General features: G+C 47.1%; 1 protein-coding gene and 1 pseudogene across 1 annotated transcript; one reads left to right on the forward strand and one right to left on the reverse strand.

Annotated features, from left to right (window-relative positions):
• Positions 1-13,179: 13,179 nt before the first annotated feature.
• LOC147987245 (uncharacterized) lies at positions 13,180-34,152 on the reverse strand. Its single transcript, XM_087542324.1, has 4 exons — positions 33,992-34,152; positions 23,047-23,122; positions 13,764-13,978; positions 13,180-13,717 (listed from the first exon to the last, which is right to left on the reverse strand). The coding sequence occupies exons 1-4, from the start codon at positions 34,150-34,152 to the stop codon at positions 13,180-13,182; spliced, it is 990 nt and encodes a 329-aa protein (XP_087398450.1).
• Positions 34,153-38,854: 4,702 nt separating this feature from the next.
• On the forward strand, positions 38,855-42,218 carry LOC147987246 (protein FAR1-RELATED SEQUENCE 5-like; annotated as a pseudogene).
• The last annotated feature ends 29,871 nt before the right edge of the window (positions 42,219-72,089 follow it).

Here is a 72,089-nt window from a genome sequence, read left to right on the forward strand (position 1 = left end):
GCGCTCGAGCTCCTCTCTGTCCCGCGGGCGAGCGACAGGTGAAGGAGACAAACCTGCCAGGTGGGCCCGCCTCCTCTAGGCCCCACCCGTCAATCTCAGCCGCATCTGACAAGGGAGGCCCACCCGCAGGTCAAAACCACCGTTGACCAATGCCACATCAGCAGCAAGTGGTGATAAACCAGCCAGGGGGGTCTTTCATCCGGTATGGGTTTGTTTAGGGGGTGAAAGGAACAGAAAAATAGATGAGGGGGTAATGTGAACCACCAACTTTATTCAGGGTAGTAAAATGGACTTTTTTCTTTCTAGTAATGCCCTGTGAAGTGCTTGCAAGGAACCCATGGTAAAACCAAGCATGCTTTGTGATGATCGTATCCTTTGGTTCTTGGCTGGCATTGAATAAAGCTTGGCATCACCAAGAGTTCCCCCAGACACTTCAAAATGGCATTTGAAATAATGCCCGTGAAGTGCTTGCAAGGAACCCACAGTAAGACCAAACATGCTTTTGTGATGATCGTCTCCTTTGGTTTTGACTGGCATTGAATAAAGCTTGGCATTACCAAGAGTTCCCCCAAACACTTCACAATGGCATTTCAAAGAATGCTCGTGAAGTGCTTGCAAGGAACCCAGGGTAAGACCAAACATGGTTCACCATTAGCACAACTCTTGTGGTTCACGACCGGTATCTCGTACATGCTTGATTACAACGAGAGTTCCCCCAAACACTTCACATAAGCTCTCAAAAAGGTGCTTCGTAAAGTGTTTGAAGGGAACTCCTAGTAATACCAAATGTGATTTGTAGTACATATTGTGTAGTTATGACCTGCAATATCTGCGAAGTACTTGGTTGGACCAAGAGTTCCCCAAAACACTTCACAAAGATAATACCTAAAAAAGGAAAAGGTGCTTCATAAAGTGCTTGAAGGGAACACCCGGTAATACAAAACGTGATTCTCAGCCAACTAGTGAATCTCTCATGATATGTGGCCAATGTCTACTGAATGCTTGGTGACACCGAGAGTTCCCCAAACACTTCAGATATATTCTTGAAAAGACGTGTCCTGAAGTGCTTGAAGAGAACTCCCGACGAGGCCAAACTCGATTAATACCCATGCACCCATGCATCATAATGTATATGGATCCAACACTATAATTTCCAAAGCGCAAACACACTCAAATCCTATTGATACTGCTGGTCGCCACCCAGAGTTCCCCCAAACACTTCACTATGCAGAGCTCTATATCCCCGCAATGCACGCTTTTAAAACGTGGCAATGGAACAATGAGGTAGTATGAGCTAGCTACTGAAGTGATTTGAGAAGAACTCTAGGTGACACCCAACGAAACTAGGTAGCTAGAATTCTTGTTCATCTCCCATGGACCACACTTCACAGACTTGTTTAGTCTGCCCTGCTGCAGCGGCTATTTATAAGTCTAGACGAGAGACTAAAGACCTAGTAGCAAACTTGTTGCCTCCTGTGGACTGAGGCGCGCAATGCAGTACATGATTTTGGTGCTGGGTCGATGAAACCTGGCAGTGCACCTAGACGTGATGCAGCCTAGGTTAGAAGGAAGTAGCTGCAAGAACCAAGGGAATCTCGTGAGATGTGGCCTTTTCTCGCCAAGATTGGCAGCTCCGAATCGTGGAAAAGCTCATGGTGTAAAGGTGCGTGCTCAGCCTGCAAATTCCTTATCTCCTCAAGAGATCATTGTCGTCGCTCAGGTTGTGTCCACAAACATTTCTGTCAGCCCGTCCATGCAAAGGAGTCCAGGGATCACGCTATAATTATCATTATCATCCCACGCAACTGGTGCAAAGCTTGAGCCGGCCAGTTGCAAGAATGGGACCAGATATTTGAGCTAGGATCCCAGGCAATCTTTGCTAGTAGTAATAATTTTCTGCAGGAAAATGCTGAGTAGATCTCATGGGTGAATGTTTTCGTTGCAGTAGTGATGTGGTGCAGTATCTTGATAAAGTCAGTATATCTCATAAAGAACTTAGGTAGAAGAAGAAGAGAAAATGCACTTTCTTGTGTAAAATGTTGAGTATTTCGCACCGTTATCCAGCAGACGTCAAGGGTGCCACCTCTACTTAATTAGAAATCACAGTGGTTATGTACGATTTATTAAACAGTGGGTTCAGTAACTTGCTAACCTACAATTTCAGAAAGTGGCTTCTTTGAAATGTGCCGTCAGTCTTCAGGATAAAGTATTTTTACTTGTCGTTTGCGTACGTGTCTGCAGTCGGTGGGACTTCATGTTCATCACTGTTAATTAAAGGCCAGCTAGTATTTCTCTTTCAAAAAGATTAAAGGTCAGCTATTACATACACAAATAATGCTTAGAACTAGGACACATTTGGCAGCCGTGATGCCAGAGCACATGGACCTAATCTGGTATTTTCCATTAAGAAAACCTGTCTGCTCTGGTCCAAATGGGCTGGCTAGTTGTCTCATTGTGCGTGACTGTATAGTATGGGCAGGCGGCATAAAGAGAGGGGGGAAAGCTAGCTACAAGAAGGTGTCCAGGTTCAATGCACTCGATCCCTGTCGTCGTTCAAAGTTGAGAGACCCAGATGATGACTAGTTTCAAAGCAGATGAGATACTTGGAAAGGGCATGGAGATGCTTGGGGTATAAGTATGTTTGGAGAAGCATCACTTGCGGAGGCAAGATGATGGTGATGCGGCCGGAGCTTTTGTTGGAATAAGCTACGGCGTGTGTGGTCGGGTTTGTCAGGCGCGACGGATGCGCGTGGGACGGACGGGACGCACTAGTGCCGTCGGGCTCGTCGGTGACGGTGGGACAGGCAGGATGTGCGGGACGCAGCAACGTGGTATGTGCGTGCGTGTGTAGTGTGTCCACTTGTAGCAGTTTCATGTGTATGTGGCGTGGTGGTCAACCGCATGAGCTAGCCAGGTAGGTGGTTAGCGAGCTGTTGCAAGCAGCCGCGGGGAGCGCGTCGTGGGCTGCATGCGGAGTCCAGCCGCCCTAGTCGTGTAGGAGTGCGTTGTGGCGTTGCATGCAGATCGTGGACGCGGCTGCGTAGGAGGGTGGGCAAGGGCCCTGTGCATGAGTGCGTCTGGATTATATACTCTCTGTACTGCTGCTGGTTTTGGCTGTGGCGAGCCGGTGTTGTGAGAAGAAAAGAAAAGCGCCGGGGCGTTAGTCGCCACAAAAACTGCTTCTTCTTCTACCTTCATCCATTCGTGTGAGAGAGCGATTTCAACAATTGGTATCAGAGTTTCGGTTCGGGCGATCACCGGCGACCATGACGCACGTCCCACACGACGGCGGCGCGGGCGGATCGGCGACGACAGCGATGCCGATGCTGACCGCGGATAATTACACGGTCTGGGCCATCAAGGCGCAGGCGATCCTCGACGTCCACACCGTATGGGAGGCGGTGGCGCCGGGCGACGCGGCGGTGAACGCGCGGAAGGACAATATGGCGCGCGCGTTGCTTCTCGGGGCGTTGCCGGAGGATGTGCTGCTGCAGGTGTCGACGAAGCTCACCGCCAGGGAGGTATGGGACTCCCTGAAGGTGAGGTTCGTCGGCGCCGATCGGGTCCGCGCGGCGAGGCTGGGGACGCTGCGCGGCGAATTCGACCGGATGAAGATGGCAGACGGCGAGGAACTCGACGTGTATGGCGGGAGGCTCGCGGCGATGGCGGCGAGGTATGCCAACCTCGGGGAGACATTGGGCGACGTAGCACTTGTCAAGAAGTTACTGGATACAGTGCCGGATCGCCTCTTCCCCGTCGTCGCCGGCATCGAGCAGTTCCACAACGTGACGACGATGGCGTTCGACGAAGTGCTCGGGCGGCTGCATGCGTTCGACGAGCGGGTTCGGCGCCGTGGACTAGACGGCGGCGAGCGCGGGGGTGAGCAGCTGCTCATGACGGCGGCGCAGTGGGCAGAACTGGAGCGTCGACACGGCGGTGCTCGGGACGACGACGACGGGCGTAGCGTGGCGTCGGGGAGCGGCGGCAACAGGCACAGGCGCTGCTACAAGTGCGGGGAGCACGGGCACTTCCGGCGTGAGTGCCCGCAGCTGCGGAAAGGACCTGCGACGGAGCAGGCTTTCCTGGCTGGCGCCAACATCGACGACGACGGACTTCTCTAGGCCATGGCTTAGGGCGTGTGTGTTGTAATAAGCCACAGCGTGTGTGGTCGGCCTCGTCGGGCGCACGGATGCGCGCAAGACGAGCGAGACGCACTAGTGCCGTCGGACTCGTCGGACTCGTCAGGCGCGTCGGTGACGCGCGGGACAGGCGGGACGTGCGGGACACAGCAGCGTGGTGTGTGCATGCGTGTGTAGTGTGTCCACTTGTAGCAGTTTCATGTGTATGTGGCGTGGTGGTCAACCGCATGAGCTAGCCAGGTAGGTGGTTAGCGAGCTGTTGCAAGCGGCCGCGGTGAGCGCGTCGTGGGCTGCATGCGGAGTCCAGCCGCCCCGGTCACGTAGGAGTGCGTTGTGGCGTTGCATGCAGATCGTGGACGCGGCTGCGTAGGAGGGTGGGAAAGGGCCCTGTGCGTGAATGCGTCTGGGTTATATACTCTCTATACTGCTGCTGGTTTTGGCTGTGGCGAGCCGGTGTTGTGAGAAGAAAAGAAAAGCGCCGGGGCGTTGGTCGCCACAAAAGGTGCTCCTTCTTCTACCTTTATCCATCTGTTTGAAAGAGCGGTTCCAACAGCTTTTCCTCTTCTTTCTCACGCCGTAGGAGGAGGAGAGGCTGTCGTGGTCGTCCTCGCATGAAGTTCCCCTATTCACACTTCTTGCCTCTCTAGTTCGTTGTTGTTCATTCAGGTAGGGAGGAGGGTTTTGTCCCTGTGATCTCCCTTGTGATGTTTGTATCGTAGGCGGGATGGGGTTGTATCTTCTCCTTCTCCTCTTGCTGCGTGTTGTTGTTGCAGCTTGATTGTATGTTTGTTGTATCAGGGCATCTAGTCTGGCTACTTTCTGTGTTTCTTTCATCATGTGTTTTGTTCGGATGACCTCCGGAAATGCATGCGTCTATTTTTCTCGATGCGATGATGATTGTATGTAGTTGCGCTGTCTGAACTTCAGGGCGTCTCGATCCAAATGCACGATCACGCCACAGGAATGTACACTGATCCACAGCATTATCGTTGACACTCAGGTTGCAATGGCAAATGTTGTGATTCATATGACACGATTAGCTCAGCACGAACTCGGTCACCCATAATTCCACAGCAAACACGACCAGCTCAAACCAACAAGGGCATGGCATAATCTAACTCCGTTCATTCCACAGGAGGGGGGGGGGGGGGGTGAAATTTTTAGAGAAAAGGCAAGAGCCCGATTTTATAAATAAAGCCACCAGGCAGAGTTACACCAGCAGAACCAACACCCAGAACAAGTTTAACGGCCAGGGAACATAAGTAGCATTACAAGGCCTCCAGCCTAACATGGCACGCAGGCCAGCAAATCACCAAAAACACTAGAAGTGAAATTAGGAAGCCGCCCTCGAAGTATGCCGAAGAAGGGAAGACGCCGTAGATTTCATTTTGGATGACATGTCGTCGAAAGCCTGAAGGTCCCCTTCCTTAGTCAATAATCTCCACTGCTGCAAAAAGACATTGGCTTTAAATAAGCAGCTGACAGGGTTAACTGGAAAAATGCGTTCAATCGTGAACTTGTTCCTAATAGTCCACAGCGACCACCCAATCGCAGCCCAGCCCACTAAGAAGACCCTCTTGGACTGCCCTGATAAGGAGTTAGTATATTGCCTCAGGTCCTCAAAGGAGGAGGGAGTCCAGTTAACATGAAGGCAACGTCTGATGCAACACCACATGAATTTAGCTAAGGAGCAGTGGAAGAAAATATGATCAGTGTTCTTAAGTGCTCCACATAGCACACACCTATCAGTGCCCGGCCCGTTCCTCTTCTTAATTTGATCGGCCGCCGGCAGCTTACGGCGAACAGCTTGCCAGAGAAAGATTTTAATCTTAGGGGGTATTCGGGCAGACCAAATATCCTTAAACTTCAACGAGCGGCTACCAGAGATAAGCTTAGAATAAGCCGATTTAACAGAGAAGCGCCCCAAAGATGAGAGGGGCCAAACCACAGAATCCTCTTCCTCCGAGAGCAGGGGAAAGCAAGCAGTAAGGTGCTGCCAGTCTTCCAACTCTACAGGGGAAAGGGATCGCCGGAAATCTAAAACCCAACCCTGAACTGAGAGCTCAAAGATAGAGATCTCAGAATCTGCACAATAAGAAAACAAGGCCGGGAAGGCAGCCGCAAGCGTGGTGTCCCCGACCCACCAGTCTAACCAAAAACGAGTGGACTTACCATTCCTGACAACAAATTTGACAAGGGACTGAAAAATCGGCCGAACTTTAACCAGTTGACGCCAAAATTGAGACCCGCCAGAAGCAGAGGCGAACATAGGGCTCGAGTAAGGGAAATATTTAGCTTTAAGGATCGAGAGCCAGAATGGGCGCTCCTCAAGTGTCATTATCTTCCACCACCATTTAATCATAAGACAATTGTTCATGACTCTCGTATTAATAATGCCAAGACCCCCCTTGTCCTTAGGACGGCAAATGATGTTCCATCTGACCAATCTATATTTGCGTTTATTGTCCGCGGAGTTCCAGTAAAATGCACCCCTATGCTTGTCGAAACCAGAGTGAATCCCGTTGGACAGAAGGTAGAAACCCATCAGGTACATCGGGAGGGATGAGAGGCATGAGTTGGTAAGGGCAACCTTGCCCGCCTGCGTGTTATATCGTCCTCTCCAAGGGAGGACTCTATCGCCAACTTTAGCAACCACCGGGGCAAAATCTTTTGCCAAGAGCTTAAACGGGGAAATAGGAATTCCTAAATATTTGAGAGGATAAGACCCAAGGGAACAGTTCAGAAGATGAGCCACCCGTTGCGCTTCCAAATCCGAAACCCCAGTCACAATGACCTCGCTCTTGGAAAAGTTAATTTTAAGACCCAAAAGAGCTTCGAAGCAAAGCAGAAGGAATTTCAGATTGGTGAGACTGGTCTCATTGAGCTCTACCATAATGATGGTGTCATCCGCATACTGAAGATGAGTAATGCCATGAGGGATAAGGTGAGAGCTCACCGGGGAAATATGCCCAGCCAACGCGGCCCGAGAGAGGATACGAGATAAAGCATCGGCAACAAAATTGAAAAGCAGAGGGGACACCGGGTCCCCTTGTCTAAGGCCCCTACCATTAGCAAAAAAATCACTAGTTTGGCCATTCACAACCACCGCCGTGTGCCAACCAGAAACAAGTTGCATCAAACGGTGCATCACCGGACCCTCAAAGCCCTTAGCCAGTAGGACTTGCCGAAGAAAATTCCAACTCACCGACTCGTAAGCCTTCTCAAAATCAAGCTTAAGGACCACAGCCTTGGTCCCCTTAATCTGTAGATCATGGATTATCTCATGTAAGCACAGCACCCCATCCAAGATGAATCTCCCTTTAATGAAAGCAGATTGGAAAGGGCTAATGACCCGATGAGCTATCGGGGACACCCTAGTGGCCATGCCTTTAGCTGGCATCTTAGCAAAGTTGTTAATTAAAGCAATGGGCCGAAATTGCGAAATCAAATCAGCACCTTTGATTTTAGGGATAAGGGTGAGAACCGCGTAATTGAGCCTCGAAATATCAACGGTACCTAGCCAAAATCCTTGGATGATTGCTTTACTAAGGCCTTTTAACTGAGGCCAGAAATGCCGAAAGAAAGGGATGGAGAAGCCGTCAGGGCCTGAAGCCGCATTAGAATTGGCGCTCCAAATATTTTCGAAGATTTCCTCTTCAGAGGGGGGGAATAAGCAGGAGATCATTATCAACGCTCGACAACTGCTCAAGGGGAGGCCAGAAGCCCGGAGCAAGCGAAAAACCCAGCTCAAGTTTAGCCGCTAACAAGTTAGAGAAGAATTGGACCACATGACGAAGAATGACCGAAGGGTCCGAAACCCTAACACCATCAATCAAAAGGCTGTCGATTAGGCATCTACGACGTCTACCATTCGCAATGGCGAAGAAATAAGCTGTGGGCGCATCACCCTTAAGAGTCCAGTTAATCGTGCCTCTTTGTTTCCAATAAACTTCCTCCTGGCGGTGAATATCCAAGAGCGCCTTTTCTAGGCCATAGCGGAGCAGCCATTCGGCCTCAGAGAGACCAGAACTGTCCGCACGAATATCAAGATCGCCAATTTGGGCACCCAGCCTCGTTTTGTCACGCCTTAACTCAGCAAAATGATTCTTAGACCAACCTTTGAGGAATTTGCGCAGGCAGTAGGAAACATGATGCCAATCATCCATTGGGCCAAAAGAGCGACGAGGAGATGAAAGACATGCTGAGATCTTCCGGGCCAACATGGTGGGGAACCCCTCCACTAAGAGCCAAGACGCATCGAATTGAAACCTTTGGCAACCAATTGGACCGGACACATCGTCAAGGATTAAGGGAGCATGATCAGATCCCACAATGGGCAGGGCACGCAGACAAACCCGAGGGAAAAGGGCATCCCAGCCAGGACAGAGAAAAACCCTGTCAAGAACAGAGCGGATGGGGGAAGCTTGACGGTTAGTCCAAGTAAAGCGGGCCCCAACCCTAGGGATTTCACGAATGGCCGTATCCCTGATGAAAGCATTGAAGGCCTCAGCCAGAGCCCAAGAGAAATTAGCGGAGCTCTTATCAGAAGGGTCTCTCAACAGGTTAAAATCACCCCCAATCAAGAGGGGGAGCTGGCAGGAGTCAATTTTATTATAAATCTCATCCAAGAAATCATAAGAAAAGGAATGATCTGCCGGGCCGTAAACCACCATGAACTCGAGAAGGGAATTGAGGGAACGATGGGAAACTATTGTACTAGCCCAGTACCTACCATGATCAAAAGCTACAAAATCAAATATATCATTATTGGTGCCCAGAAGAAAGCCACCCGACTGACCAACAGAGGCCACAAAATTCCACCTGAATCTGTCTATCCCAGCAACAGCCGAAAGTTTACTCGAGGAGAAGGAGGGTTTGAGGGTCTCAACAAGGCCAATAAAATCAACTTTTTCAGACCGCACCAAATCTTTGAGTTGGTCCCTGCGCCCCCTAGCGCAGAAACCTCTGATGTTCCAGAATAAGGCCTTCATCTGAAGGAAAGATTTTTGATTCTAAGACTCGACCTGCACGGAGCCTTGCAGGGTTTAGCGCGTTTCCCAGCCCCACGTTTCTGAACCGGGGATACCTGACACCTGTCAGCCTCCCCCACTACCCCCCCCCCCCCCGGCCACAACCAGAGGGGCGGACACACCAACCCCAGCCTCCTTGGCTTTCGCAATGTCAGCCTGAGCTAGCTCGTTAGCTCTAATCACATCAAGCAAGGAAGAAGGGGAACCCAAACTGGAGTCTAAACAAATCCCAACATCATCTAATATCTTAAACAACTGCTCATCAGACTGAGAAGGTAAAACTAATCTAACAGGAGACATAACCAAAGGAGGGGAAGGAGACGGAGTAGGGCCCGAACCTGGACGGGGGAGATCCCGCGCCGCCGCACGCCGAGCCGCCCGGTCAGCCACACGCTCGACGCTGTTGGAGACCCGACCACTCTTGCGAGCAGTAGAAGCAGGGGAACGACCAGGCACAGGGGGAGCCCGGCCAGGGGAAGCAGCCGCCGAGGACGGGCCCGAGGCCGCACCCAAATCCACCTCCAGCCTCCGGCAAAGCCCAGCCTCGGACTGCCTGGAATCCCCAGACGCCCTGCTCATCGCAGAGAACTTCCTCACCGACGATTTCTTCCTCTTCTTGGACGCCGACGGGCCAGCCGGGGGTAGATCTTCAATGCCTGACAGCGAAGGGGAGGTGGGGCGAGTGGGGAGATTAGAGCATGCCGCCGAACGCGGTGTGCCCTTCGTCCCACCAGAGGCTGCAGCCCCACCACCCAATCCTGGCAAGGAACCCTGGATCCCAAAGCCCGCCGGAGCACAATCTTTCATCAGATCTTGTTCTTCAGGGGACATCCCATCCCACTCGGACTGGGTAAAGCGAGGATCCGTGCCATGCATCGAGTCATCATGGCACCCATCACCATCCTTACTCTTGTCATTGTTGCCGGAGGCCGGGGGGGAGGGGGAGGAGGAGGAGAAGCAGGGCTAGGAGCACCCTCCACCCGGACCCGAAGCCAAAATCCACCCGCCGCCGGGAAAACGTCAACATAGCCATGAATGCAGATAGGGTCAACACACCAGACCCGAAGACGGACTGGTCCAAGAACAGACAGCGAGTCTTGATCAACCTCAATGGGTTTCCCTAGGAGCACTCCAAAAGCCATCAGGAAGGTCGAAGTGCGCATGTTAGAAGGCACTTCATCCACAAGCACCCAAACATCAGAAAGAGAAGCAATGGCCTTTGATCCATTGGAGGCGGCCTTGACCGATACCACAAGTTGATTCAGAGGGAGCGTGAAACTGGTACAGGAGGATATCATGCGGAGGCTCTCTTTAGAGGGAAATGTAGGAGCAAACTCGAAATCAGATAACTGGCGGATCTGCCAATCCCACCCGCCATCGTCCCACAGCCGAAGTTCATCAAGAAGGGCCTGGGGGGAGATGCGCTTGTCCTGAACAGATATGACACCAACATTGGAAAGCGAGGGGTTGGGAGCAACTACAGGAACATCCTTATCAAGGGCAAAGAAAGAACAGCCAGGGAGGCCAATGCCATAGTGAACGAAGGAATGAGGTTTGACACGGCTTTGACAGTCCACCGTGAGGTGGCCGTCCTCCCTACAGATGAGGCAAAACGGGGGATTTTCACAGCGGGACTGGAAATGGCCAGGATGATGACACGCAACGCAAGTGAGGAAATGGTTGGAGACCTGGGAATGAGGGGGATTGCGGCCAGGGCCTCGAGGGGGAGGAGGAGGGAGAATACCATCACCAGGGATACCAGCACCAGCACTGGCGCCACGCCCCGCAGCAGCGCCGAAAGGGCGGCGGGCCGGGGCCCCCGACGCACCACGGGGAACGAAGCGAGATGGTCCGCCACCAGCCACCGCCGGCGCCCACGGCGGCCCGCCACCCTGGGGGACAAGCGAGGGGGGAGACGAGGAAGGCCCCGAGGAGCCCGCCCGACTCCCCAGCGCCGCCTGCTCCCAGGGATCGACCGCAGCCATCGGAGCATCAGACACAGGAGGCGGAGGGACCGCCGGCCCAGATACAGAAGCACGAGGGGACGCACCGGCCGCCTCCGCCGAAGCCCCCGCACCCGGAGCGAGCGAGGCATGGAGCTTGGCACGGAGCGAAGCCTCATACTCCAGATCCGCGGCGGCGTCGCCAGAGCCGTCACGCCCCCGCTTGTGGCCGGAAACCGCCTCACTGGAGGACCCACGGGAGCGATCCATCGTGGCCACCGTCGCGAAGGGAAGGAGGAGGGGGTGGAGGAGTAGATCTGACGAAACAGCGGATAGGGAGACGGCGCCGGCGCAAGTCAGAGGAGGAGGCAGGAAACCCTAGAAAAGGAGGAACCGCACCCTTCTGAACCCATATAAAGCCAGAGCTAGCCAGGCCGAGCTCACCAAGGGGGGCCGGGGGAGGACTGGGCAGAATCTGAGCCAACCTCGGCCCAGGAGCCAACGACAGGAGGGGGAAATCAACAGAAGAAGCCAACGAGGGGACCGAAACAGGCCCACCCGGCCCAACAGCACCCAAAGGAGCCCGCGACCCAACCCAGAGCACCAGCGCCAGCCCCAATCCCAGATCTAGGGTTGGCACGGGCGGCGCTGCCGCCGAGGGAGCGGGGACCACAGCCGAAGACGAGCCAGGGAGGGCAGCCGCCGGAGGGGAAGACGCCGGCGACACCACCACTGCCACCCCAGGGCCCACCAGGGAATCATCCAAAGACCAGGAGGCAGCGCGCCGGCGACCACGTGCGACGCGGCACCAACCATCCGCATCCACACCCAACCCGACCGACCGCCCCTACCACCCGGAGCAAACTTACGCCCGCGACCCACCGCCAGAGTAGCCGACGACCCTCCCACCAGAGCCGGATGGGAAGGAGGGGGAAGAACCTCAGAGTCCAAGCCGGAGTCATCCGAGTCGAGCACCCAAAACCTGTTGGCCCGGGGCGCAGCCAGGACCGCAGCACTGGGGGGAGCCGAGGAGAGGGAGGGGGTGGGACTCGCCGCTCGCGAGGAGCCCGGAGGAGACCTCGGGGGGGGGGGGGAAGGGAGAGGGGAACCGCACGAGACAGGGACGCCGACGAGGGAGGGCCGCGGGGCGGCGACGCCCCAGGAGAGGGGAGAGCAAGAGGAGAAGAGAACGCCATCCACTGTCAAAGAGGCTCAGCTAACCAAGCTACCACAGGGTTTCAACAAAATTTCTTCTCAGGCAAGAGGCAGATGCCCACAGCACAAGATATCCTGCACTGCACGAGCAGCTTCACTCCATAGGGACACACCCGTCCAAGCTATGCAAACGCCACCGTCACAAGGAGTTTCACATAGCTACCTACTACATGTCCAGAAGACCAAAACCATAGATAAACTTTTGTTTTGTGGGTTCCAACCACAGATAAACTTGACCAGCTCCATGTCCATAACCACAGATAAACTTACCACTTGTTGGTGTCTACCTTAGCCTTGCTCTAGCTCGCCTCTCTCTGTGCGCCTCTCTCTGTGCTTCTCTCTCACCCACTCTGGCACGAACCGAGAAGAAGGAGGAGGAAGGAGAAGAACACGGTGGACATGAAGAGAGTTTCCGGTGCACGAACGCCACCACACGAACGGTATTTTCCTCGAGCAACAAACTCGACTCCACACCCGTTACAACGATCACCGAGGCGATCTTATACTCGGGCCAGCGCTGGGCCACGACCCGCACACCTCTACCCACTACCCCGCCTGGTCCGGTCCGCTCAGCGCGCCCACGATGCGCTCCCACTCGCGCTCACCACGCTGAGCCCGCAACAGACCTGCACGATCACCCCGCCCGGATCACTAACTGCATGGCCTACGCATACACACGTACGGTGTCCACCTACACGGGCACCCCCGTGCACCACACGCACACACACACGCACACCTACGCCACGGGCCCGACGCGTCCCACACGCCTAGCATGCGCCCATACACGCGCTCGACACGTCCGACACGGTGCCGCGGCTTATTTTGCCCAACACTCACCTCCTAAGCCCTGGCTCAGAGGAGGCCAGCGTCCTCGACGTCGATGTCCCCCAGCAGTGCTTGCTCCGCCGCCGGCTCCTTCCGCAGCTTGGGGCACTCGCGTTTGAAGTGGCCACGCTTGCCACATCTGTAGCAGCGTCCGCACCGCTTGCTTCCCCCTCCCGATGCCATGCTCGCCGCGCCATCGTCATCGCGGTCGTCAAAGACGCCATTGCCCTGTCGTCGTTGCAGCGCCTGCCACTGTGCGGCCGTGTACATCAACTGGCCATCCGCCCGCTCGCCGTCAGCTTGTCCGTGTTGTCGCAGCCTCTCCTTGAATGCTTTCAACCGTCGGAGTGCTTCCTCGAATGGCATGGAGGTCACGTCGTTGAATTGCTCCATTCTGGCGACGACGACGTACAAGCCATCCGGGATAGAGTCCAGGAGCTTCTTCACCATTGCCGGATCGTCCAGCGTCGACCCCAGCCAAGCGTAGTGTGCCGCCAAGCAACTGATCTTGCCGGCAAAGGTATCTAGCATCTCGCCATCCTCCATCCGCAGCCGCTTGATGTCGCTGCGGAGTGTGGCCAGCCACCCTGACGCGGTCAGCTCCGACGAACCGCGCCTTGAGGCTGTTCCACACCTCCGCCGCCGTCTTCTTGGACAAAACCTGCAGCACGAGGTCCTTGGCGAGCGTGCCGATAAGGTATGCCCACCCCGGCTTGTCCTTCTTGGCGATCACCGCAGCCGCCGTGTCCTCCGCCGGCACCACCGCCTCCCACAGCCCGGCTGCATCCAGGTTTGCCTCCACCTTTATTGCCCACGTGGTGTAGTTCTTGAAGGAAATATGCCCCCAGAGGTAATAATAAAGTTGTTATTTATATTTCCTTATATCATGATAAATGTTTATTATTCATGCTAGAATTGTATTAACCGAAAACTTAGTACATGTGTGAATACATAGACAAACATAGAGTCCCTAGTGTGCCTCTACTTGACTAGCTCGTTAATCCAAGATGGTTAAGTTTCCTAGCCATGGACATGTGTTGTCATTTGATGAACGGGATCACATCATTAGAGAATAATGTGACCGACAAGACCCATCCGTTAGCTTAGCACTATGATCGTTTAGTTTATCGCTATTGCTTTGTTCATGACTTATACATGTTCCTATGACTATGAGATTATGCAACTCCCGAATACCGGAGGAACACTTAGTGTTCTATCAAACGTCACAACATAACTTGGTGATTATAAAGATGCTCTACAGGTGTCTCAGATGGTGTTTGTTGAGTTGGCATAGATCGAGATTAGGATTTGTCACTCCGTGTATCGGAGAGGTATCTCTGGGCCCTCTCGGTAATGATCATCACTATAAGCCTTGCAAGCAATGTGACTAATGAGTTAGTTGCGGGATGATGCATTACGGAACGAGTAAAGAGACTTGCCGGTAACGATATTGAACTAGGTATGAGGATAACGACGATCGAATCTTGGGCAAGTAACATACCGATGACAAAGGGAACAACATATGTTGTTATGCGGTTCAACCAATAAAGATCTTCATAGAATATGTAGGAGCCAATATGGGCATCCAGGTTCCGCTATTGGTTATTGACCAGAGAGATGTCTCGGTCATGTCTACGTAGTTCTCGAACCCGTAGGGTCCGCACGCTTAACGTTCGTTGACGATATAGTATTCTATGAGTTATGTATGTTGGTGACCGGATGTTGTTCGAAGTCACGGATGAGATCACGGACATGACGAGGAGCTCCAGACTTGTCCGGAGGTAAAGATAGATATATAGGATGATATGGTTCGGCCAAGGGGTGAAGCCCACGAGGCTTTAGGTCGGTGCGAAAGGAGTTTTGCGGAGGCCAGGGGGCAAAACGCCGGAGACCCTGGCCCCCATGGCGTCTGGGCCAGACGCCAAGGATTGTGGCGTTTGGTCCTGGAGTCCGAGTGGGACTCTTGCCTTTTGGGCAAAACCGACTTTGAGGAGGCTTTTGCTCCAAGTTTCGATCCTAGGGCTCAACATATAAATAGAGGGGCAGGGCTAGCACCCAAGACACATCAATAAACACCAAGCCGTGTGCCGGCAACCCCATCCCCTCTAGTTTTTCCTCCGTCATAGTTTTCGTAGTGCTTAGGCGAAGCCCTACAGAGGTTGTTCTTCACCAACACCGTCACCACGCCGTCGTGCTGCCGGAACTCATCTACTACTTTGCCCGTCTTGCTGGATCAAGAAGGCGAGGATGTCATCGAGCTAGACGTGTGCTGAACGCGGAGGTGCCGTACGTTCGGTACTTGATCGGGACGGATCGTGAAGGTGTATGACTACATCAACCGCGTTGATAAACGCTTCCGCTTTTGGTCTATGAGGGTACGTAGACACACTCTCCCCTCTCGTTGTTATGCATCTCCTAGATAGATCTTGCGTCATCGTAGGAATTTTTTTGAAATACTACGTTCCCCAACAGTGGCATCCAATCCAGGTCTACGCGTAATGTTATTGCTTGCCATCACTAGTTGCTTCTTGATTCAGCTGTATTGTTGGATGAAGCGGCCTGGACCGACATTACAAGACCGCGTTCATGAGACTGGTTCTACCGACGTGCTTTGCACACAGGTGGCTGGCGGGTGTCAGTTTCTCCAACTTTAGTTGAATCAGATTCAATGAACAGGGTTCTTTCTGAAGATCAAAAAGAAATCACTATACCGCGTTGTGGTTTTTGATGCGTATGTAAGAACGGTTCTTGCTAAGCCCGTAGCAGCCACGTAAAAGTTGCAACAACAAAGTAGAGGACGTCTAACTTGTTTTTGCAGGGCATGTTGTGATGTGATATGGTCAAGACGTGATTATATAAATTGTTGCATGAGATGATCATGTTTTGTAATAGTTATCGACAACTGGCAGGAGCCATATGGTTGTCGCTTTATTATATGAAATGCAATCGCCATGTAATTGCTTTACTTTGTCACTAAGCAGTAATGATAGTCGTAGAATCAATAGTTGGCGAGACGACAACGATACTACGATGGAGATCAAGGTGTCAAGCCGGTGACGATGGTGATCATGACGGTGCTTTGGAGATGGAGATCAAAGGCATAAGATGATGATGGCCATATCATATCACTTATTTTGATTGCATGTGATGTTTATCCTTTATGCATCTTATTTTGCTTAGTACGGCGGTAGCATTATAAGATAATCCCTCACTAAATTTCAAGGTACAAGTGTTCGTCTTGGGTATGCACCGTTGCGATAGTTCTTCGTGCTGAGACACCACGTGATGATCGGGTGCGATAACTACGTTCACATACAACGGGTGCAAGCCAGATTTGCACATGCAGAATACTCGGGTTAAACTTGACGAGCCTAGCATATGCAGATATGGCCTCAGAACACTGAGACCGAAAGGCCGATCATGAATCATATAGTAGATATGATCAACCTAGTGATGTTCCCCATTGAAAACTACTCCATCTCACGTGATGATCGGACATGGTTTTGTAGATATGGATCATGTGATCATCTAGATGACTCGAGGGATGTCTATCTAAGTGGGAGTTCTTAAGTAATATGATTAATTGAACTTAAATTTATCATGAACTTAGTCCTGATAGTATTTGCAAATTATGTTGTAGATCAATAGCTCGCAATGTAGTTCCCCGTTTATTTTTATATGTTCCTAGAGAAAAATAAGTTGAAAGATGATAGTAGCAATGATGCGGACTTGGTCCGTGATCTGAGGATTATCCTTATTGCTGCAGAGAAGAATTATGTCCTTGATGCACCGCTAGGTGACAGACCTATTGCAGGAGCAGATGCAGTCATTATGAATGTTTGGCAAGATCGGTATGATGACTACTTGATAGTTTAGTTCCCCATGCTTTACGGCTTAGAATCGGGACTTCAGAAACCGTTTTGAACACAACAGAGCATATAAGATGTTCCAAGAGCTGAAATTAGTATTTCAGACTCATGCCCGAGTCAAGAGGTATGAGACCTGTGACAAGTATTTTGTCTACAAGATGGAGGAGAATAGCTCAACCAGTGAGCATGTGCTCAGAATGTCTGAGTACTACAATCGCTTGAATCAAGTGGGAGTTAATCTTTCAGATAAGATAGTGATTGACAGAGTTCTCTAGTCACCATCACCAAATTACTGGAACTTCATGATGAACTATAATATGCAACGGATGACAAAAACGATTCCCCGAGCTCTTTGCGATGATGAAATCGGCGAAGGTAGAAATCAAGAAAAGCATCAAGTGTTGATGGTTGACAAGACCACTAGTTTCAAGTAAAAGGGAAAGGGAAAGAAGGGAACTTCGAGAAGAATGGCAAGCAAGTTCCCACTCCCATGAAGAAGCCCAAAGCTAGACCCAAGCCTGAAACTTAGTGCTTCTACTACAAAGGAAATGGTCACTGGAAGCGGAACTGCCCCAAATACTTGGCGGATAAGAAGGATGGCTAAGTGAACAAAAGTATATATGATATACATGTTATTGATGTGTACTTTACTCGTGTTCATGGTAACCCCTGGGTATTTGATACTGGTTCAGTTGCTATGATTAGTAACTTGAAACGGGATTTACAAAATGAACAGAGACTAGTTGAGGGCAAGGTGACGATGTGTGTTGAAAGTGATTCCAAGGTTGATAAGATCACCATCGCACACTCCCTTTACCTTCGGGATTAGTGCTGAACCTAAAATAAATGTTATTTGGTGTTTGCGTTGAGCATAATATGATTGGATCATGTTTATTGCAATACGGTTATTCATTTAAATCAAAGAATAATTATTATTCTGTTTACATGAATAAAACCTTCTGTGGTCATACACCCAAGGTGAACGGTTTATTCAATCTCGATCGTAGTGATACACATATTCATAATATTGAAGCCAAATGATGCAAAATTAATAAGGATAGTGCAACTTATTTGTGGCACTGCCGTTTCGGTCATATTAGTGTAAAGCGCATGAAGAAACTCCATGCTGATTGGCTTTTGGAATCACTTGATTATGAACCACTTGATACTTGCGAACCATGCCTCATGGCAAGATGACTAAAACTCCGTTCTCCGGAACAATGGAGCGAGCAAGTGACTTATTAGAAATAATACATACTGATGTATGCGGTCCGATGAGTGTTAAGGCCCGTGGCGGGTATCGTTATTTTCTGACGTTCACAGATGATTAGCAGATATGGGTATATCTACTCGAAGAAACATAAGTCTGAAACATTTGAAAAGTTCAAAGAATTTCAGAGTGAAGTGGAAAATCATCGTAACAAGAAAATAAAGTTTCTATGACTGATCGTGGAGGTGAATATTTGAGTTATGAGTTTGGTCTTCATTTGAAACAATGTGGAATAGTTTCGCAGCTCACGCCACCTCGAACACGTAATGGTGTGTCCAAACGTCGCAACCGTACTTTGTTAGATATGGTGCGATCTATGATGTCTCTTACCGATCTACCACTATCGCTTTGGGATTATGCATTAGAGACAGCTGCATTCACGATTAATAGGGCACCATCTAAATCCGTTGAGACGACACCATATGAACCGTGGTTTAGCAAGAAACCTAAAGTTGTCGTTTCTTGAAGTTTGGGGCTGTGATGCTTATGTGAAAAAGTTTCAACCTAATAAGCTTGAACCCAAATCGGAGAAATGCATCTTTATATGATACCCAAAGGAAACTATTGGGTACACCTTCTATCACAGATCTGAAGGCAAGATATTTGTTGCTAAGAATGGATCCTTTCTAGAGAAGAAGTTTCTCTCGAAATAAGTGAGTGGGAGGAATGTAGAACTTGATGAGGTAATTGTACCTTCTCCCAAATTGGAAAGTAGTTCATCACAGAAATCAGTTCTAGTGATTCCTACACCAATTAGTAAGGAAGCTAATGATGTTGATCATGAAACTTAAGATCAAGTTACTACCGAACCTTGTAGGTCAACCAGAGTATGGTCCGCACCAGCGTGGTACGATAATCCTTTCTGGAAGTCATGTTACTAGACCATGACAAACTACGAACTATGAGGAAGCGATGATGAGCCAAGATTCCGCAAAATGGCTTGAGGCCATGAAATCTGAGATTGGATCCATGTATGAGAACAAAGTATGGACTTCGATTGACTTGCTCGATGATCGGCGAGCCAATGAGAATAAATGGATCTTCAAGAGGAAGACGGGCACTGATAGTAGTGTTACTATCTACAAAGCTCGAATTGTCGCAAAAAGTTTTCGACAAGTTCAAGGTGTTGGCTACGATAAAATTTTATCACTCATAGCGACACTTAAGTCTATCCGAATCATGTTAGCAATTGCCACATTTTATGAAATCTGGCAAATGGATGTCAAAACTACATTCCTTAAAGGATTTCTTAAAGAAGAGTTGTATATGATGCAACAAGAAGGTTTTTTCAATCCTACAGGTGCTAACAAAGTGTGCAAACTCCAGCGATCCATCTATGGACTGGTGCATGCATCTCGGAGTTGGAATATACGCTTTGATAAGGTGATCAAAGCATATAGTTTTATACAGACTTGCGGTGAAGCCTGTATTTACAAGAAAGTGAGTGGGAGCACTACAGCCTTTTTGATAAGTATATGTGAATGACTTATTATTGATCGGAAATGATGTAGAATTTTCTGGAAAGCATAAAGGAGTGTTTGAAAAAGGTTTTTCAAAGAAAGACCTCGGTGAAGTTGCTTACATATTAAGAATCAAGATTTATAGATATAGATCAAGACGCTTGATAAGTTTTTTCAATGAGTACATACCTTCACAAGTTTTTTGAAGTAGTTCAAAATGGAATAGTCAAAAAGGAGTTTGCCTGAGTTGTAAAGGTATGAAGTTGAGTAAGACTCAAAACCCGACCATGGCAGAAGATAGAGAGAGAATGAAAGTCATTCCCTATGCCTCAGCCATAGGTTCTATAAAGTATGCCATGCTATGTTGTGTACCTTGCCATGAGTTTGGAAAAGGGGTACGATAGTGATCCAGGAGTGGATCACTGGACAGCGGTCAAAGTTATCCTTAGTTACCTAAGGGGACTAAGGAAATATTTCTCGGTTATGGAGGTGATAAAGAGTTCATCGTAAAGAGTTACATCGATGCAAGCTCTTACACCGGTCCAGATGACTCTAAGTCTTAATCTGGATACATATTGAAAGTGGGAGTAATTAGCTAGAGTAGCTCCATTAGCATTGTAGACATAGAATATTTGCAAAATACATACGGCTTTGAATGTAACAGAACCATGGACTATACTTCTCTCACAAGCAAAACATGATCACACCTTAGTACTCTTTGGGTGTTAATCACATAGCGATGTGAACTAGATTATTGACTCTAGTAAACCCTTTGGGTGTTGGTCACATGACAATGTGAACTATTGGTGCTAAATCTCATGAAGATGTGAACTAGATTATTGACTCTAGTGCAAGTGGGAGACTGAAGGAAATATGCCCTAGAGGCTATAATAAAGTTGTTATTTATATTTCCTTATATCATGATAAATGTTTATTATTCATGCTAGAATTGTATTAACCGGAAACTTAGTACATGTGTGAATACATAGACAAACAGAGAGTCCCTAGTGTGCCTCTATTTGACTAGCTCGTTAATCAAAGATGGTTAAGTTTCCTAGCCATGGACATGTGTTGTCATTTGATGAATGGGATCACATCATTAGAGAATGATGTGATGGACAAGACCCATCCGTTATCTTAGCACTATGATCGTATAGTTTATTGCTATTGCTTTCTTCATGATTTACACATGTTCCTTTGACTATGAGATTATGCAACTCCCGAATACCGGAGGAACACTTAGTATGCTATCAAACGTCACAACGTAACTGGGTGATTATAAAGATGCTCTACAGGTGTCTCAGATATTGTTTCTTGAGTTGGCATAGATCGAGATTAGGATTTGTCACTCCGTGTATCGGAGAGGTATCTCTGGGCCCTCTCAGTAATGATCATCACTATAAGCCTTGCAAGCAATGTGACTAATGAGTTAGTTGCGGGATGATGCATTACGGAACGAGTAAAGAGACTTTCCGGTAACGATATTGAACTAGGTATGAGGATAACGACGATCGAATCTTGGGCAAGTAACATGCCGATGACAAAGGGAACAACATATGTTGTTATGCGGTTCAACCAATAAAGATCTTCGTAGAATATGTAGGAGCCAATATGGGCATCCAGGTTCCGCTATTGGTTATTGACCAGAGAGATGTCTCGGTCATGTCTACATAGTTCTCGAACCCGTAGGGTTCGCACGCTTAACGTTCGTTGACGATATAGTATTATATGAGTTATGTATGTTGGTGACCGAATGTTTTTCGGAGTCCCGGATGAGATCACGGACATGAAGTGGAGCTCCGGAATGGTCCGGAGGTAAATACTGATATATAGGATGATATGGTTCGGCCAAGGGGTGAAGCCCACGAGGCTTTAAGTCGGTGTGAAAGGAGTTTTGCGGAGGCCAGGGGGCAAACGCCGGACACCCTTTCCCCATGGCGTCTGGGCCAGACGCCAAGAATTGTGGCGTTTGGGTCGGTGCAAAAGGAGTTTTGCGGAGGCCAGGGCCCATGGCGTCTGGGCCAGACGCCAAGGATTGTGGCGTTTGGTCCTGGAGTCCGAGTAGGGCTCTTGCCTTTCAGGAAAAACCGACTTTGAGGAGGCTTTTGCTCCAAGTTTCAACCCAAGGGCTCAACATATAAATAGAGGGGCAGGGCTAGCACCCAAGACACATCAAGAAACACCAAGCCGTGTGCCGGCAACCCCGTCCCCTCTAGTTTATCCTTCGTCATAGTTCTCGTAGTGCTTAGGTGAAGCCCTGCGAAGATTGTTCTTCACCAACGCCGTCACCACGCCGTCGTGCTGCCGGAACTCATCTACTACTTTGCTCGTCTTCCTGGATCAAGAAGTCAAGGACGTCATCGAGCTGAATGTGTGCTGAAAGCGGAGGTGCCGTACATTCGGTACTTGATCGGGACAGGTCGTGAAGGTGTACGACTACATCAATCGCGTTGATAAGCGCATCCGCTTTCGGTCTACGAGGGTACATAGACACACTCTTCCATCTCGTTGCTATGCATCTCGTAGATAGATCTTGCATGATCGTACGAAATTTCTTGAAATATTGCATTCCCCAACAGTTCTCACTAGTGAGCATCAGATCGGACACCAGCATCGAGCTCCCTGACCCGCCGGCGTATGGCACGATCAACATCGTCGGCGATCACCTCCCGCAACGAGGCTCCGATGCCAATTGTTGGTGTGTACCCTAGCCTGGCTCTAGCTCGCCTCTCTCTGTGCACCTCTCTCACCCACTCTGGCACGAACCGAGAAGGAGGAGGAAGGAGAAGAACATGGTGGACACGGTGATTGTTTCCGGCACAGGAACGCCACCGCACGAATGGTATTTTCCTCGAGCAACAAACTCGATCCACACCCGTTACAACGATCACCGAGGCGATCTTATACCCGGGCCAGCGCTGGGCCATGACCAGCACGCCTCTACCCACTACCCCGCCTGGTCCGGCATGCTCAGTGCGCCCACAATGCGCTCCCACTCGCGCTCGCCATGCTGAGCCCGCAACGAACCTGCGCGATCACCCCGCCCAGATCGCTAACTGCATGGCCTGCGCACACACACGTACGGTGTCCACCTACACGGGCACCCCCATACACCACACACACACCTACGCCACAGGCCCGACGCGCCCGACACATCCAGCATGCGCCCATACACGTGCTCGACGCGGCCGACACGACACCAGCTTATTTTTCCCAACGCCACTTGTCCATAACGATAGATAGACAACCTATATAAACACAACACGAGTCAACGACGGAGCTCAGTCTAGCAGACCTCGGTCTGGAACTTGATGCAGATGTCCATGCTGAAGAGCTTCTGGTTTTTTTTGAAAAGGAGATGCCCCCGACCTCTGCATCACATGATGCACATAGCCATTTTATTAAAAAAAGTACTAGGTTCACAACCAGGTCTTAAACAAACTGCAAAAAAGCTAAAATACTTGCCATAACCGGCAAAAATAGGGTAAGATGACTATACACCCATCCTATTGTTGGCCTGCCATTCAAGTCTTTTGTAAATATCCCATGCGACCATCTCCCTGTTGTTGCATCCAATATCCATAAGCTCTCTATGGTCCGCATGGTTGAGTAACGACCACATACAGATCCAAGCAGACGCCCTGAATATAACCTGCAAAAAATTTGTGATTGGTTGACTATTAAAGGTGTTGGGGAACGTAGTAATTTCAAAAAAATTCCTACGCACACGCAAGATCATGGTGATGCATAGCAACGAGAGGGGAGACTGTTGTACACGTACCCTCGTAGACCGAAAGCGGAAGCGTTAGCACAACGCGGTTGATGTAGTCGTACATCTTCACGATCCGACCGATCCAAGTACCGAACGCACGGCACCTCCGAGTTTAGCACACGTTTAGCTCGATGACGTCCCACTAACTCTGAACCAGCAGAGCTTCACGGGAGAGTTCCGTCAGCACGACGCGCGTGGTGACGGTGATGATGTTGCTACAGACGCAGGGCTTCGCCTAAGCACCGCTACGATATGACCGAGGTGGAATATGGTGGAGGGGGGCACCGCACACGGCTGGGAGAGATCAACTGATCAACTTGTGTGTCTAGAGGTGTCCCCCTGCCCCTGTATATAAAGGAGCAAGGGGGGAGCCCGGCCGGCCCTCTATGGGCGCGCCAGAAGGAGGAGTCCTCCTCCTAGTAGGAGTAGGACTCCCCTTTCCTAATCCTACTAGGAGGAGGAAAGGAAGGAGGAGAAGGAAGGAGAAGGAGGAAAGGGAGGAAAGTAGGGCCGCCCCCCTAGTCCAATTCAGTTTGGGCTAGGGGGCCACGCGCCCTGCCTCCTCTCTTCCACCACTTGGCCCATGAAGCCCATTACTTCTTCCTCGTATTCCTGTAACTCCCCGGTACCCCCGAAAATACCCAAATCACTCGGAACCTTTCCGATGTCCGAATATAGTCATCCAATATATTGATCTTTACGTCTCAACCATTTCGAGACTCCTCGTCATGTCCTCGATCTCATCCGGGACTCTTAACTACCTTCGGTACATCAAATCACATAAACTCATAATACAATCGTCACCGAAACATTAAGTGTGCGGACCCTACGGGTTCGAGAACTATGTAGACATGACCGAGACATGTCTCCGGTCAATAACCAATACCGGAACCTAGATGCTCATATAGGCTCCCACATATTCTACGAAGATCTTTATCGGTCAGACCGCATAACAACATACGTTGTTCCCTTTGTCATCGGTATGTTACTTGCCCGAGATTCGATCGTCGGTATCTCAATACCTAGTTCAATCTCGTTACCGGAAAGTCTCTTTACTCGTTCCGTAATACATCATCCCACAACTAACTCATTAGTTGCAATGCTTGCAAGGCTTAAGTGATGTGCATTACCGAGAGGGCCTAGAGATACCTCTCCGACAATCGGAGTGACAAATCCTAATCTCGAAATACGCCAACCCAACAAGTACCTTCGGAGACACCTGTAGAGCACTTTATAATCACCCAGTTACGTTGTGACGTTTGGTAGCACACAAAGTGTTCCTCTGGTTAACAGGAGTCGCATAATCTCATAGTCATAGGAACATGTATAAGTCATGAAGAAAGCAATAGCAACAAACTAAACGATCAAGTGCTATGCTAACGGAATGGGTCAAGTAAATCACATCATTCTCCTAATGATGTGATCCCATTAATCAAATGACAACTCATGTCTATGGTTAGGAAACATAACCATCTTTGATCAACGAGCTAGTCAGGTAGAGGCATACTAGTGACACTCTGTTTGTCTATGTATTCACACATGTATTATGTTTCCGGTTAATACAATTCTAGCATGAATAATAAACATTTATCATGATATAAGGAAATAAATAATAACTTTATTATTGCCTCTAGGGCATATTTCCTTCAGTCTCCCACTTGCACTAGAGTCAATAATCTAGTTCACATCGCCGTGAGATTTAATACCGATAGTTCACATCACCATGTGATTAACACCCATAGTTCACATCGACATGTGCCCACACCCAAAGGGTTTACTAGAGTCAATAATCTAGTTCACATCGCTATGTGATTAACACCCAAAGAGTACTAAGGTGTGATCATGTTTTGCTTGTGAGAGAAGTTTAGTCAACGGGTCTGCCACATTCAGATCCGTACGTATTTTGCAAATTTCTATGTCAACAATGCTCTGCACGGAGCTACTCTAGCTAATTGCTCCCACTTTCAATATGTATCCAGATTGAGACTTAGAGTCATCTGGATCAGTGTCAAAACTTGCATCGACGTAACCCTTTACGACGAACCTTTTGTCACCTCCATAATCGAGAAACATATCCTTATTCCACTAAGGATAATTTTGACCAATGTCCAGTGATCTACTCCTAGATCACTATTGTACTCCCTTGCCAAACTCAGGGCAGGGTATACAATAGGTCTGGTACACAGCATGGCATACTTTATAGAACCTATGGCTGAGGCATTGGGAATGACTTTCATTCTCTCTCTATCTTCTGCCATGGTCGGGTTTTGAGTCTTACTCAACTTCACACCTTGTAACACAGGCAAGAACTCCTTTTTGACCGTTCCATTTTGAACTACTTCAAAATCTTGTCAAGGTATGTACTCATTGAAAAACTTTATCAAGCGTCTTGATCTATCTCTATAGATCTTGATGCCCAATATGTAAGCATTTTCACCGAGGTCTTTCTTTGAAAAACTCCTTTCAAACATTCCTTTATGCTTTGCAGAATAATTCTACATTATCTCTGATCAACAATATGTCATTCACATATACTTATCAGAAATGTTGTAATGCTCCCACTCACTTTCTTGTAAATACAGGCTTCACCGCAAGTCTGTATAAAACTATATGCTTTGATCAACTTATCAAAGCGTATATTCCAACTCCGAGATTGCACCAGTCCATAGATGGATCGCTGGAGCTTGCATATTTTGTTAGTACCTTTAGGATTGAAAAAACCTTCTGGTTGCATCATATACAACTCTTCTTTAATAAATCCATTAAGGAATGCAGTTTTGTTTATCCACTTGCCAGATTTCATAAAATGCGGCAATTGCTAACATGATTCGGACAGACTTAAGCATAGATACAAGTGAGAAACTCTCATCGTAGTCAACACCTAGAACTTGTCGAAAACCTTTTTGCGACAATTCTAGCTTTGTAGATAGTGACACTACTATCAACGTCCGTCTTCCTCTTCAAGATCCATTTAATCTTAATGGCTCGCCGATCATTGGGCAAGTCAATCAAAGTCCATACTTTGTTCTCATACATGGATCTCATCTCAGATTTCATGGCCTCAAGCCATTTCGCGGAATCTGGGCTCATCATCGCTTCCTCATAGTTCGTAGGCTCATCATGGTCAAGTAACATGACCTCTAGAACAGGATTACCGTACCACTCTGGTGCGGATATCACTCTGGTTTACCTACGAGGTTCGGTAGTAACTTGATCTAAAGTTACATGATCATCATCATTAGCTTCCTCACTAATTGGTGTAGTAGTCACAGGAACAGATTTCTGTGATGAACTACTTTCCACTAAGGGAGTAGGTACAGTTACCTCATCAAGTTCTACTTTTCTCCGACTCACTTCTTTCGAGAGAAACTCCTTCTCTAGAAAGGATCCATTCTCAGCAACGAATATCTTGCCTTCGGATCTGTGATAGAAGGTGTACCCAACATTTTCTTTTGGGTATCCTATGAAGATGCACTTCTCCGATTTGGGTTTGAGCTTATCAGGTTGAAACTCTTTCACATAAGCATTGCAACCTCAAACTTTAAGAAATGACAGCTTAGGTTTCTTGCCAAACCATAGTTCATACGGTGTCGTCTCAACGGATTTAGATGGTGCCCTGATACGTCTCCAACGTATCTATAATTTTTGATTGCTCCATGCTATATTATCTACTGTTTTGGACTATATTGGGATTTATTTTCCACTTTTATATTATTTTTGGGACTAACCTATTAACCGGAGGCCCAGCCCAGAATTGCTGTTTTTTTTGCCTATTTCAGTGTTTCGAAGAAACGGAATATCAAACGGAGTCCAAACGGAATAAACCTTTCTGGAACGTGATTTTCTTCCCGAATATGACCCAGGAGACTTGGACCCTACGCCAAGGAAGCTTCGAGGTGGGCACGAGGTAGGGGGCACGCCCCCCACCCTCGTGGGCCCACCGAAGCTCCACTGAAGTACTTCTTCCTCCTATATATACCTACGTACCCCCAAACAAACAGAGACAGAGCCAAACACCTAATTCCACCTCCACAACTTTCTGTATCCACGAGATCCCATCTTGGGGCCTGTTCCGGAGCTCCGCCGGAGAGGGCCGTCATCACGGAGGGCTTCTACATCATCATAGCCTCTCCGACGAAGTGTGAGTAGTTTATATCAGACCTTCGGGTCCATAGTTATTAGCTAGATGGCTTCTTCTTCTCTCTTTTTTGATCTCAATACAAAGTTCTCCCCCTCTCTCGTGGAGATCTATTCGATGTAATCTTCTTCTTTTTGCGGTGTGTTTGTTGAGACCGATGAATTTTGGGTTTATGATCAAGTCTATCTATGAATAATATTTGAATCTTCTCTGAATTCTTTTATGTATGATTGGTTATCTTTGCAAGTCTCTTCGAATTATCCATTTGGTTTGGCCAACTAGATTGGTAGTTCTTGCCATGGGAGAAGTGCTTAGCTTTGGGTTCGATCTTGCGGTGTCCTTTCCCAGTGACAGAAGGGGAAGCAAGGCACATATTGCATCGTTGCCATCGAGGATAACAAGATGGGGTTTACTTCATATTGCATGAATTTATCTCTCTACATCATGTCATCTTGCTTAAAGCGTTACTCTGTTTTTAACTTAATACTCTAGATGCATGATGGATAGCGGTCGATGAGTGGAGTAATAGTAGTAGATGCAGAATCGTTTCGGTCTACTTGTCACGGACGTGATGCCTATATACATGAATACATGATCATGCCTATATATTCTCATAATTATGATCAATTCTGTCAATTGCTCAACAGTAATTTGTTCACCCACCATAGAATACTTATGCTCTTGAGAGAAGCCACTAGTGAAACCTATGGCCCCCGGGTCTATTCTCATCATATCAATCTCCATCACTTTAATCTTGCTTTGCTTTTTTACTTTGCCTTTTACTTTTCACTTTCCATCTCTATACCAAAAATACTAAAAATATTATATCTATCAGATCTTACTCTCGTAAGTGACCGTGAAGGGATTAACAACCCCTAATCGCGTTGGTTGCGAGTAGCTATCGTTTTGTGCAGGTACGAGGGACTTGAGCGTGGCCTCCTACTGGATTGATACATTGGTTCTCAAAAACTGAGGGAAGTACTTATGCTACTCTGCTGCATCATCCTTTCCTCTTCGGGGGAATCCAATGCAAGCTCAAGAAGTAGCATGCCCTATTTAACGTGAATTTGCTATCTCTAATGCATAACCCCAAAACGATAGTGGTAAATTGGTAAGAGACATCATAGATCGCACCATATCTAATAAAGTACGGTTACGACGTTCGGACACACCATTACACTGTGGTGTTCCAGGTGGCGTGAGTAGTGAAACTATTTCACATTGTTTTAATTGAAGACCAAACTCGTAACTCAAATTTTTGTCTCTACGATCAGATCGTAGAAACTTTATTTTCTTGTCACAATGATTTTCCACTTCACTCTGAAGTTTTTGAATTTTTCAAATGTTTCAGATTTATGTTTCATCAAGTAGATATACCCATATCTGCTCAAATCATCTGTGAAGGTCAGAAAATAACAATAAGTCAGTTGCTTGCTCCATTGTTCCGGAGAACATAGTCTTAGTCATCTTGCCCATGAGGCACGGTTCGCAAGCATCAACTGATTCATAATGAAGTGATTCCAAAAGCCCATCAGCATGGATTTTCTTCATGCGCTTTACACCAATATGACCTAAACGGCAGTGCCACAAATAAGTTGCACTATCATTATTAACTTTGCATCTTTTGGCTTCAATATTATGAGAATGTGTATCACGACAATCGAGATCCAACAAACCATTTTCATTTGGTGTATGACCATAGAAGGTTTTATTCATGTAAACAGAACAACAATTTATTCTCTTACTTAAATGAATAACCGTATTGCAATAAACATGATCAAATCATATTCATGCTCAACGCAAACACCAAATAACACTTATTTAGGTTCAACATTAATCTTGAAAGTATAGGGAGTGTGCGATGATGATCATATCAATCTTGCAACCACTTCCAACACACATCGTCACTTCACCCTTAACTAGTCTCTGTTCATTCTACAACGCCCGTTTCGAGTTACTACTCTTAGCAACTGAACCAGTATCAAATACCGAGGGGTTGCTACGAACACTAGTAAAATACACATCAATAATCTGTATATCAAATATACCTTTGTTCACTTTGCCATCCTTCTTATCCGCCAAATACTTGGGGCAGTTCCGCTTCCAGTGACCAGTCCCTTTGTAGTAGAAGCACTTAGTCTCAGGCTTAGGACCAGACTTGGGCTTCTTCACTTGAGCAGCAACTTGCTTGCCATTCTTCTTGAAGTTCCCTTTCTTTCCCTTTGCCCTTTTCTTGAAACTAGTGGTCTTGTTAATCATCAACACTTGATGCTCTTTCTTGATTTCTACCTTCATCGATTTCATCATCATGAAAAGCTCGGGAATCGTTTTCATCATCCCTTGCATACTATAGTTCATCACGAAGTTCTACTAACTTCGTGATGGTGACTAGAGAATTCTGTCAATCACTATTTTATCTGGAAGATTAACTCCCACTTGATTCAAGCGATTGTAGTACCCAGACAATCTGAACACATGCTCACTGCTTGAGCTATTCTCCTCCATCTTTTAGCTATAGAACTTGTTGGAGACTTCATATCTCTCAACTCGGGTATTTGCTTGAAATATTAACTTCAACTCATGGAACATCAATATGATCCATGACGTTCAAAACGTCTTTGAAGTCCCGATTCTAAGCTGTTAAGCATGGTGCACCAAACTATCAAGTAGTCATCATATTGAGCTAGCCAAACGTTCATGACGTCTGCATCTGCTCCTGCAATAGGTCTGTCACCTAGCGGTGCATTAAGGACATAATTCTTCTGTGCAGCAATGAGGATAAACCTCAGATCACGGATCCAATCCGCATCATTGCTACTAACATCTTTCAACTTAGTTTTCTCTAGGAACATATCAAAAATAAAACAGGGGAGCTAAACGCGAGCTATTGATCTACAACATAGATATGCTAATACTACCAGGACTAAGTTCATGATAAATTTAAGTTCAATTAATCATATTACTTAAGAACTCCCACTTAGAAAGACATCCCTCTAATCTTCTAAGTGACCACGTGATCCAAATCAACTAAACCATAACCGATCATCACGTGAAATGGAGTAGTTTTCAATGGTGAACATCACTATGTTGATCATATCTACTATATGATTCACGCTCGACCTTTCAGTCTCAGTGTACCGAAGCCATATCTGCATATGCTAGGCTCGTCAAGTTTAACCTGAGTATTCTGCGTGTGCCAAACTGGCTTGCGCCCGTTGTAGATGGACGTAGAGCTTATCACACCCGATCATCACGTGGTGTCTAGGAACGACGAACTTTGGCAATGGTGCATACTCAGGGAGAACACTTTTATCTTGAAATTTAGTGAGAGATCATCTTATAAAGCTACCATCAATTAAAGCAAGATAAGATGCATAAAAGATAAACACCACATGCAATCAAAATATGTGACATGATATGGCCATCATCATCTTGTGCCTTTGATCTCCATCTCCAAAACATCGTCATGATTTCCATCGTCACCGGCATGACAACATGATCTCCATCATCTTGATCTATATCAATGTGTCGTCACATGGTCGTCTCGCCAAGTATTGCTCTTGCAACTATTGCTATCGCATAGTGATAATTGTAAAGCAATTATTTGGCACTTGCATCTTATGCAATAAAGAGACAACCATAAGGCTTCTGCCAGTTGCCGATAACTTCAACAAAACATGATCATCTTATACAACAACTTATATCTCATCACGTCTTGACCATATCACATCACAACATGCCCTGCAAAAACAAGTTAGACGTCCTCTACTTTGTTGTTGCAAGTTTTACGTGGCTGCTACGGGCTGAGCAAGAACCGTTCTTACCTACGCATCAAAACCACAACGATAGTTTGTCAAGTTGGTGCTGTTTTAACCTTCGCAAGGACCGGGCGTAGCCACACTCGGTTCAACTAAAATTGGAGAAACTGACACCCGCCAGCCACCTGTGTGCAAAGCACGGCGGTGAAACCAGTCTCGCGTAAGCGTACGCGTAATTTCGGTCCGGGCCGCTTCATCCAACAATACTGCCGAACCAAAGTATGACATGCTGGTAAGCAGTATGACTTATATCACCCACAACTCACTTGTGTTCTACTCATGCATAACATCAATGCATAAAACCTGGCTCTGATGCCACTGTTGGGGAACGTAGTAATTTCAAAAAAATTCCTACGCACGCGCAAGATCATGGTGATGCATAGCAACGAGAGGGGAGAGTGTTGTCCACGTACCCTCGTAGACCGAAAGCACGGTGCCTCCGAGTTCAGCACACGTTCAGCTCGATGACGTCCCACGAACTCCGATCCAGCAGAGCTTCACGGGAGAGTTCCGTCAGCACGACGGCGTGGTGACGGTGATGATGTTGCTACCGACGCAGGGCTTCGCTAAGCACCGCTATGATATGACCGAGGTGGAATATGGTGGAGGGGGGCACCGCACACGGCTTGGAGAGACCAACTGATCAACTTGTGTGTCTAGAGGTGCCCCCCTGCCCCAGTATATAAAGGAGCAAGGGGGGAGGCCGGCCGGCCCTCTATGGGCGCGCCAGAAGGAGGAGTCCTCCTCCTAGTAGGAGTAGGACTCCCCTTTCCTACTCCTACTAGGAGGAGGAAAGGAAGGAGGAGAAGGAAGGAGAAGGAGGAAAGGGAGGAAAGGAGGGCCGCCCCCCTAGTCCAATTTGGTTTGGGATAGGGGGGCCACGCGCCCTGCCTCCTCTCTTCCACCACTTGGCCCATGAAGCCCATTACTTCTTCCTCGTATTCCTGTAACTCCCCGGTACCCCCGAAAATACCTGAATCATTCGGAACCTTTCCGATGTCCGAATATAGTCGTCCAATATATCGATCTTTACGTCTCGACCATTTCGAGACTCCTCGTCTTGTCCCCGATCTCACCCGGGACTCCGAACTACCTTCGGTACATCAAATCACATAAACTCATAATACAATCGTCACCGAAACTTTAAGTGTGCGGACCCTACGGGTTCGAGAACAATGTAGACATGACCGAGACATGTCTCCGGTCAATAACCAATACCGGAACCTGGATGCTCATATTGGCTCCCACATATTCTATGAAGATCTTTATCGGTCAGACCGCATAACAATATACGGTGTTCCCTTTGTCATCGGTATGTTACTTGCCCGAGATTCGATCGTCGGTATCTCAATACCTAGTTCAATCTCGTTACCGGAAAGTCTCTTTACTCGTTCCGTAATACATCATCCCGCAACTAACTCATTAGTTGCAATGCTTGCAAGGCTTAAGTGATGTTCATTACTGAGAGGACCCAGAGATACCTCTCCGACAATCGGAGTGACAAATCCTAATCTCGAAATACGCCAACCCAAAAAGTACCTTCGGAGACACCTGTAGAGCACCTTTATAATCACCTAGTTATGTTGTGACGTTTGGTAGCACACAAAGTGTTCCTCTGGTAAACGGGAGTTCCATAATCTCATAGTCATAGGAACATGTATAAGTCATGAAGAAAGCAATAGCAACAAACTAAACGATCAAGTGCTATGCTAACGGAATGGGTCAAGTCAATCACATCATTCTCCTAATGATGTGATCCCGTTAATCAAATGACAACTCATGTCTATGGTTAGGAAACATAACCATCTTTGATCAACGAGCTTGTCAGGTAGAGGCATACTAGTGACACTCTATTTGTCTATGTATTCACACATGTATTATGTTTCCGGTTAATACAATTCTAGCATGAATAATAAACATTTATCATGATATAAGAAAATAAATAATAACTTTATTATTGCCTCTAGGGCATATTTCCTTCAAAAGGCGACATCATTTGGACAATTCGAAATGGCCCAAAGTAATGCACACACTCCTACTCAAATATGTGTCGTTGTCTTAGGCTCTACCCCATATAACCATGTCCCAAATAAACTCGATAACGTGTTCGGAGGCGAAACATTAAAGGACGCATGAATGGTACGCCACAATAACTTAGCGAGTGGGAATTGGAGAGAAAGATGTTGTATCGGTTCGTCTTGATCATAAAAAAACAACACATTTTACTATCCTCCCAACTACGCTTTGCCAAGTTATCTTTAGTGAAGATTACTCCCTCGTGCACAACCCACATGAATACATTTATTTTCAACAGCACCATGAATTTCCAAATGTGGGGGATCTTGTAATATGACTGGTGTTTATCAAGTCTATATAAATGAACTTCACCGAGAATACACCTGACACGGACAGCCTCCAGTGTAATGTACAGGGCACATCTAAGAGATTGACATCCATCAACATGCACACAAGATCCAGCCATCTATCCCATCGCTTCCCCACCAACGTTCACCTAAACTGAATGCAAAAGAGCTTCTGGTAGAGCAGCTCGGCGCCGTAGGGTACGACGATCTTGACGATGTTATCCGAGGACAGGAAGAACCCGCAGTAGGGGCCCCGGATCTTCCGCCCGCCCGCGACAGGACGCATGACGACGTTGCCGCCCGTCTGCATGTCTGGCAAATGTGCATCTCCGAGAAGTCGCTCAGCGTGAAGAGCCGCACGTGGAACAAAAGAGAAGGAGATGTAGATATGAGAACACCTGGCAGAGATAGAAGAAAACAATGGAGTATATCTGATTATTCCTAAACAGTAAAACGCAGCCATCTAGGCCCTTCCACAACGATTTGGCATTGTAAACCGTTGGATTAGCTCATTCAACGTTGTGGATCGCCCCGTCGTTTCACTGCGCGTGCCCCGCCGCCTTTTTACCTCTCCGCCACAAACGTCTCGGCCCGCCCAACACTAAACGGGCTGCTGCTCCGAAGAACGACCTGGAGGCCCTCTAATTCAGTGATGCGTTGTAGCCTTCGATCGTGAATAGACGGTCGATGTCCGCGTGGGGCAGGGGAGCACGCGAGGGTCGCATGCCTCTCCAGGTGATGGATGGCAGCGGCGGAGGCGGCCTCCTCACAGCGCCGCACACCCTCCCTAAAACCTATGCCTGACTGTCGTACGCCATCCCTGAGCAGCAGACCACAACATCCTCTACGTCCTCCAATCCTCCATCACTGTTCGCACAACATTGACCCTCCCAGCAGCAGGAAGCAGAGGCTCATGGTTTTGTGGCAGCTTCCTTTGATGCTAGGGTGCTCGCTGATGGGGAAGAAAAAGAAGCAGTGAAGAAGAGACGGTGTGTAGATGCCGCTGGAACCCTTCTGGCTATTAGCACCTCCATCTATGACTCGGATCCAATTCTTGCAACCGACCAAAGGGATCTTTGGCAACGGTGATATATTTCTAGCGGGAAGGAGAGACATCCATTCTCCCCTTTTCCTTCTACTTCCTCTGAACTTGAGTCAGACATGAAGACGGTCACTACACCGTGAGGATGGTACAAATTACAATCTTCTCTTTGATTGGGTGAATGTATTTTGTTGGCTGATTCTCACGGGTCATTATGGGATATACTAATACATCATGCTCATCTGCCCGTGTATCATGTATTGCTGCTTGACCTGAGCATATTACTAGCTGTTTTTTCTTAATTCTGAATTTCTGATTCTATTTGGATTAGTTGCAATGAGTCATATTCAAAGACACCATCCCATTCATTAGAACTAAAGCATATACCCTTGGTTCAGAACAATAGTACCAGTAAAGCACGTGCTGATGGTAGAAATATTGGCGATGTGAAATGTGTATGTAGTGTTAGTGTTAGCTCAACTGAACGTCAACCTAATTAAGACCTTGAATTTTCACATATGTCCTATCAGGAGGAAGGTTTGCATTTCTATATATTCATCCCATTGGTGTTCAAACGCAATTACACACAAAAGCATTGGTACTTTACTGCTTCAGAACTGGAGGCTATCTATTTATCGGTGATATATTTATGTTAGAACTGAACTTGAAGTGCCTATTCAAGCAGAGTGTGGCTTAATTAAATAATATTTCTTCTATAAAAAATCAGACAATCTTTCTCTATGGCTGTGGACGTAAGGCACTGTAACATGAACCATTCAAAATATATAAATCATTTGAAATTCCCAAATATCATTCACATATATCTATTATAATTTTTAGAATGGACAGGCGCGGCAACGCGCGCCTTCATGGTCTAGTTCTATCCATACAGCTAGAGTTGTTAACGTAATCAAACCATGTATACATGGTAAGATCAAAGATGGCATTCATTATTGGGCGCGTCTAGGGAGCAGCCGGAGCAGCCGGCTGCTCCCTAGCGTTTCCTGGCGGCCCAGCCAAATAAGGTAATTTCATGTCCCCCCGTAGTACAGAAAAGGTAAGGCCCATAGCCCACCAGCCACCAGCCACCTGTTCCTTCGTCTCGACCCAACCAACCCCCCTCCACGCGATATCTAGTGGTCCCCTCGTCATGTGCTCTTCCTCCCCCGTACCTTGCACCCGTCGATTGCTTCCAGCTCCATTGCCTACCCCACCCAACCATCTTCTTCTCCCCCAAGTAAGGCATAGATTTCTTGCCCACGCTCCAACAAGATCCATTAGACCTTCAGATCCCTTGTAATGGCGGCAAGAAAACCTTGAGATGACCTGCACTGCTGTCTTGATTAGTTGCTTCTCCTCTTAAATCTTCTCTGATCTGAGAAGGGGAAAACAAGAGAAAAAGGGCAGGGCTGCAATTTTAGAGGTCAGATCTCTCACCTCCTTTCGCTTGATTTTGCTGTTTCTCATCAATATTCGGAAAAAGCCAAATTGTCTGCAACTGCATGTAAGTCCGTCTGTGTACAAGAACATGTAAACACCTTTGTAAAAAAGTGGCAACTTATATGCACTGTTCAGGCAACTGCGACACAATTGGTAGGCAAGTCATGTGTAAAAAACTTGGTACTGTTGAACTAATAAGCTGTGCAGTTTTTGTTAGCAACTTATAAGTGGCAACTTATATTCACTGTTCAGGCAACTGCGACACAATTGGTAGGCGAGTCATGTGTAAAAACTTGGTACTGTTGAACTAATAAGCTGTGCAGTTTTTGTTAGCAACTTATAAGTGGCAACTTATATGCACTGTTCGGGCAACTGCGACACAATTGGCAGGCGAGTCATGTGTAAAAACATGAAAGTAACCTAAGATGCAAAAACTCCTAAATGTGGTTGCAGCATCACTACTTTATGCACTTGTTCAGGCAACTGCAACACAATTGGTAGGCAAGTCATGTGTAAAAACTTGGTACTGTTGAACTAATAAGCTGTGCAGTTTTTGTTACCAACTTATAAGTGGCAACTTATATGCATTGCTTAGGCAACTGCAACACAATTGGTAGGCAAGTCATGTGTAAAAAACTTGGTACTGTTGAACTAATAAGTTGTGCAGTTTTAGTTAGTAACTTATAAGTGGCAACTTATGTGCATTGTTTAGGCAACTGCAAACACAAAAATAGGCAGGCAAGTCATGAGTAAAACTTGAAAGTAACCTAAGATGGAAAACTCCTAAATGTGGTTGCAGCATCACTACTTTAGTAACCTAAGTTGCTTTATAAAATGTATGATGCTTTGATGTTTTAATTGTAGATCAGATTTCTCACCTCCTTTGCTCAATGTGGTAGATTCCATGTAACTGGTTTATTGAATGCTCTTGGAGATATGATGTCTGTGGTGTACCTGCTTGTATGAACATAAAAAAATGTGTATGAGAAAAAAAACATAATTTGACTGTTGAAAACCTTCAGATTTGCTAGTTGCTTCATTTTTAAAAGAAAACTTTATGTACTTGAACAAAAAAGCATCATAACAGACAAGCAAAAACTTCTAAAAGACATTTGGACCTTACGAAGATATTTGATCATGAAAAAATAATGATGCTACATACATGAGTCAACTTACCTATAGAAGGTTCTGTGTGCAGCAAAAATGCTTCATTGCTGGATGTTAATCGGGAGGATGGGTGGAGCTCCAACCATTATTCTCCATTGGAAAAATGGAATGTGCATCCTGGTATATAAAAAGATATGCAAGAACAAAAAATCTGGGACAAATATGTGCTATACTCCAGCATTATGAAGTAAGAAAAAGAAGAGCAAAAACACACACAACATTTAAACACAGGTACTAGTAGGAGGTAAATCTTGCCATAAGATACAGTAATAAAAAGTGATACTAGTGAACATGACAGACCATGTCACTCAACTAAAGTACTGATGCTGCTCCTATTCCTAGATTACTTTCAACTAAAGTAGAAGTATCCCATTGCATTGTTCATGATATTTGCTGATATTTGCATGATCAATACACTCTTTGAATAAGAAGCTGCCCAATGCAACCGATGACTTGTGCTTCATCTGTTTTGCTTCAACCTGGTGGTTTGATGTCTGCCAATGATTAAAAAAAAGATTAGACAAAAATGTTGTAGCACAAAACTTTCATGCAAAAAATTATACAGTGCTTGTCCCCATTTTTTAAAAAGTTTTAACTGCTTGCCTCTTCTCAGATATCTTTTCATGGTGTTATAAAATGCAGATTTGGAAATATGATTGACCTAAATGAAGTACCAGAGGAAAATATGCCAGATTTTGCCTTTGTTCATGACATGAATATACTTGATCCTTTATATTGCACACAACAGAGCATCACACTTGGTGGAGCTAACAATGCTGAGTTTGTGGCTGAATCTCCCAACCCTGTCGCTGCACACAATGCTTCGGCACATGTGGTGCAAACTATGCCTACAGATATGGGTGCAACAGTCGAAGCAACTACACATCCAGCGGCAGCAACAGAGACGGATGAACACACGCTTGTTGACACTAACACCGGAGGTGGAACAGGTGGGACTGTTGGAAACAGTTTGGCAGGCTTGGTTGGTGAAAACGATGACGAGGCATGGTCACAGCCCAAGGAACCTTACGTGGGGATGAGGTTTGACACTTTGGAAGGGGCAAAGGAGCACTACAATGCGTATGCTCTGCAGCTTGGGTTTTCCATCAAAATGAATACAACAAGGAGAACTGGCGACACTCGTATGTTGGTAAAGCAGCAATTTGTTTGCAGCAAGTTTCGAAAACCGACAGAGGACGATGGAGGTGCAGAAAAGCCCCCTGTCCTAGACAAAATTATTGATCAGGCAGAACATGTTGACGAAGATGATGATATTGTCTTTCTTGATGATGAAAGTAAGTTAAAAAAGAAAAGCAAGAAACGAAAGCGAGATAAAATAATTCAAACTGGTTGCAAGGCCAAGATGGTGGTGAAACTAGTAGATGGTCGTTGGGAGGTGGTGTACTATGTTGGTGAGCATAACCATAAGTTAGTAGACAAGCCATCTTTGAAGAAGTACTTGCGATCGCACCAAGGGATACCTCCAGAAGAAAGGGCATTCCTAACACATCTTCACAACTGCAATTTAACAACAGGTGAAAAAATGATCACTAGCTTGCCTGTGTTTTTTGTCTAAGTTGCTGAACACCAATTTTATGCTAGCCTGCTGGTCTTTTTAAGCGTGGTATTTGGCCGTTGCCCTAAAACGTGTTAAGTGATTCAATACTCTGCTCCTTTACTGTTTTTTGATGTTTCCTTTGTTACTACTGGGGCTTGATTAGGTTAGTTAGTTTTGTTGAGCAATTTGCTTGACCATGAGTTTGGTAGTTGCTCGACAACATGGTCCTAAACTAGATTAGTTTTGCTGAGCAAAGTTGGAGGTTTACTGTTAGTACTTGCTCAAAGTGAAGGGCACAACTTGCCTGTGCTTGTAAGCACTCATTCCCCTTGACGCTAAAATGATATGTTAGTAGGCACTAATTAGTCTTGTTGTGCTAGTTGCTTGCCCAGGTGTTAGCAGTGGCTCAAAACATGTCCTCAACTTGCCTGCACTTGTTGCACACTTTTCATGTATTAGGTTGTGTGAAAAAAATACAAGTAGGACTTTCCCTGAACAATCAAAATGGTTTGTGTGTGCACATATATATGTCTAGTTGTACTACTTGCTTGATCATAAGTTAGTACTTTCTCAAACCATGTCCTGGGCTTGCCTGCGCATTTTCACATGTTTTCGTGTGTCTGAATTGCTGCCTATAAACTACTTCTCAGTGCCATGCATAAAAATCTGTTACTTTATGAAAATGATTTTTTATAAACTACTTTTCAGGGTGTATGATGCATATTATGTCAGACTTCTATGGCACAGAGCTGATCGTCCCCTATGGTACTAAGCACATTACAAATCTGAAGACAATGTTAAACAAAGATGCCACCAAAGAAGGAGATATGATTGAGACAGTTGCCTACTTCAAAGATCAACAAAGAGATGATCCAGACTTCTTTTATAAGATAAAGTACGATGAGGAGGACAGGGTGGAGAACATTTTCTGGGTTGACGGTGCAGCTAGGAAAGCTTATGTCGAGGCTTACCACGATTGCATCTCGTTCGACACTACATGCATGACTAACATGTACAACATGCCCTTTTCCCAATTTATTGGAATTAATAGACACGGGCAGTCGTTCATGTTGGGTTGCGGCTTTGTTAGGCAAGAAATGGCATCGAGCTTTGATTGGTTGTTTGAGACGTTCCTTGAGGCAATGAATGGTATAGCACCAACCAACATCATAACTGATCAAGACATTGCGATGGCACAATCAATTAAAAAGATGTTTCCTACGAGTGTGCATCGTTGTTGCCGTTGGCATATAATGAAGAAGGCACAAGAGAAGCTTGGACCAATGTTGGCGCGAAACCCTGGTTTGTCGCGTGATTTCAATGAATGTGTTGACTTCAGCATGACACCAGAGGAGTTTGAGACAGGATGGAATGCTCTGTTGTTAAAGTATGAGGGTATGGTTGACACCCACTTTGAGAATCTATATAACTACCGAGGAACGTGGGTTCCTTGTTACTTCAAGCACCAGTTCTTCCCTTTCTTGCAATCAACCCAGCGCGGCGAGGGGTTCAACGCTGTCCTTAAGCGATATGTGAACCCACATAAATCAATCTTGAACTTCGTGAAGCAGTACCAAAAAATTCAAACCCACATACTAGTGCGAGAAGGTGCCAAAGACTATAGAACAGAGCATTTGCAGACTGAACTGCGGTCGTCTTACCCCATTGAGAATCAAGCTTATGAGGCCTACACCAGGGACTTGTATGTTAAGTTTCGAACAGAGTTTGTGTTGATCGCGAGGTACAATATGTACGGCCTCATGGTTCTAACTTGTATGAAGTTTACCCCAACCAGGAGTGGGTTGCGAAGTATGGATCTAGAAGATACTACGTGACATGTGAACCAAGAGCTGAAGACTATAGATGTGAATGTTGCAAAATGGACAGGGATGGCATGCTTTGTTGCCATATTTTGAAAGTTTTCACGCAACTGGGTGTCAATAAAATCCCTGAGAAGTACATCATTCGCAGATGGACTCCACTAGCAATACCTGATGCACCACCTGCTCCTGATCATGAGCCCGATGAGTTGCCAGAACAGTCAAAGAAAGAGATCCGACTTGCAAACATGCAAATGGATTTTGCCAATCTTGCCCGCGGAGCTAGCGCATCTGATGCTGCTACAGACATTGTAAAGAAACATATGCGTGCAGCATGACAAGAGATTAAAAACCTGAAGTTGTCAAGGAAAAAGAAGACAGCGGCATCATCTAGTATCAACCCTGGTGGGCCTCCACCGACGGCTAGTTCTTCAGTACCGCCAGGAAGTGGTAACCCTGCTACGTCAAGTAGTCACAAGGCTAATCGACCTGCACAACCACCTAATGGGCCTGTGCAAGCACCACCTGGTCCAAGAACTCAACAGCCTACTTCTGCACCGCATCAAAACAGTGCCGCGACGGAAGTTCCTAGCCCTAACACTGCTCTACATGAGCAAGCATCTTCAGCAACTGCGCCATTTCAAAAAGGCCCCACTCCAGTACACTACGGCCCTGTGCCAGCAAGTTGGCGCCCTCCACCTCCACCGAGAATGCCTGCACCCAGGATGCCTGCACAAGCACCAAGGATGTGTGTTCCTCAACCCCCGGGGCCCATACAGCAACCTAGAGATCCTACTCTGCAAAACAGAGACCTTGCTCCAGAAGCCCTGTCTCCTGCCACACATCCTGCCCGAACTGAACAACGGCCCAGGGATCCCAGAGGGTATGCACAACAACACAGGCCACCAGCAATTGTGTATCTGCCGCCAAACACAAGTACTACTACTGGTGGGCTAATGGCATGGACCGCCCTGCAAACATTGAACTCGCCTAGTGGTTCTGGACAATATGCCATACGCCCAACATTTTCCCGACAAAATGCAGACCCACTGTTGGTTCCTTCTACACAAACTACCAGTGATGAACGCGTTCAGCTAGGGGTTGCGTCACGGGGCAAAGAACCTGCCATTCCTGAAGGTGCTCCTATACTTGATCCTGATCTTGTTTATCCTACTCCCATGGCAGACCCTACCATTCCTAGAGACCCTCCAAAATCGACAACAAAAGGAAGAGCGAAGCAACGGAGAATTCAATCAGCTCTAGAGCTGCACCCCAAGAGGAAAAACAAGTGCAGTTATTGTAGTTCTACAGAGCACAATTCAGCACTATGCAAGACGAGATTGGTTTGATGGACATTGGGCAATTTTGGCAAGTATCTGGGTATAAGATTCTGCAAAGATAGAATGCTGGTAGAACGCGTGTGTGGGAACGAATTTTTTATTTATGAATGGGATGTTGCTACTTTTTATGTCTATGACTTACCTTAGCCTACCTGTTATCTATCTAAGATTTTATGGTTATGATGTCTTAATGGGAGAAAGGTTCTTTTTTGAAGTTCAAGCTCTACTTTTTATTTTGGCAATTAGGGGCTTGTCTCCCTTAACTACAAGCAAGTCATATGCGAGTTATTTTTGTATCATTTGATCTGTGTGCAGGCAACTCCTAAAACCTATTTTTGCAAGTTGCATGATAAAACTATGCAACTAACTCATGTTGTGTCGCTTTGTGCAGCTAAGCCATGTTTCTGTCTAAATAAACTACCCGAAGATACCCGAAGTGCCGTAACATAAGAATAAAAGGATAAATTCCAATTTTTCATTTTTTTGGCAGAAAAATCAGTTTCAAAAAAGCGACCACCCTATGGTTTTGTTGCAAGTTAATACAAGGTAACTATTTCTTAAGGCTATTAAAAGACCACAGAGAAAATTGCAGAGTTCATGCAAATTAAAAAAAAGATTTAAAATAGCAAAAACATTGAGGTAAAAAAGCTAACGTATGTTAATTTGAGGACGTCTTTCCATGGTGCCTTGTTGTGAATGCTGTCAACCCATTGAATAGTCAGCTGTTTCCTGATGTTTGGGATATCATCAGGTGTAAAACTTGGAACATTCCTTGCCTCCCATCCATTGGCAAATGTAAGAGCATAAACCCCGCAGTCAACACTATACAAACAAAAAATGTTTCATAGAAACACGAGCCGTAAGTTAAACATTTTTATTGACTTATTGGCATGTTCAGATCTAGGGGCTTATGGGCACTTACTCGTTATTTTGCTTTGGAACATCAATGTTGACAAGCCCGAAGTTGTCCAGGACAACATGTGATTTGGGGTAGTGCAGTTCCCATAGACTGCGGAAGCTTGCAATTATGGTCCTTGCACACCTATCAAGTGATGGGGATTCAAGAGTTCTCCATGAATCAAGTACCTCGAACCTTCGGTCTCTTATATTGACATTGAAAACCCAATAATGGTTCCCTGTGACTGGCTTTGAAGGCTCGATGTTCTCTAAAACAGGAAACATGATCTACGTAAATGATGACCAGACAAAAAAGGATGTTAGATAGTTGAAGAAAAATGTGTTGGTTCTCGTTACTAGATTTACGATTCTGGTTTGTATGTGTGCAACTGCTATCATGCATGGAGGCAACTTAAAAAAGATGGGGGGTGAAAAAGTAATTACGATGAGGGGATGTGTTATGCAAGCAACTTAAAAAAGGGTGCAGGCAACTTACTCATGTTATGCAAGCAACTTTGGGGGATAAAAAAACAATTATGGAACATGTTCACTAAAAAAACAGCTTCCATATGCATATCTGTAACATGATGTATGAGACTTGGTGAAACATAGTAACATGCTTGCTCAAAAACAGTAAGAGACTTGCTCAAAACATATGAACAGTCTTGCTCAAAACACAGTAACAGAGTTGCTCAAAGACAGTAAGAGACTTCCTTAAAAACAGTAAGAGACTTGCTCAAAAAGTAATTATGATGAGGGGACGTGCTATGCAAGCAACTTAAGTTTGTTGTGCAGGCAACTTAATGATGTTGTGCAAGCAACTTTGGGGGATAAAAAAACAATTATGGAACATGTTCACTCAAAAATCAGCTTCCATATGCATATCTGTAACTTCTATCATTATGCACGGAGAAAAAAAGGCTAATGATTTCTGATGGACACAACTGTTTCTGAAAAAAAGTTGTAAGATGTCGAACAAACTATGACATTCCTATAAGGAAACTACTACAAAATAATAATTGTGTAAGAAGTGCAATTAATGTGCGCACACCCAATAGAGATGTAGTGATAGAAACTGACCATGTCTTTGCGGTCCAAATGGTTGGATTTGTTGAATTTCGATGCAATCTCTTTACTATCAAAGCAGTCCATCTGTTGCATCCTTATTTGAAAAAAAGATTTCAACAAGTGTATGAAAAAAATGAATGATCCAAGTAACGAATGACATGTGTGCAATGAAAACAAAATGTACATTGGCAAGGTGATGGTGCATTTTTCCTTTTCTTACCGAGAACTTAAGGGGCATAAGCACCTTCTTCGAGTCTGGTGGCAAGTTCAGTATAATCGACAAAATGCCAATTTGAACAACGTGAGACAATAGGAATCCTTCTTTTCTCATTGAATTTGCGAGCTCCCTGACAGTAACATGGTAACCATGGTAGTTGATGACAATGGGGCTGCAAAATAAAACAAAGAACATAAAAAAAGGAATTAAAAAGATAAGATTGACAATGCATTATGTTCTTTGTGATCAAGACCTCCCCACCAAAATCCAAAAACACACCACCCCACCACCACCCTTCCCCACCACTACCTCCTCCTACTGGTAGCATATTTTATATATTTTTGATTTAGTTGCCTGTACTACAAATTAAAATTGCCATTGTACAGTTGGGTGACTTGCCTAATGACTACACACCAGGAAAAATAAAAACTATTTGAAACATAAACAAAGTTTCGTCATACCTTGTATCTTTGTCTGGTGATTCTTCTTCATTTAATCTGCCATGTAAAATAACAGATGAATATAACCTATTGCCTTCAGCTTTGCAGCGAAATACTTTCTTCTCGTCGAGGTCCATGAATGGAGATCGCTTGCATGGTCCAGGCTTGATGATCCTTCTCTCATGTTTATGTAAGACTGGCTCTCCTGAGCTACTGCTACTATAGTGCTTGTTGTTTGATCCCTCTTCTTCTAGCTTGTGCATTTTTTCTGGTGTGATGTACATAAAATGATCAGCTCCTGCTTCTGCACGGCCTGCAACTAACTCCCTTGCCTTTGGTTCAGCTTGTGCGCAAACTTCATCGATGGCTCCAAGGTCCCAATCAAAGTCATCATCATCAACTCCTATGATATTCTGCCATGCTCCTGAAGTTTATTGTGCATTGCGTGGTTCATCTTGTGCATTGCAATTCTCCCCTTCTCCTACTTTCCTTAGTGGATTATCTATGCCAAGATCAAATGAAGGGGCTGGACAGTATTCTTCAGAAAAGTTTTCTCTTCTTGACCCTTCAAACTTTGATGCATCCTGCACTGGTAGCTCCATGTCACTATGCCTGGTTTGTAAACTCTGCTTTGCTGGACCAGTGCACCTTGCAAAAAGCTCATTTATGTCTAACACATTAACTTCCAATGCAGCTACAGAATTCCCGTAGAATTCAAATGGCAGACGGTTCTCCTTCATTTCATCAAATAACTTGAAGGGCTCGCCATGAGTGCTAGTGACTTGAGCAACTTCTGTAGCATATACAGGCAATTTACCCTTAGCTATTAGCAGTTTTGTCTCTGGACTTGCTTCCCCCCTCTTTCTTATTCTAACATCATTTTGAACTGCATTGCTATTAAACTGCGTGAGCGACGGGCGATTGATTACATCTTCATTCTTGTTTACTCCAACATACTGTGACGATACCTTCACAGGCTGAGTCAATCGAAAACATGATTGCTGTCGCCCATTCAAATCACCTAGTGGTTGCCTCGAAACCTCCTGGTTTGTTGTGCTTCTGGGTGGTTGGGCAGCTTCTTTCGTATTTACTGGCGGTTGTACTAAGACAGATGCCTTAGGAACTGTTTGAGTTTCCTCAGATCCACTTGAACTTCCTTCATTCTTATCTTTTTTATCAAAAAAACACTTAACATTTTCAGACTCATCACCTTCCTTTGCAGTCCTAACAACATTTTCCTCCTGAACTTGACCAATGTCCATTGAAGCTGACTGCCTCTCCATGATTCCATGTCCTGCTTGCTCCTCAGTTGCTTGGCCCTGCTTGATGTTACTTGCCTTCTTATCAAGTGTTGCCTGACATCTTCTTGAATCAACCGCGAAAGACTGCTGCAACACTGCACATGCTGACGCAACTATTGTTGCCTTGGTTGGTTCACAACTTGCGTGGTTTTTGTTGGTACTTGCCTTTTCTTGCTCAGGGGCTTGCTCCTCAACTATTTGACTCTGTTTGATGTTACTTGCCTTGGGGACTACATGACTTGCCACATTTTTGTCTTGGGTTGCATGATTTTGAACAATGGTTGCCTGGCATCTTGGATCAACCCCGACAGACTGCTGCAACACTACCCTTGCTGACACAACTCCTCCTCCTATGATTGGTTCACATGTTGGCTGCTGTTTTGGGGCAAATGCCTCCTGTTGCACGGGAACTTGCCCGATCTTCTTCATAGCTGACTTCCTTGGTATGGCTCCCATCCCTTGCTGTTTTTTCTTTGCACACAATTCTTGCAACTCCTCTACTGTTGCTGTGACCACCGTTGGCTCCAAGATGAAACTTACATTCTTTTTCTTGTTTGCTGGCAGCGGTGGAAGCTGCATGTGCCTAGTTCTGACTTTCTTCTTTGCACCAACCTGGACATGTAGTCCAGTTATTTCCTCCATCATTTTCGAACGAATAGGCTCTGGACACACATCCTGAAAGTCTGATGTGTAAACCTCTTTCATTTCCAGACCATTGACCAGCTCTCGAAAAAGTTCATTTGCTTCCCAAGCAAGTGATGGCTCGTCAAGAAATGTTTTCACTTCAAACTTGGGGATGCGTGGCTTTGGTGATTCATTTTTAAACTCCATCATCACAAAATCTCTCATAGACATGCCACAATGCTCATCTAGACCTTTGGCTTCCTTGTCCCTCTTCTTCTGAACAATGTACTGCAGTGGAGTCCCGTCATCATCTTCGCTGTCTGTGCTATCAACTACTGCATCCTCGTTACCCCGTTGCCACCACCGGAGTCACTGTTCTGACCTCCGTTCCTGTCCTCATCGTCCTTGCCATCACCCTTCCCATCATCCTTTCTATCTTTGTCATCCTCATCGTCTTCATCGTCCTCATCATCTTCATCATCTTGCTTCTCTTCATCGTCTTCCTTCTCTTCTTCCTCCTTATCTTCATCCTCCTCGTCACACTCCTTCTTTTCTTTTTCAATCTGTTTTGCCTCCTCTATTTCTCCTTCTGTTCCATCAGTTCCCAGTTCTGACTCCTTGTCATCAGTTGCTGCTTCCGCACTATCTTCAATAATTTCATCCTCATTCACATTGAACCCACTATGTACCCGTACAGTTTCATCTTCATCACCATCATTTGAGTCGCCATCACTATCACTGTCTCCATCACCCTCATCGCCTCCATCATCAGTTCCCTCGTTTGAGCTTCCATCTTCATCACTGTCTTCATCATCTGATGGGTATGATTCTTCGACACTTGGCAGGGAATCGGCTTCAGGGGAAGATTGTCTCCGTCTTTTCCTGGATTGTTGCTTACTTGTTCCCATCCCAGATGGTTCAGTAGTCCTTGCCCCAGCTTCATCTTCGTCAATCCTTCCGATGCCTTGAACAAACTTTCCCACTAGGTGCGACATTTCAGAGCACATTTCATGTACCAATGCAGTCAACTTCACTTGTTTTTGCAAAAAAATGAAAAAATAAAAACACAAAAAAGAAAGGACATATCAGAAAATATATAAAATGCACTTGCCCCAATTTACATGTCTTAGATATAGACATAAACAGGCAACTAAGTAGACACATTAAAACAACTGTGTCCAACAGAAAAATAGTGAATTACGCAAGTCATGTGTGAAAATGCCTATAGATGAAAAAGTAGTGATCAAAGTGATTTGACTTACTGTTTTATCATATGACTCAGGGAGTCTTGCTGCAACAAATTTCGTGACGTGGTCCATGCTGCCAAAGATGCTTTCATCCGCACAGCGTGAAAACTCTGTCTTCAACTGATTACATTAAAAAACAATGATGAGAAAACACTCAAAAATGTATTCGCACCTAGGAAAAATACAAAAAAAACGGATGATAAAACATGATGTATGAGACTTGCTGAAACATAGTAACAGGCTTGCTCAAAGACAGTAGGAGACTTGCTCAAACATAGTAACAGGTTTGCTCAAAAAAATTAACATTCTTGCTCAATACACAGTAACAGACTTGCTCAAAAACAGTAAAAGACTTGCTCAAGCACATTTAGAACTTGCTCAAACACAGTAAGAGAATTGCTACAAAAAATTGAGATAGGACACTTGTCTGTAAACCCAAACACCACAAGCCCAAACAGAAACTCCCCAAACCACATAACCACATTGCCTCCAAAAAAATAAATGCATCTGCTAGCCAACACACCATATTCTAGGCAAAAACATGTGTAGTACTACTATATGTGGTTAGGCATTAAATACCCATGTAAGATTATTTGTTGTCTATGATTGGGAATGAACTAGGAATACACTGCAAAAATTAGTTCCTAAAAAATTATATGTGTGACTTACAAAATGTTCACTATTTGAGTTGCCTACAAAAACACTTTGCAGTTCATGTTTTAAAAAAAAATCAAAGTTGCTTCGATGGTGACAGAAAATTGCTAGTATCTTATATATAGTTGCCTGACCATAAAAATGCAAAAAGTGTACACATTAACAAAAAAAGAATAAAAAGGTTTACCCGCAGCCTACCGTATTCACCCGGGCCCTTCCTGTCCTTCTTCAAAATTTTGGCAATACGATCTGAATTCCAAACTGATACTCTTGGAACTAAGCTAGGGATAGGTTCGTCAACATCCAATGAGTCCAGATACAAGAGCTGTATGCAAAAAAAAAAAAGAAAAAGAAGAAATTCAGTTGTCGTTCATATAGTAAAAAAATGTGAAAAAAATGATTACAAAATGCTAGCTTCTGGTTCAACTTACTACAAGGTGAAACACACAACAACAAACAGCATTTTTCTTGCCGCGGGACGATGTGAACGCAGCCTTCAGGTGGTCGACCACGAACTGACAAATGTTTGTGTCTTGAATACCATTGACATCCATCACAGCTGGGAAGCTCTTTGGTGAGATGCTAAGACTGGTTGATGGTGCAAGGAAGCAAGAAAAAGCAGCGGCTAACCAAGCACGTAGGAAGTCATCATCATAGGCTCCATCCATTCCATGGATCATTTTACACCATGCAGTGAGAGTTGGCGCATTCTTGCCTTGGATATTGAAGATCCTGTAGAACTCCTTTGTGATTTCAGGCCGAATCTCGTAGCACACCTTCCTCCCCCTGTTAGGCAGCCCCCATATCCTATGTACACTAGCTGCATCTACTGGGATCTTCCCCCTTTCTGGTATAACAATCTGTGACTTCTCCGGATCATAGTGCTTCATTATCCATTGACTGAGGTCTCCGGGCATGCTGCTCGCTGCAATGTCCAATAAACCTCCAAACTCTCTATCAATGATAACCCCCTTCTGGAGAGGTACGAGAAGTTTATTCAGCGTGAAAAGCCTGGCGGGCGATGCCCTGTTTCTCTTATCCTAGGAGAAACAAAACAACGGATTATACATGGACAGTTAGGCAACTTGACAGCTCAACTTGGGCAAGTGTTGATCAAAAGTTGAGCAACTGTGTGTTACCTGGCTAGATCCGGTCTTTTGACGTTTTGCTTTCGGTGGTTGTTCCACACTAGTATCTTTTTCGGCATTTTCGTCGCCATCTGCAGAAACACTGGGATTGCTATTGATGTCCAGCGGACGTTTGCCACGGACAGCTATCTCCTTTCTTCCCCGACGGCTGTACGAAAAAAAGGATGTGCTTCTCTGGCCCTGCAAAAAGAAGACGCAAAAAACAAGTTAAAAAAGATATTAAAAAAGCAAAAATCTAAACTGAATTTTTTGAAAAAAAATTCGTACACACCTCTTGATGATCTTCAGTCGCAACCGATGGACCAGCATCAGGATTAACTGCATGCTGATCTCCTTCAGTGCCCTTTTTGCTTGGTGCATCCATTAGTTCCTACTACGCTGATAGAAAAAAAATTGCATAAAAATGACTTCTGAATATCGTCACACAAAAATATTGGCAAAATCACATTAAAACCAGGCAAATATCACCTTTAAAAATTGTGCGCATACAGAAAAATAAACAAAAAAAAGCAATTCATATAGGGGGTGTGTTGTTGCTATTAACATATACATTGCTAAGGATGCAGCAACATATCTAGATGCCCTATATAATGCTGCACATATTTCAGGAGGAAGCTAAAAACATGGATGAAAAAGCAATTTCGGCTTGAAAAACTGGCAACTACCATACAGCCTACAGGCAAAAAAAGGCCTGTAAAAATCCTGGCAACTCAACCTTAGTTGGGGGAACTATGCAACTGGGTATCAGTCTCATCAACCTCTCATATATCGGTCTCGCCGTCATCTATCTCGCATGCAGAATATGCTAGATCCACAGATCCCAAACCCTAACCACGTCACAAACTGAGAAAACAACGACCCAGAATGCCTTGCCGCATCACGCACATAGGAGGAGGGAAATCAACAACGAGGGCAGCTAGCAATTCCTACCTCATATAGCAAAGCAAAAACGAGAGAAAAGCGGGGGCGTGCTTACCGCGTCACGACCTGGACAGACGAGCGGTGGTTGCTGAAGGTCGCGTCGCCGCTACAGCGAACCCACCGCCGCGTGTCGCTCGCCTTCTCTTCCCTCCACGCCACCGATGGAAGCCCCTCCGTTCGCTACCCCTGCAGCCACAGATGAGCCGTGGATTCTGCACCCCCTTCCACCCCCCTCCCTCCCGACGCCTCTGTCGCCTCCCGTACCTCAAAAATTGCCGCTCCACAAAAATCGAACGGAGAATAGCACCAAAATCACCGACGAGGAGTGGATTTGTTGCGAGAAATCAGCGAGAGGAGGAGAGAAACAGCAGCGAGAGATGGGGAATTCCGGCGTGTGGAGCGGAGAGTGTGAGCAGTTTTCGAAATGCGAGCCGTTCGGTAGGATAGGGGAGGGGTGCGGCGGAGTGGGCTAGTGGTAGGACCGGGAGGACAGCGAGGCACCTACACGGCGGTTCGGACAAAGGAACACCTGGACGCGACGGCGAGCGCGCGATTTGGATCCGACGGTTCGCGATGGCGTTTGCTCGGGACGTCTAACGAGCAAAGCTTTGCTTTTAAGAATTTGGGTTGATTATTTTTCCCAACCAAGTGGAATCCCCTCACTTCCCATGTCGCTCTCGTGACCGACCCGGAGGGGAAACCCTAGCCGCCGACATAGCTCGCCTCGTTCCCTCCCTCCTCCCCTTGCCACCGCCGGCTCACGCTGATGGGTAAAACCCAGCCAGTGTCGAGACCTCTCTTCCCCCTTCCTGATGGCGGCCGACATGGGCTTGTGAGATTGGGCGGCATTGTGTTCGTATAGGGTGTTGTGGCGGATGGTGGCGGCGGTGTGAAGGGCTTAGTGGTTGTGGGGGTCTGCATGTGGATAGCCCGGAGACGTTACGGTGGCCATGGTCGGGTGGCATCTTCTAACTAGCGGTGGGCGGTGGACGCTGATGCGGGGGTGCGCCGCCCTTGGCTGCGTGGGTGGTAGGTTGGCGTCGCACCTCGAGTGTGCTCTTGGGGCCTCGTCGTCGATCCTTGGAGCTGAACTGGAGATGGTGGTATCCTCCCTCAATCCTCTTCCTATCCTACCTACCGGCCCATGATGCTGGCGAACTCTGGTTGGTCAGATCTGGTAGCTGGGTGGGGTTGGTGGTGCTAGGGGCTATGGATTGGGGGAATCCCTTGGTCAGTTGGAACGGACACGATACTATCGACGCTCCGGGTGTCGTTTCCCTTCGTGTAGGTGACATCTACCCCTTCCGTCCACCTCTTAGTCCCGGGTGAAACCCCAAAATCCACGGATTGTGTGGCGAATACACTCAGGGGTCGTTGTACTTATTGTAGGAATCACCTTGGGACTGTGGAGTGCTGGTCGAGGCTTCGTAGTTGGAGGTTGACTGCCTAGATCTACAGAGGTGCTCCCGCTTGGCTGCTTGCGGTTGACGTTGCTCCTTGCTGGAGGTTGTGGCAATGTATAGGATGTAACTTTGTAAGGTGAGGTAGTTATGTTAGTCGTCCTCTTCCTGACAACATGTTGGTGCTAGTCATACGATCTCGGGGTGAGCGGCTATGCCTTCTAACATTGTGATGTCCTCCGATCCAGGACAAGATGGCAGGGGGGCCTTCTTCGGAGGCAAACACATATGGCGGATAAACTATGGTTGGCCTCATGGGAGTTGACAGAGCATGGGTTTCCTCCGACGGCGGGCTGCTACCTTGTCTTGCTCATGTCGACAGAAGGATCTTGGTTTGTCCAAGGCCTTGATGCCCAAGCTTGTTCTTGGTGCACTCTTGGCTCATTAGTGGCTAGTTCGGTATCATGTATTTTTGTCCTTTTTTTACTTTCTGTTGTAATGGTCGTTGTATGTTGGGTTGTGGCTTTATCTATAAAGCGGGGAAAATGCCTTTTTCAGAGAACAACTTGCCATTATCTTTTGAGTTATTATTTAGAGGCTGTGACTTTTACACAGAAAAGAGTGTCATCAAATCTGTCGGAATGACACCATATGAGATATGGTGTGGTAAGCCAAATGATTTTGTCTTTTCTTAAAATTTGGTAATATAAGATGTATGTAAAATGTTTACATGTCTATCCCAAATCAGTTAAGTGCTACTTTGTATTTTATCCCCAAATACTTGGTATTCCTCGATGTACCATGGCAAAATGTTTGCCACTAAGAACAATGTGTTTTTGAAGTAAATAATTCTTGCAAAAGAATAAATGGAAAGACAGTGCAGCTTGACAAGATTAGAGAATCTTCGTCATTAGATCAAATGAAAGAAATGTAGGAAGTGGTTCCAGAAGTTTCCCAGTACAACTGATATTTATCTCTATTTCTTCTAACAATATTAAAATCTCCTCAATAAATCATTACACCCAAGCATCTGCATGAAATCAATGAGGAAGTCCACCTTATCTCTGCAGTGAGCAACTACACAAACATTGTCCATATTTGATTTGAACCATGTTTACTTATCCATAAGAGTCATTCTAGTCATCCAGTTAGCCAGTTACTAGCTACACACGTATCGGCTTCAAACAAACTGTCACTAACCCCCATAATCAAGTCATCCAAAGCTACAACAGCTAGCTGCCAAAGCCATATAAAAGAAAATAGCCGCTAACCGCGGCCACTTAGATGACAGTGAAAGCACATCCTTTATCTCTTGATATGTATAAATTTCACCTTTTACTCATAGATAGTTTCTTTACGAGATATCCCTCCCCAAGGTGTAGCAAATATAGTGTAATCCAGACACACATGAATTTCATTCTCTTTATCAGGGTCACTTTGTATTTCATGAGATTCTGTAGCAAGCATTTTATCTAACAACTTCTTCATTGATTTCATTAATCCTCTGTGTACCAACACCAGCCGAGCCCATCCACTCACTGGTGTATTTCAACAAGGAGGTGCGCACGGATGGTACAAAATTATATCCTCCCACTCCTTCCCTATTCGACCAAAATCACTTCACATTAAACCTAAAGATCATTGATAGCGACATTTTGATGATGCGATGTAAAGTTATTGAAAGGAACTCATATTGATACCTAAACGTGGTTTCGATGCAAAATATTGTTGGATCAGCTGAAACAACGTCCATCAATTGCTTCGTGATACCGAGAGTTCCCCCAAACATTTCACAATGTTGTTTGGAATAATGCCTCATGAAGTTCTTCATGGTAAGACCAAACTTGCTTTATATTGATCATATCTCCTTGTTCTTGGCCGGCATTGAGTAAATCTTGGCATCACCAAGAGTTTCCCCAAACACGTCACAGTGCCATTTGTAATGATGCCTCATGAAGTGCTTAACAGGGAACCGACGGTAAGACCAAACACGCTTTGTGATGATTGTCTCATTTGGTTCTTCAGTGGCATTGAATAAAGCTTGGCATCCCCAAGAGTTCCCCCAAACACTTCACGGTGGCATTTGAAAGAATGCTCATGAAGTGCTTGCAAGTAACCCAAGGTAAGACCAAACATGGTTCATCATTAGCGCAACTCCTGTGATTAGCGACCAGTATCTGGTAAATGCTTGATTACACTGAGAGTTCCCCCAAATACTTCACATAGGCTCTCAACAGGTGCATCGTAAGAGCAACTCCAATGGGGTGACCCATTTCGTCCGCCCGCGTCCGTTCGGGTCGGCGCGGAAAAAAGTGGCGGCCCAACGCGCCGACCCAAACTCAAATCGTGTCCGCCCGGCGTCCGCGCCGACCCATTTCCGGCCTAAAATTGCGCGCGTCGGCGCGGACGCGCCGCGCGTCTCCTCGCCGTCCGCCGCGTCCCCACCTGGCGGCTGTCCAACTACTATGGTCAACATAATTTATGACGACCACCCACCTTGGGCCCATGCGTCAGCGACGACGGTCGTCCTTTTTTAAGCCGGGCGTGCGGCGGGGCCGTCCTCATCCACTACCACTCGCCCCCCGTCCCCATCTGGCCACCCCTGCCCCCACGCCGGCGACAACCCTAGCCACCGCCAGCATGAGTTTCTTCTCCGGCGTCGGCAGTAGCCGCAAGGGAAAAGCCCCCGCCCGCCATTCCCCCTCCCTCCCCGCCCTCCCCGCGCCGGCGCGCGCTCCCCGGCAGAGGCAGCGCATCAACGTGCCGGTGCACCAGGCCAAGTGACACTGGCACCACCGCGTGTCTCTGCCGTACCCGGACGTGACGCTGCCGCACGACTGGCATTTGGATCCAGAGAGGATCCCAGTGCCGGCGGCGCCGCGGATGGCCAGGGCCCATGCGGAGGAGGTGCGGCGCCGGCGGGCGTTGCTGAGTGAGGAGCAGCGCGCCGACCCGTGCTTCGCCGTTGACTCGCTCAACTGGTTTCGATGGTTCACCATCGAGCACGAGGAGGCGAGGCGACGCGGCGTCCACGGCGTCGACCACAGCCTGCCGCCGCCCGCGCTCGTCGTCCGCGACGAGGACCAGGAGGCCGAGGCCGCCTATCAGGCGGCCATCAAGGAGAGCGAGGAGGAGGAGCGGTGGAGGGAGGCGGACGAGGTGGCTTTCGAGGCTGCCATGGCGGAGGCCATGGCCCTCTCCGCGGCGGGCGACTGCGTCGTGCCGCCGGTGACCCCGCCGTCCCCGCCCAAAGCCGAGTCGGAGGAGCCGGCCTACATCGAGCGCTACTCCTGGACCGGAGTAGTCCGTGAGTGGGTCAGCGCTCCGCCGATCTAGCTCGGGGCGACGGAGAAGCAGCAGGCGGCTTACCTCGACCACTGGCGCCGCGTTCGGCTTGCAGAGGACCGCCGGGAGGGCCAGCGCCTACAGATGCTCGAGCGCGAGGCCGAAGAGGAGGCGCGCCAGGCCCAGGCAGCGGCGGCAAAGCCCGACATCACCGCCGTCTGGAACACGGCATTCCCCCGGGCTGGCCCTGCGCCGACGTTGACCGACCTCACCGGTCCCGACGCAGACGCCGCCGCCGACGAGGACGCCTAGGGCAGCGCGTCGTCTAGTTTTTAGTATTTTAATTAATGTAATGTGGACTTTCGCTAGCCTTCGTGGCCGGCTTTTATGTTTAATTAAATGCATGTATTTATTTTCAAAATGGTTGCAATACTTATTTTGGCGCGCCGATGAAATGGGTCGGGCCAGCGTTGGGCGCTCACGCCGACCCAAACACAGTGCCGGACGTTTGTGTCCGCCGGGCCGACCCAAACGGACAAAAAGTGGACAAAAGCGCCGTCCGTTTGGGTCGGCCCGTTGGAGTTGCTCTAAAGTGTTTGAAGGGAACTCCCGGTAATACCAAACGTGATTTATAGTACATCTTGTGTGGCTTATGTTCTGCAACATCTGCTAGGTGGTTGGTTGGACCAAGAGTTCCGCAATACACTTCGCAAATACCTGAAAAGGCAATTCATAAAGTGCTTGAAGGGAATTCCCAAAATGTGATTCTCAGCCAACTAGTGCATTTCTCATGGTATGTGGCTGCTGTCTACTGAATGCTTGGTGACACCGGGAGTTCCCCCAAATGCTTCAGAGAAGTTCTCAAAAAGACGCGTCCTGGAGTGCTTGAAGAGAACTCCCGACGAGGCCAACTCGATTAATCCCCATCATAATGTATATGGACCTATACCACTATAATTTCTAAAGCCCAAACACTCAAATCCTATTGATGTTGTTGGTTGCCACCCAGAGTTTCCCCAAACACTTCACTATGCAAAGCTCTATATCCCTGCATTGCGCACTTATAAAACTGTGTGAATGCAACAATGAGGCAGAAGCTAGCAAGCAACTGAAGTGGTTTGAGGAGAACTCCAGGTGACAACCAACCAAACTAGCTAGACAGAACTCATGTTCATCTCCTGGACCACACTTCGCTTGTTTAATCTGCTCTGCTGATGAGCGCATACGCGGCTGCTATTTATAAGTATATGAAAGACTAAAGATTGAGTAGCAAGTTTGTTGCCTCCTGTGGACTGCGGTGTGCAAATGCAGTACATGGTCTTGGTGTTGGATCGATGAACCTGGCAATGCACCTAGCCGTGATGTGGCCTAGGTTAGAAGGAACTACGTGGCTAGCTAGAGCCAAGGGAATCCCGTAAGATGTGGCCTTTTCTGGCCAGGATTGGCAGCTCCGTGTCATGCAAAAGATCATGGAGTAAAGATGCGTGCCCAGCCTGCAAATTCCTTATCTCCTGCAGCTAGCTAGCTAGAGATCAGCGTCGTCGGCGACGTCGCTCCGTTTCTGTCCACGGACATTTCTGTCAGCGCGTCCATGCAAAGGGGGTGCAGTGCAGGGAGCACGCTATAATTATCATTATCATCACATGCAACTGGTGCAAAGCTTGAGCTGGCCAGTTGCCGGGACAGGGACAAGACATACGTGCAATCTTTGCTAATAATTTGCTGCAGGAAAATGCTCCATACTTCTCATGGGTGGATGTTTTCGTTGCAGTAGTGCTGTTGTGCAGTATCTTGATAAAGTCAGTACGTAGCTCATAAGGAACTTAGGTAGAAGAAAATTAAAGTGATCAGTAACTTAGGTGGTAGAAGAGAAAATGTATTTCTTTCATGCCAACATTTCACACTATTATGCAGCAGAGAGCAAGGGTTATGTGCAGTTATGCACACTACTTAACCACGTGACACATGCGGTAGGCAATTCAAATAATTCAAAAGAGAAGTGCACCACTACTTAATTAGTAGTAGTAGCACCGCACAAACCTAGCACCGCCGCCGCCGCCAGGCCCCTGCTCCATCGCTCCCTCATCACCTCCTCCCCCGATCCAAGAATCCTAGCGCCGCCGCCAGGCCCCCGCTCCCTCGCTTCGCCGCCGCTGGAGGTCCGCCGGCGAAGTCCGCACATGCCCCAAGGAAGGTGGCGGCGGGGCTGTTTCTCCCCTCTCCGCGGCGTTGCGCGCGCGTTGTCTGCATCGCCATGAGCGTGGGCGAGATGCAGGGCTGCAGGAGCGGCGTCAGCGCGGGGAAAGGTCGGATCCTGGTCGGGCTTGGCCAGATCTAGCTTCTCCGCCCTCGTTGGCCCTCGATGTGCTGTGCGCCGCGTCGGCGAGCAGTGCTCGGCGGCTCTATGGTGGAGTCGCGGACGCTGGTTTGCGGCGGGCAAAGTGCGACAGCGAGGTGGGGCTCAGTGGCTTCGTGGTGGGGTTGCGAGCTCCGGCGGGCAACGAGGGCTGGATCCCGGGACGGCGGCCCTGGAAGGTGGTGGCGGGTGAAGCTCGGGCTTCCCGCGGCGGCATGGCGTGGTGTAGTCCCTGTCCAAGGCGGATCTGCGTCGGTGATCTCGTGGTTTTTGCTATGGATTGGTTCAGATCAAAGACGGTGGCGAGCGTGCGAGATCCATCTCGGCGGCTCTCGCGGTTTGGCGAGGTGGGGTGGGAGCCCTCCTCCCAGGCTCTAGTGGTGGCACACTCAGGCAGTGGCCGGTGTGCCAGGGCTCCTACGGTGGCACTCCTGTTGCGGTTGGTCGCCGGATCTAGGCGGCTAGATCTGGGGCTTTGAAGGCGGTCGAGACAGTGCACAGGTTGTCGGGTGAATTTCTTGGGACGGATCCGGATGAAAACTTGGTCTTCGGTCGTTAGCTGGAGCCGGTGATGACGATGCCCTAATCATCGTTTCCTTCATGAAGGCATCATCGAGGTGAACCTCCCAACCCCACTTAATACCTCCGGGGAAAATCCTAGATCAGTTGATCGGATGACGGCGGCAATCATGTGTCGTTACCCCCTTGGGGGCGGCATTCTTGGAGATGCACTCGGTCTCGAGGGACCAGCGGACGGCTTCTTCGGTGGAGCGGTGTTTATTTCTACATATTCAAGCGGCGGTTCTCGGCGGCATGGAGCAGTGGAGGCTTGGCGTCAGATGTGTGGCGATGGACACGCGCAGGAGGTCGACGTTGTCTGGCGTCGTGGTGGCGTCGATGGCAGAGAGGCCTGACAAGGTCGATGCGTCAGTATATGCTTTGAGGATGGATCGATGGAAGATGGAGGCGACGGCCCTTTGCAGCATGTGCGTGTGGTACTCACTGAGAGTGCGCCTGTCCGGAGTGTTACCCAGTCCTGCCTATGTGGCTTGGATGGGGCATCCGGCATTAGATGTTAGGCTTTCATGCGATGTCTGTTTGGTATTTGGTCCGAACATTCGGCACACCTTCATCAAGAGGATGGGAGTAGCAATAGGTGTCGTTTAGATGGTGGGCTCGGGCTTACTGTTGTATTACCTTGTAAGGTCTTTGTGAATAATAAATAAAATGATCGCATGAGGTGCTTCCTCCTTTTCAAAAAAAAACTACTTAATTAGAAATCACAGTGGTTACGTACAGTTTATAAACAGTGGGTTCAGTACTTTGATGACCTACTATGTATTAGTGCTAGTATTACTTTTCAGAGACAGAGGCTTCTTTCAAATGTGCCGTCAGTCTGCAAGAGAATCCAAGTTGAGAACATATAAACGGAGCCAGTGTGGAGATGATCTTGTACTAGTGACTTTAAAGTACAAACTGAGTGTGGGATCACCAGTTCACCACACATAAACAAAGTAAATATTTCAGTTGTCTTTTGGTGTCGCTGTATGTAACCGTGCATGTTCGTCAGTGGTGTTTATTGAACTAAAAGCCAGCTAGTTGTTGGCATAGCAGGACACATTTGGTAATGGTAACCCTGATGCCGGAGCACATGGACCTAATCTGGGATTTTCCATAAGAAAACCTGTCTGCTCTGGTCCAATGGGCTGGCTAGTTGTCTCATTGTGCATGCGTGACTGTATAACATATGGGCAGGCAACATAAAGAGAGGAGAGGGAAAAGGCAGCACACTATGTGAGGTGCCACCACAGGATCGATAACTATATTCCCAAATCCCAAAGGCCATACAACAGAGCGAAAAGCTAGCTACAACCTACAAGAAGGTGTCCAGGTTCAATGCACTCGATTGATCCACATCGTTCAAAGTTCAGAGACCCAGATGATGGCCAGTTTCAAAGCAGGTGAGACGATCAGAGCTGCTGAGCCTCTCAAAGGGCATGGAGACGGAGATACTTGGGGTATGAGTATCTGTATCTTCGGAGAAGCATCATTCGGAGAGGCGAGATGATGGCGACGCGGCGGGAGCTTTTCTTCTTCTTCCTCGTGTGGTAGGAGGAGGAGGAGAGGCCGTCGGCGTCTCGCATGGAGTTCCCCCATTCACACTTCTTGGCTCTAGTTCGTCCTCGTTCGTTCAGGTAGGGAGGGTTTTGTTCCTGTAATTCCCTTGAGTTGTTCCTCGTGGAGATGGGCTTGTATCTTCTGCTTCTCTTCTTGCTGCGTGTTGTCGTCGCAGCTTGATTGTATGTTTGTTATATCTCAGGGCATCTCGTCTCTTTTGGCCACTTCGTGTGTTTCTTTCGTCATGTGTTTTGTTCGGATGACCTCCGGAAATGCATGCATGCGTGTGTTTTTCTCGATGCGATGATGATTGTAGTTGCGGTGTCTGAACTTCAGAGCGTCACAGGAATGTACTCTGATCCACAGCGTTGTCGGTCACATTCAGGTTGCAATGGCAGATGCTGTGATTCACATGACACGATTAGCACAGCACCAACTCGATCACCCATTCCACAGCAAAGAGCAAACACGACCAGCTCAAACCAACAAGGCATGCCATGAGCTAATTCCGTTCATTCCAGGGGGCAGAGAGAAACAGGTTCAGCTAACCAAGCTACTACAGTGTTTCAACAGAATTTCTTCTCAGGCCAGAGCCAGATGCCCACGGCAGAACATATCCTGCACTGCACGACCATCTTCGCTGCATAGGAACACACCCGTCCAAGCTACGCAAACGCTACTGTCACAAAGAGTTTCGCATAGCCACTACATGTCCATAACAGAGTTCAGTATAGCAGACCTCCGTCTGGAACTTGAGGCATGCCCATGCTTAACAGCCCCTGGTAGAGCAGCTTGGCGCCGTAGGGGACGGTGATCCTGACGATGTTCTCCGATGAGCGGTAGAACCTGCAGTAGTGGCGTGAAGGGCCGTTCGTGGAGGTTGGCGGCCGCGCCGTGGGCCAGTAGGCAGTCGCGCTCCACTCCCCGAACTTGACCCCGCCGGACCTCTTCCGGTCCGCGACCGGCTGCCTCGTGAGCGGGTGCACCGGCCCCGTGTTCCGGAACTTCACCTTGTCTTCTGCCATGTGGATCAGCCTCTCGGAACGGATTTCTGACGCCTCACTCGGGTGGGCTTCTTGTAAAAAACATATGTTCTAAGTAGATACTAGTACCCATGTATCTCTCTTTTTTTTAAATACAACAAGAGGCGTCAGTTTTGGACATTTAATAAAGCAATAACATGTTACAGGAATGTAGCATGAACTGGACTGGTAACTGAACTCAAAACGTATGTCCAGCGTAACTATGCAGTATCATGTTACATATGCAGTGAAAGTACAAATGTCTAATTTTAACAAAACACATGATGTTACATAGTAGTACTAAAGAAAAGGTGATGTAAATATGAGAACACCAGGTGAGATTGAAGAAAATAATAGAGTGTATCTGATTATTTTATCCATAGAGCTAGAGTTGTTGACATAATCAAACCATGTATTACATGGTAAGATCAGAGATGACATTGATAAATTTTCCTGACCGAGTGGAATCCCCTTCCCTCCCGTGTCGCTCCCGCTCCTGATCCGGAGGGGAAACCCTAGCCACCGGCATAGCTTACCTCGTCCCCTCCCTCCCTCTCCCCTTGCCGCCGCCGGCTCATGCCGACGGGCAAAGACCAATCAGCGGCGGAGCCTCTCTTCCCCTTCCCGATAGCTGCCGGTGCGGGCTGGTGAGACCGGGCGGCGTTGTGCTGGTAGAGGGCGTGACGGCGCTGCGGCGGGCAGTGGCGATGGTCCGTGGTTGTGGGGGCCTGCGTGTGGATTGCCCGGAGACGTTGCGGCGGGCACGGTCGGGTGGCGTCTTCTACCCAGCGGTGGGTGGTGGGCGCATATGTGGGGGTGCGTGCCCTTGGCCGCATGGTGGCCAGCCAGCGTCACGCGTGGAGCGTGCTGTAACGCCCCGGACACACTTGCGGGTGGTCGTTACTCCTGGCGAGATCTAGACTGGCCCCACAGATCAATACTAGTCTTTTCTGCGCACTTTGTCCTCACTCGTGCGCACCCGGGAGCAAATTCCCGGTCGGTCACCCATCCTGAAACTACTCTAAGTTGAGCACGCTTAACTTTGGAGTTCTGTCCGAATGGGCTTCCGGAAAAGAAGGAATTCCTTATTGATATGAGTAGTCTATCATCCCTAATAAGCCAGGCTATCACATACACCCCCACTCAGAGGAACCGACGTCCTCGTCGGGCCACAGGAACGTTCCCTCTTGGCACAAACGTCTGTGCATCCAGTCCGATACATGTGTCATGTCGTGTGCCACGACGGGTCACAAACGTCATGAAAAACATGACCGCGCACCTGTCCGCAACCATCCGTGTAACCGCAAGGCTCGGCTCTGATACCAACTTGTAACGCTCCGGGCACACCCGCCGGTGGTCGTTACTCCTGGCGAGATCTAGACTGGCCCCACAGATCAATACTAGTCTTTTCTGCGCACTTTGTCCTCACTCGTGCGCACCCGGGAGCAACTTCCTGGTCGGTCATCCATCCTGAAACTACTCAAAGCTGAGCACGCTTAATTTTGGAGTTCTGTCCGAATGGGCTTCCGGAAAAGAAGGAATTCCTTATTGATATGAGTAGTCTATCATCCCTAATAAGCCAGGCTATCACACGTGCTCTCGGGACCTCCTCGTCGATCCTTGGAGTTGATCTGGAGAAGGTTGTATCCTCCCTCGATCCTCTTCCTGCCCTGCTGGCCCGCGAGGTGACCTTCGGTTTGACAGATCCGGTGGTTGGGTGGGGTTGGTGGTGTTGGTTGCTATGGATTGGGGGAATCCCTTGGCCGAGTGCAATGGCCGTGGTGCGAGTGACGCTCCGAGTGTCATTCCCCTTCCTGTAGGCGGCATCGAGATCCTGCCCTTGCCCTCCACCTCTGAATCCCGGGTGAAACCCCAAAATCCAAGGATTATGTGGCGATTGCGCTCTGGCATCGTTGTACTTCTTAAAGGCGCCACATCCATCTTGGGACTGTGGAGTGTTGGTCGAGGCTTCATAGTTGGAGGTTCACTACCTAGATCTACAGAGGTGCTCCCGCTCAGCTGCTTGTGGTTATCGTTGATCCTGGCTAGATGCGGTGGTAATGTACAAATTGTTGCTTTGCAAGGTGAGGTACCTGTGTTGGCCATTCTCTCCCCCCAACAACATATTGACCCTAGTCATATGAGCTTAGGGATGAGCAGCTCTGCCTGCCGACAGTGCGACATCCTTTGATCCAGGGCAAGAGTGTAGGCCTCCTTCAGAGGCAAACACAGATGGCGGCAAACTATGGTTGGTCTCATGGGAGTTTACGAAGCATGGGTTTCCTCGATGGCGGGTTGCTACCTTGTCTTGGTCATGCCGACAGAAGGATCTTGGTTTGTCAAGGGCCTCAATGCCCAAACTTGTTCTTGGTGCACTCGAAGCTCGTTAGTGGCTCATTCGGTATCATGTATCTTTGCCCTTTTTACTTTCTATTGTAATGGTTGTTGTATGTTGGGTTGTGGATTTTATCTATAAAGCGGGGGGGATGCCTTTTTTGGAGAACAATTTGTCATTATCATTTGAGTTATGATTTAGAGACTGTGTCTTCTATACTGAAAAGAGTTCCATAAAATCTGTTCAAATGACACCATGTGAGATATGGTATGGTAAGACAATTGATTTTGCATTTTCCTAAAATGTGGTAATAGAAGACATATGTAAAATGTTTACATGTCTATCCCAAATCAGTTAAGTGCTACTTTGTAGGTTATTCTAGAATATTGGGTATTCCTCACTGCACCATGGCAAAATGTTTGCCACTAAGAACAATGTGTTTTTGAAGAAAATGTTTCTTGCAAAAGAATAAGTAGGAAGATAGGGCAGCTTGACGAGATTAGAGAATTTACGTTGGATCAAATGAAAGAAATGTTGGAAGTGGTTCCAAAAGTTTCCCACTACAACTGATATTAAAATCTCCTCAATAAAAAAGGGGAGATCATTACAACCAAGCATCTCCATGAAATCAGTGAGGAAGTCATCCTTATCTCTGGAGTGCTCAACCGCACAAACATTCGCCATGTTCCATTTGAACCATGTCCTCTTATCCATAAGAGTCATCCTAGTCATGTAGTTACTTGCTACACATGTATCAGCTTCAAAGTGTCACTAAGCCCATAATCAAGTAACCCAAAGCAACAACAGCTAGCTGCCAAAGCCATATAATGGTAAATGGCCACTAACCCCATCTACTTAGGCGGCAGTGAAAGCATTTTATCTCTTGATTTGTATAAAGTCCAACATTTACTCATAGATAGTTTCTTTAAGAAATCTTCTCTTCTATTCCCCTAAACTCATAGTGTTCAAAAAAACACCAACCATTTAAACTTTTTCTATGTAGAATTATTGGTACTACAGTGTACCTTCGGTTTAACAGTGAAATCACCAGACCATCTCATCTCTTGGATAATCACCCTCTTTGGAATTAGAATCAAAAATTAAATTTGTAATAGCATAAGGGTGAAAGCTATTTAGCTTTGCTCGGTATTATATTTTTCATTTGTTTCCCCAATCTAGTAATAAACAAATCACTTCTAGATCTTTTAGGTCCTTAATAATAGAAATAGAGTACTCTATTTACTAAGTTCCCAAGCTAAGCTGACACCAATATTACAGTGTGGGAGATAAACTAGGAACATTATTTATAACAACATGTATAGACTTTTCTCTAGATTTTTATTCATTGCCCTCTCAATAGCTTTATCCATAGTTTTCCCTTCATCCCTTTTTTGTCTGTACAATTCCTTCTTGATGCTTCATCTAGAGCAGCTTTGTCCTTGGTTTTCTGACTCTTGCAATAAAATCACCTAGCTTCATTTTATTATCATCATTTACCACCCCAATATCTTGTATAGGAGCTTGTAAAAAAAAGCCTTAGTCCCTTCGGCGTTGGAGAGCTTTTTTCTAACGAATATCTCTCCCTATGGTATAGCAACTATAGTGGCATTCAGACAAACATGAATTTCATTCTCTTTATCAGGGTCACTTCGTATTTCATGAGATTCTATAGCAAGCATTTTATTCATCAACTCCTTAATTAATTTCATTAATCTTTTGTGTACTAACACTCAGCATATAGCTGGACTTAACCTGAAATGTTGTGATTGAAACTATCAGCAAAAAGAAAGGGTTGTGGTTGATTGTATGCAAGCGCCGTCATGCATGCATTGTCGTGAAGGGCCCACATGTATATTGGCCTGTTCTCCAGACACTCCTTCGTTTGGGCCTAAAACATGTGAGTGACAAAGAAAATAAACAAACCAAAATAGGAGCCCATCTACTCACCAGTGCATTTCAACAAGGAGGTTTGCATGGATGCTACAAATGATATCGTCCCACCGCTTCCTTGTTAGAAAAAAACACTCACATTAAACTGAAAGATCATTGAGAGCATATTTTGATGATGCGATGTATGAAAGGAGCTCATGTTGATACCTAAACGTGGTTTCGAAGAAAAATCATGTTGGGTCAGCTGAAACAACATCCATTAATTGCTTCGTGTACCCAGAGTTCCCCCAAACACTACACAGTGGTCTTTCGAACAGTGCCTCGTCAAGTGCTTGTAGGGAGCCCATGATAAGACCAAACTTGCTTTATATTGATCATATCTCATGTTTCTTGGTCAGCATTGAGTAAAGCTTGGCATCACCAAGAGTTCCCCCAAAACACTTCACAATGGCATTACTAATAATGCCTCATGAAGTGCTTGCAAAGAACCCATGGTAAGACCAAACATGCTTTGTGATGATCATCTCCTTTGGTTCTTGACTGGCATTGAATAAAGCTTGGCATCACCGAGAGTTCCCCCAAACACTTCACAATGGCATTTGAAAGAATGTCCGTGAAGTGCTTGCAAGGAACTCACGGTAAGACCAAACATGGTTCACCATTAGCTCAACTCTTCTGGTTCACGACCAGTATCTGGTAAATGCTTGATTACACTGAGAGTTCCCCCAAATACTTCACAATGGCATTTGAAGGAATGCTCGTGAAGTTCTTGCAAGGAACCCACGGTAAGACCAAAGATGCTTTGTGATGATCGTATCCTTTGGTTCTTGACTGGCATTGAATAAAGCTTGGCATCACCAAGAGTTCCCCCAAACACTTCACAATGGCATTTGAAGGAATGCTCGTGAAGTGCTTGAAAGGAACCCACGGTAAGACCAAACATGCTTTATGATGATCGTCTCCATTGGTTCTTGACTGGCATTGAATAAAGCTTGGCATCACCAAGAGTTCCCCCAAACACTTCACAATGGCATTTGAAAGAATGCATGTGAAGTGCTTGTAAGGAACCCACGGTAAGACCAAACATGCTTTGTGATGATCGTCTCCTTTGGTCTTGACTGGCATTGAATAAAGCTTGGCATCACCAAGAGTTCCCCCAAACACTTCACAATGGCATTTGAAAGAATGCCCGTGAAGTGCTTGCAAGGAACTCACGGTAAAACCAAACATGGTTCACCATTAGCTCAACTCTTCTGGTTCACGACCAGTATCTGGTAAATGCTTGATTACACTGAGAGTTCCCCCAAACACTTCACATAGGCTCTCAAAAAGGTGCTTCGTAAAGTGTTTAAAGGGAACTCCTAGCAATACCAAACGTGATTTGTAGTACATATTGTGTGGTTTATGAACTGCAATATCTGCTAAGTACTTGCTTGGACCAAGAGTTCCCCAAAGTACTTCACAAAGATAATACCTGAAAAAGGTGCTTCATAAAGTGCTTGCAGGGACCCGCAAAAAGAAGTGCTTGAAGGGATCTCCCGGTAATACAAAATGTGATTCTCAGCCAACTAGTGAATCTCTCATGGTATTTGGCCAATGTCTACTGAATGCTTGCTGACACCGAGAGTTCCCCCAAACACTTCAGAGAAGTTCTCGAAAAGACGCGTCCTGAAGTGCTTGAAGAGAACTCCCGACGAGGCCAAACTCGATAAATACCCACTCACCAATGCATCATAAATTACATGGACCCACCACTATAATTTCCAAAGTGCAAACACTCTCAAATCCTACTGATACTGTTGGTTTCCACCCAGAGTTCCCCCAAACACTTCACTATGCAAAGCTCTATATCCCCTCAATGCACACTTTTAAAATGGTGGCAATGCAACAATGGGGTAGTATGAGCTAGCTACTGAAGTGATTTGAGAAGAACTCCAGGTGACAACCAACCAAACTAGGTAGCTAGAACTCTTTTTTGTCTCCCTTGGACCACACTTCACTGACTTGTTTAATCTGCGCTGCTGCTGCGGCTATTTATAAGTCTGGACGAGAGACTAAAGACCTAATAGCAACTTGTTGCCTCCTGTGGACTGCGGCGTGCAATGCAGTACATGATCTTGGTGCTGGATCGATTAACCTGGCAGTGCACCTAGACGTGATGCAGCCTAGGTTAGAAGGAAGTAGCTGCTAGAGGCAAGGGAATCTCGTAAGATGTGGCCTTTTCTGGCCAAGATTGGCAGCTCCATATCGTGCAAAAGCTCATGGTGTAAAGATGTGTGCCCAGCCTGCAAATTCCTTATCTCCTGCTAGAGATCAGTGTCGTCGGCGACGTCGCTCGGTTTCTGTCCACGGACATTTCTGTCAGCGCACCCATGCAAAGGGAGTGCAGTGCAGGGATCCGCTATAATTATCATTATCATCCCATGCAACTGGTGCAAAGCTTGAGCCGACCAGTTGCAAGGACAGGGGATCCCGTCCAATTTTTGCTAATAATTTGCCGCAGGAAAATGCTCCATACATGTCATGGGTGGATGTGGTGCAGTAACTTGATAAAGTCAGTATCTCAAAAAGATTATCTAGAAGACATAAAGTGATCAGGACTTAGGTAGAAGAAGAGAAAATGTGCTTTTTGAACATTTCACACTGTTATATATTACCTCCCTCCGTCCCGAAAATTTTGTCTTAGATTTGTCTAGAATCTAGATACGAGGGAGTATGCAACAGAGACCGAGGGTGCCACCTCTACTTAAATACAAATCACAATGTTTATGCACAGTTTTATTAAACAGTGGGTTCAGTACCTTGATGACCTACTAATGTACTAGTGCTAATACTACTTTTCACAGACAGTGGATTCTTGAAATGTGCCGTCAGTCTGCAGGAGAATCCATATTGAGAACATAAACGAACGAGTGTGGAGATGATCTTGTACTAGTGACTTAGGAGTATGAACTAAGTGTGGGATCCTCACACATAACCGGTGGAACGTCGTCAGTGGTGTTTATATTGAACTAAAAGCCAGCTGGTTGTTGGCCTGTTACACGCACAAATAATGCTAGCAGGACACATTTGGTAACCCTGACGCCAGAGCACATGGACCAAATCTGGTATTTCCCATTAGAAAACCTGTCTACTGACTCTGATCGAATGTGCTGGCTAGTTGGTCTCATTGTGCATGCGTGACTGTATAGTATGGGCAGGCGGCATAAAGAGAGGGGAGAAAAGCTTGTGACACTGATGGCAACACACTCACAGAATCGATGACTAATATTCCCAAATCTTAAAGGCCATACAACAACAGAATGAAAAGCTAGCTACAAGAAGGTGACCAGGTTCAATGCACTCGATGCCTTTCGTCATTCAAAGTTGAGAGACGCAGATGATGGCTGGCTAGTTTCAAAGCAGAGGAGATGCTTGGAATGGGCATGGAGATGGATGGAGATACTTGGGGTATAAGTATCTGCATCTTTTTAGAAGCATCATTCGCACAGGCGAGATGATGACAACGCGGCGCGAGCTTTTCGTCTTCCTCCTCATGCTGCAGTAGGAGGAGGAGAGGCCGTCGGCGACTCACATGGAGTTCCCCCATTCACACTTCTTGGCTCTCTTGTTCGTCGTTGTTCGTTCGATCAGGTAGGGAGGAGGGTTTTGTCCTTGTGATCTCGCTTGTGATTTTCGTATCGTAGGGGAGATGGGGTTGTATCTTTTCCTTCTCTTCTTGCGGCGTGTTGTTGTTGCAGCTTGATTGTATGCTTGTTGTATCAGGGCATCTCGTCTCTCTTCGCCACTTTGTGTGTTCCTTTCGTCGTGTTTGTTCGGATGACCTCTGGAAATGCATGCTTCTGTGGGTTTGTTTCTGAATGCGATGATGGTTGTAGGCTGTAGCTGCGGTATCTGAACTCAGGGCGTCTCCATCCAAATGCATGATCACGCCACAGGAATGTACTCTGATCCACAACGTTGTCGGTGACATTCAGGTTGCAATGACACGATTAGCTCAGCACGCACTCAGTTACACATTCCACAGCAAACAAGGCATTCCATAAAATAATTCCGTTCATTAGGATAAAGTTGATTCCAGGGGCTAAGCTAGCTAAGCTACTACAGTGTTTCAAGTTTCAACAGAATTTCTTCTCAGGCCAGAGGCAGATGCCCACGGCAGAACATATCCTGCACCGCACGACCAGCTTCGCTCCATAGGAACACACCCGTCCAAGCTACGCAAATGCCATCGTCACAAGGAGTTTCACATAGCCAACTACATGTCCACAACCACAGATAATAACCTTAACCAACATGTCCATAAGTAACCATAGACAGACAGATAACCTATAACACACACCACGAGCCAACGACGGAGCTCAGTCTCGTCTAGCAGACCTCCGTCTGGAACTTGAGGCAGATGCCCATGCTTAACAGCTCCTGGTAGAGCAGCTTGGCTATGACTGTAGGCGACGGTGATCCTGACGATGTTCTCTGATGAGCGGCAGAACCTGCAGTAGGGGCCCCGGATCTTCGCCCGCCCGCGACAGGCGCATGATGATGCTCAGCGTGAAGGGCCGCTCATGGAGGTTGGTGGCCGCGCCCGCCGTGGGCCAGCAGGCAGTCGCGCTCCACTCCCCGAACATGACCCTGCCGAACCTCTTGCTGTCCGCGACCGGCTGCCTCGAGCGGGTGCACCGGCCCCGTGTTTCGGAACTTCACCTTGTCCTCTGCCATATGGATCCGCCTCTGGTAGAAGGTGGCGTCCGCAAAGATCAGTGACTGCATCCTTTTGCGGGTTTGACCGTTGAGAACACTTTCACCGAGAACTGGGTAGTACCCTAGTGACCGCAAAGATCAAACTATGTATTACATGGTAAGATCAAATATGACATTGATCAATTTCTCCCGAACGAGTGGAATCCCCTTCCCTCCTGCGTCGCTCCCGCGACCGACCCCGAGCGGAAACCCTAACAACCGGCATAGCTCACCCCGTCCCCTCCCTCCCTCCTCTTGCCGCTGCCGGCTCGCACAGATGGGCAAAGACCAGTCAGCGTCGGGGCATCTCTTCCCCTACCCGATGGCGGCCAGCGCGGGCTGGTGAGATCGGGCAGCTGTGCTGGTAGAGGGTGTGGCGGAGCTGAGGGGGCAGTGGCGACGGTCTGTGGTTGTTGGGGTCTGCGTGTGGATCGTCCGAAGACGTTGCGGCGGCCACGGTCAGGTGGCGTTTTCTACCCAGCGATGGGTGGTGGGCGCAGATGTGGGGGTGCGCGCCCTTGGCCACGTGGGTGGCAGGCCGGCGTCACGCGTGGAGTGTGCTCTCGGGGCCTCCTCCTCCTCAATCATTGGAGTTGATCTGGAGAAGTTGGTATCATCCCTCGATCCTCTTCCCGCCCTGCTGGCCCGCAAGTCGCAAGGTGGTATCATCTCCTAATCAAACTATGTATTACATGGTAAGATCAATGAAGGCGACCTTCGGTTGGTCAGATCCGGTGGCTAGGTGGGGTTGGTGGTGTTGGGGGCTATGGATTGGGGGAATCCCTTGGCCGTCTGTGAAGAAAATATGCCCTAGAGGCAATAATAAAGTTGTTATTTATATTTCCTTATTTCATGATAAATGTTTATTATTCATGCTAGAATTGTATTAACCGGAAACTTAGTACATGTGTGAATACATAGACAAACAAAGTGTCACTATTATGCCTCTACTTGACTAGCTCGTTGAATCAAAGATGGTTAAGTTTCCTAGCCATAGACATGAGTTGTCATTTGATTAAAGGGATCACATCATTAGGGAATGACGTGATTGACTTGACCCATCCGTTAGCTTAGCACGATGATCGTTTAGTTTGTTGCTATTGCTTTCTTCATGACTTATACATGTTTCTATGACTACGAGATTATGCAACTCCCGAATACCGGAGGAACACTTTGTGTGCTACCAAACGTCACAACGTAACTGGGTGATTATAAAGGTGCTCTACAAGTGTCTCCTATGGTACTTGTTGAGTTGGCATAGATCAAGATTAGGATTTTTCACTCCGATTGTCGGAGAGGTATCTCTGGGCCCTCTCGGTAATGCACATCACTATAAGCCTTGCAAGCAATGTAACTAATGAGTTAGTTGCGGGATGATGCATTACGGAACGAGTAAAGAGACTTGCCGGTAACGAGATTGAACTAGGTATTGAGATACCGACGATCGAATCTCGGGCAAGTAACATACCGATGACAAAGGGAACAACGTATGTTGTTATGCGGTTTGACCGATAAAGATCTTCGTAGAATATGTAGGAACCAATATGAGCATCCAGGTTTCACTATTGGTTATTGATCGGAGACGTGTCTCGGTCATGTCTATATAGTTCTCGAACCCATAGGGTCCGCACGCTTAAATTTTGGTGACGATTGGTATTATGAGCTTATGTGATTTGATGTACCAAAGGTGTTCGGAGTCCCGGATGAGATCGGGGACATGACGAGGAGTCTCAAATTGGTCGAGACGTAAAGATCGATATATTGGACAACTATATTCGGACATCGGAAAGGTTCCGAGTGATTCGGGTATTTTTCGGAGTACCGAAGAGTTACGGGAATACGGGGAAGAAGTATTGGGCCTCATGGGCCAAGTGGTGGAAGAGAGGAGGCAGGGCGCGCGGCCCCCTAGCCCAAACCGAATTGAACTAGGGGGCGGCCCCCTTTCCTCCTTTCCTCCCTCTCCTTCCTTCTCCCCTTCCCCCTTCCTTTCCTCCTCCTAGTAGGAGTAGGAAAGGGGAGTCCTACTCCTACTAGGAGGAGGACTCCTCCTCCTGGCGCGTCCTATGAGGGCCGGCCGGCCTCCCCCCTTGCTCCTTTATATACGGGGGCAGTGGGCACCCTAGAACACACAAGTTGATATGTTGATCTCTCCCAACCGTGTGCGGTGCCCCCCTCCATCATAATCCACCTCGATCATCTCGTAGCGGTTCTTAGGAG

The sequence above is a fragment of the Triticum urartu genome, chromosome 2A (genome assembly GCF_056163025.1).
Source record: "Triticum urartu cultivar PI428250 chromosome 2A, HENAU_Tu73, whole genome shotgun sequence".
NCBI classification, from domain to species: domain Eukaryota; kingdom Viridiplantae; phylum Streptophyta; class Magnoliopsida; order Poales; family Poaceae; genus Triticum; species Triticum urartu.

What these genes read in the sequence shown, in the direction of transcription:
- LOC147987245 (XM_087542324.1), bottom strand. Translation starts at nt 34,152, where the DNA reads ATGCAGACGGGCGGCAACGTCGTCATGCGTCCTGTCGCGGGCGGGCGG. An exon ending in CTCTTTTGCATTCAGTTTAG is followed by an intron (nt 23,123 to 33,991) that starts GTGAACGTTGGT and finishes CATGTGATGCAG; the next exon opens with AGGTCGGGGGCATCTCCTTT. An exon ending in GCATCAAGTTCCAGACCGAG is followed by an intron (nt 13,979 to 23,046) that starts GTCTGCTAGACT and finishes ATTTCCTTCAAG; the next exon opens with AACTACACCACGTGGGCAAT.